General features: G+C 48.0%; 1 protein-coding gene, 1 long non-coding RNA gene and 1 other non-coding gene across 3 annotated transcripts in view; 2 read left to right on the top strand and 1 right to left on the bottom strand.

Annotated features, from left to right (window-relative positions):
• Nucleotides 1-14,668: 14,668 nt before the first annotated feature.
• Nucleotides 14,669-14,775, bottom strand: LOC114709952. Its single transcript, XR_003736998.1, has one exon. It is a non-coding gene; the product is annotated as a U6 spliceosomal RNA (small nuclear RNA).
• Nucleotides 14,776-15,777: 1,002 nt separating this feature from the next.
• LOC119089121 lies at nucleotides 15,778-32,760 on the top strand. The gene is made up of 4 exons (XR_005092953.1): nucleotides 15,778-15,819; nucleotides 21,251-21,395; nucleotides 27,712-27,943; nucleotides 31,638-32,760. It is a non-coding gene; the product is annotated as an uncharacterized LOC119089121 (long non-coding RNA).
• Nucleotides 32,761-71,180: 38,420 nt separating this feature from the next.
• C1ql2 (complement C1q like 2) overlaps nucleotides 71,181-71,441 on the top strand; it is a 2,576-nt gene continuing 2,315 nt past the window's right edge. The window contains exon 1 of the mRNA XM_028893944.2: nucleotides 71,181-71,441. This exon is cut by the window's right edge and continues 953 nt beyond it. The gene's annotated coding sequence lies outside the window, so the exon portion shown is untranslated.

Below are 71,441 nucleotides of genomic sequence, written 5' to 3'. Positions count from 1 at the left end.
CCTCGGCCCAGACTGAACAGGCACTGTAGCCAAGATCCTATCGCTGCTGCCTACGGGAGGAGAGCGGCTGCTGCCCACCTACCAGCTCCTTGCCTGGAAAGCTCTCCGTGCCTCTCTTGCCTCTGTTTTCCAGAGGCAGGGGAGAGGATTACAGAAGAAGTGTTCCCTGGAGTACATCAGAAGCACCATGAGGACAAGCAAGGCCTCAAAGAAGCATACCAAAGAGTCAGAATTTGAGAGTTCAGATTCTTTATTGTGAGTATGCGTGTGTGTGTGTGTGTGTGTGTGTGTGTGTGTGTGTGTGTGTGTGTATGTGTATGTGTGTGCACGTGCGCGCGCGCACATAAAGGTAAGCATATGTGTAAAGGTCAGAGGACACCATAAGGCGTCATTCCTTAGGTGTTTACAACTTTTGTCTGTGGCAGGGTCTCTCATTAACTGGAACTCAGTAGTTGCACTCCCTTCAAGCTTCCAGGGGTCACCTGTCTCCACCGCCCATCTAGCCACTTCTGGGATGGCACCCAGTTGTGCCTGGCCTTTTCAGGTGGGTTATGGAAATCAAACTGCTGTCTTCACACTTATTAGGCAAGTGGTTTACTGACTGAGTCATCTCCTAGTCCCATGATGCCCCTTTATGGGAGGTGGAGCTGCCTGAATGAAAGGATAGGCTGTCAGACCCACAGGGAACAGAGAGCTTGTGCGGAGTTATGCAAATCACATGCAAATGAAGCTGCCCTCAGGGTGGGTACCCAGGGATAGTGGCAGCTGGTTGGGGAGGGGGTGCCTCCTCTCTTTTCCTACTGACTTTGCCTTAAGCCTCTGAGGACTTTGCAGGGGCTGACCCACTGGCTTCCCTCTGCATGGCTCCTCTTCTCAGTAGGCTTTAGCAGAGACGATGATAAGCAACTGTAGAGCACTTGCTGTAAGTGGGCTCCACGGAGCAAGAGAAGACAGAGGAGCGACCTCAAGTACACCCTCAGGCCCAGCACGCTGTGCTTCAGGAGTGAGTGACCTCACTGAATAGGAAAGGAAGGCTGTGGTGCTTAGAAAGATGCCTGTGGGTTTTCTTGTCCCATAGCCGGAAGGCAGCGGCGCTGCCATCCTACCACGCCTGCCCGCCGGATGGCTTGCTGTCACTGGAACATCACTATTGAAGGTACAGATGTGGTGTGGTCACAGGCATGTGCACGTGTGTGTGTGTGTGTGTGTGTGTGTGTGTGTGTGTCCGTGGCAGAGCTCTGGCATAGGACGCATGAGGCCCTGGCTTCCATCCCCAGCACCATAGTGGGAGAAGCATGGGAGGGAGAGAGCCTGCCTTAAACTCCCCAGGCAGAGGGGCTGGAGAGGTGATTCAGCAGTCAGGAGTGCTTGATGTTCTTGTTGAAGAGCAGGATTTGATTCCCAGCACCCACATGGTGGCTCTCAGCCAGCTGTAACTCCAGTCCTGGGGGATCCAATGCCCTCTTCTGACCTCTGTGAACACGCACACTTACATACAAGCAGGCAAAACCCTTGTACACATAAAATAAAATTAAATACATCTTTAAAAGAAAAGACCCCAAACAAAAGCCTCCTTCAGGCCAGCACTGGGCTCCTTTCTAATGAACCAGCATTCCACATGTCAGATGTTTCTTAGTCATCAGGGCTGACATCCTTTCTTGCTGTATAGCTAACAGAAACCTTCCCTCCTGGAGGAGGAAGGCATGTACAACTCAGGAAGTAGACAAAACTTACAAGGCTCACAAAGCTCTGAAAGGTACAAGATTCCTAAGGCCCTCTCCAATGTTATATAAGCAGTAACAGTCACTGTGGAGAGGAGGCTACTGTGGACCCGACTCCAAGTTCTTCAGGGGCTCCGGACTTCCACACTGTCACCCATGTTCCCTGTTAGATCAAGGGACTCTTGTAAGCATCCCTTTACCCATGCTCCTGTATGTAACCTCAGCAAACCCATACATCCAACAAGCTAGACTTGACTGGAACTGTTTCTGTGATCTGTCCTGACACTTTGTCTTCGATGAATAGACATTTGTTCTAGTTTCCCCAGGAAAACTTACACAATAACTCTATTGTTAGAAGAGCTCCCAAGTGCCTATTTCTCAGTTGAGAACATTTATAATCCAATATTTTTCTTAGTTTATGGCAAATAGAGGAAAATAAGTTACAATTTTCTTTGATCTATCCATTCATTGATTTCATTCATTCAGTTAGTTAGTTTTGCAGTGTTGGAAATGGAAATCCAAGACCTGTGCAGGATAGGCAAGCACTCTACCACCAAGCCCTAATGTTTATGTTTGAAATGTTTCACACAGTATTTGTTAAAAATAAACATATATGAACAGCTTAGGGGCTGGAGAGGTGGCTCACTGGTTAAAAGCATTTGCTGTTTGTGGTGGTTTGAAAGAAAACAGCCCCCAGAGGGAGTGGCACTATTAGGAGGTGTGGCCTTGTTGGAGTAGGTGTGGCCTTGTTGGAGGAAGTGTGTCACTGTGGAGGTGGGCTTTGAGGTCTCATAAATGCTCAAGATACCACCCAGTATCTCAGGCCACTTCCTGGGCCTTGAGATGTAGGACTCTCAGCTATTTGTCCAGCACCATGTCTGCCTGCACGCCACCATGTTTCTCTCCATGACAATAATGGACTTAACATATAAAAATGTAAGGCACCCCAATTAAATGTTTTTCCTTTATATAAGTTGGTGTGGCCATGGTGTCTTTTCACAGTGATAGAAGCCTTGATTAAGACACTGTTTTTACAGAGGACCAGAGTTTGGGTCCCAGCACTGTAGTGACTGTAGATCCAGGAGCTCAGATGACTCTTCTGACCTCCCAGGCTGTATCATGCACACATAGACATGTACATGTGCATACATTTTAAAATTAAATATCTTGTAAATGCTTCTATGATATCACCATGACTTCAAAGACATCACATGGCCCTCTTCACTGGGATTCCCAACTGCTGCTACAGTTTTAAATAGATTTTTCATTGTTTAAGCAGTACATCTAAGAAAATCTGAAAAAAAGAAAGAAACATGCATACAAACTATTGCAGCCAGGCGGTGGTGGCGCACGCCTTTAATCCTAGCACTTGGGAGGCAAAGCCAGGCGGATCTTTGTGAGTTCAAGGCCAGCCTGGTCTACAGAGCGAGATCCAGGAAAGGTGCAAAGCTACACAGAGAAACCCTGTCTTGGAAAAAAAAAAAAAAAAAAAAAAAAAAAACCAAAAACAAACAAACAAACAAAAAACAACCCAAACTATTGCTTAGCTGGACACATTAACTGAAAACAGTAAAGAAATGAAAGCCAGAAATACTATGCAATATACAATGGTTCAAAATGAAATATAGAAATCTACAAAAAATTAATCCTGTAAATGGTATTTTAAAACCACCCTTTTCATGGAATCTCAGTTGTTAATTGTGAGGGCTATTTCCTGAGCAGCTGGAGTCCTGCTGGGAAAGTTTTTGCTCATGCCAACTGTGTCAGAGTTCTCTAGAGGAGCACGCACACACACACACAGACACAGACACACACACACACACACAGACACACACACACACACACACACACACAGAACACACAGACACACACACAGACACACACACAGACACACACACACACAGACACACACACACACACACACACACACACACACACACACTTGAAAAGATTTATTAGAATGGCTTACAGGCTGTGGTCCAGCTCATCCAACAATGGTTGTCTCCCAATAGAAATGCCAGGAATACATAGTAGTTGTTCAGTCCGTGAAGCTGGATGTCTTAGCTGGTCTTCAGTCTGTGTTGGAATCCCTATAAGTAGTATCAGTGGAGGATGCCTCAGCAACAGGACAAATAAACTTACCAGTGGCAGTGAGGGCAAGCAGGAGTGAAGGCAAGCAGGCATGTCCTTATGTGGGCTGCCACAAGAAGATGTGGTCCAGATTTAGGGTAGGCCTTCCAACCTCAAATAATCCAGTCAAGAAAATTCCCGACATGCGTGCCCAGCTGCTGTGTTTTTGGTTGATTCTAGTCATCTAGAATCAAGTTGACAAACAAAATTAACCATCACACCAGCATCTTGAATTATTTCCTCTGCTCTCCCCCTACTCCACACACACTATATCTTACATTATGTGTTTGATCCAGTTGGAGTTGATTTTTTACAGGGTGAGAGATAGGGATCTAGTTTCATGCGTTTGCATGTGGATATCTACTTTCCCAGCATCATTTGTTACAGAGACTATGTTTATTTCAACATGTATTGTAGCTTCGTGACTTTGCATCTGTTCTGTTTTCCTGTTCCAGTCCATTGAGCTACATGTCTGTTTTCGATGACAGAACCGTGCTATTTTTGTTACTGTAGATCTGAAGTACACCTTCAAAATCAGGTATGTGATACCTCCAGCACTGTGTGTATTTTTTCTTGTTGTTCAGGATTGCTTTAGCTAGTTGGAGCCTTTTGTGTTTCCTTGTGCATTTTAGACTGTTTTTCTAGTTCTGTGAAGAATGACATTGGGATTTTGAGGAATATTATATTGAATCTGTAGATTGGTCTTGGTAGTACACCCAGTTCATGATATTAAAATTTCTAACCTAAAACCTCAGTCCGGAGAACATACATACAAGTAACATTATATGAACTCAACAGGTTATATTTAGAGATATATATGTATGCACAAATACATATATGCATGCAATAACAATTAATGAAAAAGGCCATAATTCAAAGGGGTAGATGGGAAAGTTTGGAGGGGGAAAGGGACAAACACTGTAATTAAATTACAGTCTCAAAAATAAAGAAAATGCATTGCTTGAAATTCTCAATGATTAATAAAAACATCATTATAAACAAAAATTTCTAATCTAGCAGCATGTGAGGTCTTTCCATCTTTTAATAGATTCTTCCATTTCTAAAGTGTTTTAAAGTTAAAACAAGCAGAGAAAATAATCAAGTGAAGACACAGCTTAAAGAATTGGAGAAAAGCTTTGTTAGCTTGATATCATCTGACAGAGAATTAATATCTACAATATAAAAGACCACACACACACACACACACACACACACACAACACACACACACACACGCATCCCAAACAACTCAATCAATAATTGGCTAAAGAAATGGATGATCAGGAAATTCTCAGAAGATGGGGTGCAGGCGGCTGGAGAGGTGGCTCAGAAGTTAAGAGCTCTGGCTGCGTTTCCAGAGGACATGGGTCCGGTCCTTGGAAACCACATCGTGACTCTCAATATCCTGTGACTCCAGTCCCCGAGGATCCAGTGCTCTCTTCTGGCCGCCTCAGGCATTGCACACAGGTGGTACACAGACATAATTCAGCCAAACACTCACATATGTAAAGTAAAAATAAACAAAATCTCAAAAAAAAAAATTCAAGAATGAATTTTTGAATGAAGAAAAAAAATAAATTCAAGAAAAGATGTTCAATGTCACCTGCCATCAAAGAAATGGAAATAAAAACAATAAGAGTCCATTTCACACCAGTTAGAATGGCAGTCATTAAAAAAATAAAACAAACAGTGACCAGGATGTGGACAGAAGGGAGCTCTTATACACGGATGTTGGGAAAGCAAGGGAGGGAAAGCAAGCGAGGCCAGTCACTATGGACATCAGTATGAAGGTTCCTAAAAACAACCTAAAAATAAATATGCCTTATGGTCCATATGTACCTGTTGTATGATATTTTGTTTGTGTTCTGATAAATAAAGCTTGCCTGGAGATCAGAGGGAAGAGCTAGCCACTAGTTAACCATAGAGGCCAGACAGTGGTGGCACACACCTTTAATGCCAGCACTTGGGAGGAGGAAGCAGGAAGATCAGGAGTTCAAGGCCACCCTGGGCTACAGGAGATGGAACCAGTCTAAAAGAGAAACAGAGCCAGGCAGTGGTGGTGCATGCCTTTAATCCCAGCACTACGAAGGTGGAGACAGGAGCATAAGGTGAGTGGAGACAGGATCTCAGGCCCATTCAGTCTGAGGATTTGTAGAGACAGGATGCCCATTTGGTCTGAACATTCAGAGAGGTAAGAAGTTTTTATGCCTGCTGCTCTGCTTCTCTGATCTTCCAGCTTTCATCCTGATATCTGACTCTGGGATTTTATTGTTAAGACTCATTAGGATTGTTCATCATGTACCTTTCCTGGGTACATACTCAAGAGACTCTAAGTCAGCATATCACAGATGCTTGTATACCCATATTTACTGCAGTCCTATGGACAATAGCTAAGTTATAGAACCAATCAGAGGTGTTCATCAACAGAGGATTACATATAAGAAAATGTGAGACACATACACAAAGGAATTTTTTTCAGCTACCAAGGAGAATGAAGTTCTGTGGTTGTCTTAGTTTCTTTTCCTGATGCTGTGATAAAATACTTTGACAAAAGCATCATAAGGGAGAAAGCGTTGATGTTAGCTCACTTTTCAAGGTGCAGTCCATCATCATGGTGGGGAAGTCAAGGCAGCAGGAGCTGGAAGCAGCTGCTCACATTGCGTCTTCACCTGGAAGAAGGAAGCAAGGAATACATGCATGCTAGTGCTCAGCTCCCCCTCTTCACATAAGTCCACACTCCTGGACCCCTGCTGCAGGGAATGGTCCCACCCACAATTACAACGGGTTTCCCACTTCAGTTAATGCAGACCAGATGCTCCCCTAGAGGAATGCTGAGTGCTGGTCTCTGGGGTGGTTCTAGATTCTGAAGTTGACATTCACAGGCATCACAGTGGTTTGTAGTAACATGGATGAACTGGAGCTAATCATATTAAGGGATTAAGCAAGTCTCAAAAAGACAAATGTGGCACGTGTCCTGGTTAGGTTTTCATCAGCTTGGCCCAAGCGAGAGTTATTTGGGGAGAGGGAACCTCGATTGAGGGATTGTCCCATCAGTTGCCGTAGGTAAGTCTGTGGGGAGCGAGCCACGGGAGCAAGCCAGTAAGCAGTGTTCTACATTTCTGCTTCAGTTCCTGCCCCCGGTTCCTGTCTTCAGTTCCTGCTCTGACTGCCCTCCGAGGAGGTCTATAAGCTGGAAATCACGATAAACCTTTTTGTATCCCCATGTTGCTTTTTTGTCGTGGTCTTCATTACAGCGGTAGAAGGCAGACTAAGGGAGCATGTTTTCTCCAGTGTCCTTCCTAGACTTTATATAACCATGTATGAGCCGATGGCGGGAAAGCAGAAGCAATGGTGATTGGGCAACGAAGGGGGCTAACAGACAGGGAGAAATGTGAGGACTGTGGACTGTGAGTATGCTCAAAGTGTATTGTACACCCACAGTAATAATTCTATGTAACTTATACAACAGGTTAAACAAGACAAAAACCAAACTAAAACCCCATCACTCTCTTCCTTATAGGTAAGGCCCAAACTTCTTGAGTCAGAAAAAACAAAACAAAACAAAACAAAACAAAACAAAACAAAACAAAACAAAACAAAACCGAATCCTGGGCCTGGAGAGACAGATTGACAGTTAAGTGCACCTTTGCTCTTACAGAAGGCCTGCGTCTGGTTTTCAGCACCCACAAGCTAGCTCACAACCATCTGAAACTCAAGTTTCAGGGGGATCTAATGCCCTCTTCTGGCCTCTGTAGGCACTGCAAACATTTGGTGCCCTTACATGCAGGTAAAACACTCTCACATATAAAATAAATAAATTAAGCACTTCTTCTTTGGGAAAGATCATTCCCCACAGTATTTCTTACTTATATCAACCAGCAAACCATCTAAGACTGTCAAAGACCCCAGACTTTTGTTCTGAAACGAGACTGGACCTGACAAGTGGCCTCGTTCCTTTCCTGCGGTGGGCGCCCTCATCGCCTGAGCTGTGGAGCTAATTCAGCTAATGCCAGTCCCTCCTCATTGTTGCAAATGTGCATGCTGGGAAAATGTCTGTTGGGTTGTTTGTCTCATGGATGTATGGTAATGGCATTCAAGCTTTGGTCACGTGATTGCAGGTTCTGACCTATTAAAACCAAGGTGTTAGCAGATACAACCTCCTTTTGTGGTGTGTGCTATGATGTGACTTTTGGAAGTCTTCATTCTATTTCATTTCATTACTTTTCACTAAAGAAAAGGTAAGCGATCTTGCCCCGTAATTAAGTAGTAAGGCAAAGTTTCTATACACAGCTGGAAGCGGCCAATCCAGATGTGGTGTCATCGAGTGCCTCACAGCTCCTGCTTTTGAGTTGACAGCCACTCCCAGGGCCCTTGACTGTCCTGCACACTTGCCTGCTGTTCACCACAGTGTTGGACAAGCCGTAGGCCAAGGGAATGCCTGAAGGGAGAAAGGAGACTGCGGTCAGGAGACAGTTATGGTCAGAGCGTGAGCAAGGGGTATAAGATGGGCAGGACAAGCGATCAGCCAAGAACACACAGATGGCCATTAGAGGTAGGACAATCCTGGCCCTTGGCCCACCTCTCCTTACTGCCAACTTGACCCAAGCTAGAGTCACCAGAGAGGAAGGAGCATCAGCTGAGGAAATGCCTCCATGAGATCCAGCTGTAAGCATTTTCTCAATTAGTGATCAATGGGGGAGGGCCCAGCCCATGGTGGGTGGTGCCATCCCTGGGCTGGTGGTCTTGGGTTCTATAAGAAAGTGGGCTGAGCATCAGCTCCTGCCTCCAGGATCCTGTCCTGTTTCAGTTCCTATCCTGACTTCCATCAGTGATGAACAGCAATGCTGAAGTGTAAGCCAAATAAACTTTCCACATCATGCTGCTGAGGAAGAGACTAGAGGTCCCTGCTGGAGAGGTGGAAGGGCCTTAGGTAATCCAGTCTCACAAGCAGAGTGATGGAGGAGGACGGAAGAACAGAGGGGATTTCTTTTCTATTGGTTTGAGATGGTGTTTTGCTTTGTTGCCTGATTGGCCTTGACCTACCAACTCTAAGAGATCCTCCTGCTTCAGCCTGGAGAGCAGCTGGTGGACTCCAGGTGTAAGAAATATTGAGTATGCGTCTTTTCTAGCAAACACAATAAAACTTGTGTTTGTGACAAGGAATTCACGTCTTTTTATCTCCCCTCTGTAGGACTTTTATGCAAGTGTTTTAATCCCCCGCCCTCACCACCAATAAAACCTTAGTTTTCCCAAAGGCCCTGCAGCATTCTCAGAATTTAACTGAATTAAACAGTGACCCCTTTCTCTTCTCCTTCATTTCCTTTGTGCCAAGTCTTTTAAAACTAGTCATCCTGAAAGACTGTGAGGTCGGACCTCAGCCAATGGGAAAAAGACAGTCACCACCTGTGTTAGAACAAAAGCAAAGTGCATTTTCCTGTCCCCATGTGCTTGTTCTTTGAGCATACTTCTTCTTCTTCTCCTTCTCCTCCTCCTCCTTCTTCTCCTTCTTCTTCTTTTCCGAGACAGGGTTTCTCTGTATAGTTTTGGTGCCTGTCCTGGATCTCGCTCTGTAGACCAGGCTGGCCTCGAACTCACAGAGAATCCACCTGGCTCTGCCTCCCGAGTGCTGGGATTAAAGGCATGCGGCACCAGCGCCCAGCTTGAGCATACTTCTTGATCAAGAGTGAAGTTTTGGCTGGTTGAGACCCTTTGATAGGAGCGATGGTCTCTTTCTTTGTTACCCCAGACTTATTTCTAATACACACATGTACCATCACATCTAGTTTGGAAGGAATTTCAAGAATCCTGTTACTGGATGTATTAGGGTCAGAGCCCTAGCAACTCACACTTGGCTACCAGTTCTCAACAGGCCAATTAAACAGAAAACTAATAGTTAAAAGCAAAGAAAAGCAATTTGCTCCCTGGGGCCACACAGGGAAGAACAAATAGAGAGTCTGATGAGCCCTGCCCCAACTCTGTCTTCAGAGTGCTGCTGTGGTGTTCAGACTTAAACAGAAAGCGAGAGTTACACATACAGTGACGTAAGCAGTCCTGGACAAGGTGTGGTCCTGCCTGTCACTGTCCCATGAGTGTGGGCTTCAGTCTCTTTGGCAAGGGGGTCTGACAGGTTGTCAGCCTTGTGTGAAGTCTCTTCCCGGGAGACATGCTCTCCCCATGACTGGTGCCAGGCTTCACCATTTTCCCCCCTTCTGAGCATGAGACTCTTTGGGGAAATTTCAATTTCTTGGGGTCCATTGTCTCAATAGTCTGATAGCCACAGGGCGGGTCACAAAGGTCTCTTTAGAATTTGGTTACAATCTGTTTGTTAATTCTAGCCCAGCCTTTCCCCTCTGAAATGAAAGAATTGAGGTTTGTATATTCATTGGCTCAATAAACACATCCGTTTTATGCTATTGGAAAGTGAGAGAGGCTAAGTAAATTGGGAAGGTGGCCCAGGTGGTGAGGCACCACTAGGTCCTAGAAGATGAGTGTGTGTTGGATGAGGGAGGGGTGAAAGTGGGCAAGACAGGATTCCATCAAAGCACCTTGGTGGACCTTTAGAATCACAGGGGTAAGTCCTCATAATTGTTAATGAATCTGGGAAGATCTAGGGCCTTTCTTAGTCTCTGGTCATTGTTACCATCATCACCATCACCACCATCATTATCAACATCATCATCATCACTATCATCATTACTATTATCATCATCACCATCATCATCATCAGTGGTATTTTGAGATAATATCTCATTTAGCCCAGTCTGCCTTTGAATTTGTTAAGTAGCCAATGATGACCTTGAACTTCTGATCCTCTTGCCTCAACCTCCTAGGTTCTGGGATATGGGTGTGTACTTCATACTCAGTTTTATGTGGTGCTGGTGATGGAACCCAGGACTTCCTGCATGCACTCTGCCAATTGAGCAACAAACCCAGCCTTATTATTATTATTATTATTATTATTAGGCATGTATCTGCAAAAAAATGCTGAAATGCAGAAGGTGTTGAGCTCTATAAGAGTCTCCCAACAGGATATGTTCCCTTCCTATCCTTACATGTACTTCCCGTTCTCTTTTTAAATTGTTTTTTTTTCCTCCCTTTTTTCCCTTTTTAATGTAATTTTTCCTTTCTTTCTTTTTTCTTCCTTCCTTCCTTTCTTTTTTCTTCCTTCCTTCCTTTCTCCCTCCCTCCCTCCCTCCCTCCCTCCCTCTCTCCCTCCCTCCCTTCCTTCCTTTCTTTCTTTTTTCTTTCTTTGAACGGGGTCTTGCTATGTAATCCAGGTTTGCCTCAATCTCACTCTATAACCCATGTTGGCATTGATTTCAGCAATCCCCCTGCCTCATTCTCCCATGTGCTGCTGTATTAATTATCAGAATGCACCACTATGCCTTAAGGGACTCTAAACAGCCTGAGCATGGCAAATATGACTCTGGCAGGCCTTGCCCTTCTCCCCCATTCCCTCTGTCTTGCTAGTCCCCAAGGTCTGTTCCCTTATTTGGACACTTCTTCTTTCTAAGGATGACTGCCAAGGTCCAGCTATCAAAGTATTGAAGTCCAGCAATCAGAAGCTCCCTTTGGTTCCCCTTATTAACATGTCCACCTAAAATTAAACACCTCATCCTAACAAGAAGTTTCTTCTTTTACCATTATAAACTGCCATTTGCCTATGGACCAAGTCTGTCTCCTCTCTATCCAAATGCAGCCCTTTGTCCCGCGGGACAAATACCCCTGCCCCCTCTCCCTTGTTTGTTGCTGGAGGGCTTCTCTCCAGGTTCCCCAAGCCCCACAGTCCCACAATTCACTTATAAAATAATCACTCAGACGCTTATATCACTTATAAACTGTATGGCCGTGGCAGGCTTCTTACTAATTGTTCTTTTATCTTAAATTAACCCATTTCTATAAATCTATACCTTGCCACGTGGCTGGTGGCTTACCGGCATCTTCACATGCTGCTGGTCATGGCGGCGGCTGCAGTGTCTCTCTCCCTCAGCCTTCCGCTTCCCAGAACTCTCCTCTCTCTTTGTCCCACCTACTTCCTGCCTGGCCACTGGCCAATCAGTATTTTATTTGACATACAGACCATCCCACAGCACTTCCCCTTTTCTTTTTTTAAAAAGGAAGGTTTTAACTTTTACACATCTCCAAAGCCAGCTTGGTATATTTGGGAATTTGGGCGCAGCTTCTCTTACTACTTCCTGCTGGAGGGGGACGCTGTATCTTATGGGGACACAAAGACAATTTTAGGATCATGGAGTAGTCCATGAGGCTGTATCGTCTGAGCCAGTTGCCTTGAAACAATTCTGGATTTGGATCATCTGGGCCATGGTGTCATCGGAGACCTTCAGGTGGTCTTGGCTGGTCAAACCTGATGTATCTTAATCTGGAACAAATCCATAGGCTCTGGCTTTCTGTAGAAACAAAAGCAGAGCCTCTTTTCCAAAGCAACATATCCTTATATCCAAATTTTGAAGTCAAAGTACCTTTAAAATACACATTTTGGCAAAACTCAACAGCTTTTGCAATCAAATGTTTATCTTCAGTTACAAATATCAAAGAGAACATAATCCAGATTCTCTGTGTGGTAGCCATCTTTATATGGCTTATTTTTTATATTACCTTGAGCCTATTGCTTTAAACTGCAGCCATTTAATCCTGAAACAGCGCTGTGGCTGCTGGCTCCGCCCACCTCAGCTTCCCAACATGGCAGTGGTACGTTTTCTGCCAGCTCTGGGAGCCATTGTGGGTCTATGCTTTTATCCAAGCAGCATGTAGCCCAGAAACCTCTTTTTGTTTTGTACTAGCAAAGGCTAAATCCACCATGCAGCTTAATGTGCTACTTGCAGAGGCCTCATTCCCGCCATACTGCAGATTGAGTGCACACGCCAGGATCCCGCCAGTAACTCAAACCGGCAGCTGCTGCTCATTTGAGAGAGACAATTAGGAAGCTGTTTTTAGCTCCGTTTTAGAATCTTTTCTCAGGTTTTAGGTGGAAACTCTTGCCCTCTCATTGGGCGCCATTTGTAGCTAGAGTTTCCTGCCTTGCCCACAGTCAGGACAAATCTTTGTCACCCGCCAGTCCCACAGCCGCTCAGACCCAACCAAGTAAACACAGAGACTTATATTGCATACAAACTGTATGGCCGTGGCAGGCTTCTTACTAATTGTTCTTTTATCTTAAATTAACCCATTTCTATAAATCTATACCTTGCCACGTGGCTGGTGGCTTACTGGCATCTTCACATGCTGCTGGTCATGGCGGCGGCTGCAGTGTCTCTCTCCCTCAGCCTTCCGCTTCCCAGAATTCTCCTCTCTCTTTGTCCCACCTACTTCCTGCCTGGCCACTGGCCAATCAGTATTTTATTTGACATACAGACCATCCCACAGCACTTGTTCCCTCCTCCTTCTCCCTCATCCTCTGTCTCCTGTCTTTGTCTCTCATTCCCTGCCCTCTGATCCTCTGGGGCAAATAAATCTCCTTTGTGCTGAGAACTTGGTCCTGAGGTGTCTTGAGCTGACTTCGAGGTTCCTTTCAATGCCCAGCTCCAGTTCTCTATCATTAACCTTGGGTAAATATCTCGTTCCTCACTCTTCCACTGTTGGTGGGACTGCAAACTTGTACAACCACTGTGGAAATCAGCATGGTGGTTTCTCAGAAAATTGGGAATCTACCTCAAGACCCAGCTATACTACTCTTGGGCATATACCCAAAGAATGCTCAACCATACCACAAAGAAACATGCTCATCTATGTTCATAACAGCACTATTTGTAATAGCCAGAACCTGGAAACAACCTAGATGCCCATCAACTGAAGAATGGATTAAGAAAATGTGGTACATATACATAATGGAGTACTACTCAGCAGAGAAAAACAATGACAGCATGAAATGTGCAGGCAAATGGATGGAACTAGAAAAAAATCATCCTGAGTGAGGTAACCCAAACCCAGAAGGACAAACATGGTATGTACTCACTCATAAGTGGATTCTAGATATAGAGCAAAGAACAATCAGACTGCAACCCACAGAACCAGGGAGGCTATATAGCAGGGGGGACCCTAGGATGACTGTGGCTTAGAATAAGTTTTGGTTTTACTCAAAACAAAAACAAAAATAAAATATATAACAAAAAAAATATCTTGTTCCTCTTTCAGGGCCCATTTCCCCATGTAAGCAACCTCACCTAGCCTTGCTCAGTGATGATGGCAGAATACCTGGAGCCAGTGGATTGGCCACAGAACCATTGGTACCCAGATCCTTGTGGTAAGGAGAGACAAAGTGGCACACTGGGAATGGAGCTGACAGGAAATGTACCCTTCAGAAAATGGGTGTAGGAGATGGAGGGCTGGCCAGGGGTGGTTGGTGCAAGGCTTTAATTCCCATACTCAGGAGACAGAGGCAGGTAGAGCTGATTGTAGCTGGAGGCTTTTCTGTATCCTGCCCAGACCTGCAGCCTTTTATAAAATAATCACTCTGAGGCTTAATATTAAGCATAATTGTTAGGCCAATGAATCAGGCTTATTACTAGCTAGCTCTTACATCTTAAATTAACCCATCCTTATTAATCTGTGTACTGCCACGTGGTTGTGGCATTACCAGTCTGCTGGCATGTTGCTCTTTGTGCAGCTGGAGGGAGTCTGCCATGATTCCACCCCTCTTCTCCTGTATCTCTGCTTGGATTTCCCACCTGGCTCTATCCTGCCTTGCCATAGGCCAAAGCAGCTTTATTTATTAACCAATGGGAGCACCACATATTCACAGCATACAGAAAGACATCTCGTATCATTTCCCCCTTTCTGTCTTGTTCTATGAATTTGTTCATTCTGTCTTGTTCATTCACGAATTTGCTTGTCATCCTTGCTCAGGGGACATGCTAATTTTCTCTGTATTGTTCCAATTTTAGTATATATGCTGCCTAAGCAAGCATGCCATTTATAAAATAATCACTCTGAGACTTAATATTAATTATAATTGTTTGGCCAATGGCTTAGGCTTATTACTAGCTAGCTCTTACAGCTTGAATTAACCCATTTTTATTGATCTATGTATTGCCACGTGGCCATGGCATTACCGGTCTGTTGCCATGTTGCTCCTTGGGAGGCTGAATGGTGTCTGCCAGACTCCACCCTTCTTCTCCTGTATCTCTGCTTGGATTTCCTGCCTGGTTCTATCCTGCCTTGCCATAGGCCAAAGCAGCTTTATTTATTAACCAATGGGAGCAACACATATTCACAGCATACAAAAAGACATCCCACATCATCTGATCTCTGGGAATTTGAGGCCAGCCTGGTCTACATAGGGAGTTCCAGGATAGCCAAGGCTATGTAGAAAGCCTCTTCTCAAAAAAGAGGTGGCTGTGGGGGAGGTCACCACACAGCCATGTAAGTTATGGGTCCTTGAGGAAGTAGAGCATTGTGAGGTAAAGCACATCATAGCAGAGGTGGTGTGACACAGATGTGAGGTGGGACAACATTATAAACTTTATAAAAACACTAAGAAAGTTCACTTAGGTTGAAAGAGTATAAGAAATAGTGTCATGGACCCAATGAGGGGGGACCTGAAGTGAGGGGACAGAGAGGGAGGGAGTGGGGGGTGTTGCTTTTATAACTATCCCCAGGGACAGAGAGTGTGGCCATGGTTCGTCCAGTTTGGGGGCGGAGCTCTGTGTTCAGAGCTGTAGAGCAGTGTGGGCAGCAGAGATAAGGAAGCAGGCCTGTTACATCAACCAGAGATAGAGCGCAGAGCGGCAGGGGCGGTGTCCCTGTTGGGGTGACTACTGCTGTGGTAAAACACCGTGAACAAACAACTTGCAGAGCAAAGGGCTTGTTTGGCTTCAGCGTCACTATTTGTCATGAAAGGAACCAGGACAGGAACTCACACAGAGCAGGAGCCTGGAGGCAGGAACTCACACAGAGCAGGAACCTGGAGGCAGGAACCTGGAGGCAGGAACTGATGCAGAGGCGACGGAGAGGTACTGCTTACCAGCGTGCTCAGCCTGATTTCTTAGAGAACCCGGGACCACCACCCCAGGAGTGGCCCCAGACACCATGATCTGGCTGCTCCCCATCAATCATAATTAAGAAAATCCCTTACAGTGTTGTCTGCAGCCCAATCTTACAGAGGCATTTCCTCAGTTGAGGTTTCCTCCTCTCAGGCAGCTACAGCTTGTGTCAAGTTGACATAAAACTAGCCAGCACAGGAGAGGTAGCCTGATTTCTGAGTGTATGTGGGGTGGGAGTTATGGGGACTACAATTAAAGGTCTGTGCCACCATGCCTGGCTCTAATTTTCTGTTTTACAGATGAAAAACCTGCTGGGTGGTGGTGGCGCACACCTTTAATCCCAGCACTTGGGAGACAGAGGCAGGTGGATCTCAGTGAGTTTGAGACCAGCCTGGTCTACAAAGTGAGTTCCAGGACAGCCAGAGCTACACAGAGAAACCCTGTCTCAAAACAAAACAAAACAAAACAAAACAAAACAAAACAAAACAAAACAAAACAAAACAAAACAAAAAAATAAATCCAACCAAACAAAAACAACATTAGTGAAAGAGGTGACAGGCAGTTCCTTAAATAAGGGCCTATGCTTTCATCTGAATCTGTAACAGGGTGCACGAAGTGAGCTGTGGTGGTGGTGGGGTGTGTGTATGTGCATGTGCGCGCGCGCACGCGCGTGCGTGTGCGTGTGCGTGTGTGTGTGTGTGTGTGTGTGTGTGTGTGTGTGTGTAAGTGACCTGAAATCCCAGTTGCCCCACTGAGTGATCTGTTAACATCATGTTTCCCTTCAAAGGTCATCAGGGTTCTATTTACACAGATGATGAGCCGGCATGAGAGAAGAAGGGCTTCTCACTGAAACTTGGGAGCCTGAGGGGAGACAGGCAGGAGTCCCAGTCAGCCAGGTTATGGGTTGGAGATTGTCTACTAGAATACTGCAGCCACCCATGTAGACAACAAATGCCACCACTCACTTTCAACTCTGCAGCTGGGAGCTGGATGCAACCTTTTCTTTTAGAACTTCTGATCTGCCCTGCTTCTAGGAGTCCCTGGCTGGAGCATCCACCTGCTTGAGCATGGGACACTGCCTGCTGCCCAGATGCCCAGGCAGAGGCGAGCAAAGCAGGGCCTTCTCAAATTTCCCCCATACTCTTCAAGGCTCATTCTGAAATCCAAGTGCCTCCTGTGTTTTCTGCATCCTCAGCCTCCCTGCACCTACCCTGAGTCTTTTGTTTTGTGTATTTGTGATGGGGGTGGTGGAGTAGGAAAAATGCTGCCGAGTGTGCCAGCATTCCTCAGAGCCCACTGAAAGGGCACTGCCCGGTGGCTGTGGAGCTTTTTTCATAGTTATTAATTGTGCTGGAAATGTTAATTTCCTGAATGCAAAATATTGTGCCAGGGCTTTTCCTTTCTGATGGCAGAATTGGCCTTCAGGATGACAACTGTCAGGGTGAAGGAGGGATATGGGAGCTTTCCTCTGGCTGTGTACTCACTTGCACTTGGAGCTGATAGTCCCCGTGGTGTTCTCAATGCTCAGCCAACAGGAAATGGCAGTGGCCCAAATAGATCACTCTGAGGTAAGCTTTCCTTCACTTACTACTAGCAGTATCTGTCCATCATCAACCCATCTGTCTATCTATCCATCCATCGATCCATCCATTCATCTGTCCATCTCTTCATACATGTATCCATCCAACCATTCATCCAACTGTTTATTCATCTACTTGTCTATCCATCTATTTGTCTATCTGTCTCTCTGCTCATTGGGAGAAGAGCCAAGAGGCAGCAAGTGTGAGACAAGGAAAGGAGAGCTTTATATGGGTCAAATCTTGCTTGGAGGTCAAGGAAGGTGACTGGTAGTTTGAATGTATTTGGCCTCCGTAAGCTCATAGGGAATGGCACTCTTAGGAGGTGTGGGTTCGTTAGAGTAGGTGTGGCCTTGTTGGAGGAAGTTTGTCACTGTGGAGGTGGGCTTTGGGGTCTTATCTATGCTCAAGCTATGCCCAGTATCTCAGTTCACTTACTGTTGCCTGTGAATCAAAGATGTAGAACTCTCAGCTCCTTCTCCAGCACCATGTCTGACTGTATGCCACCATGTTTCACCATTGTGATAATGAATAAAAGCTCTGAAAATGTAAGCCACCCTAATGAAATGTTTTTCCTTTTTAAAAGTTGCTGTGGTCAAGGTGTCTCTTCATAGCAATAGAAATCTGAACTAAGACAGAAGTTGTTATCAGGGACTGGGGTATTGCTGTGATAGGCTTGACCATGCTTTTGTTTGAAGGAATATGAACCATGGGACTGTGGATCATAAAAGCAGTTGAATGTTTTAAGTGCTGCTCAATGGGCCATTCCAGTAGGAGCATGGAAGGCAGTGGTGCTGAGTGTGATCTGATGAACTGAAGGGGCCTGGCTCAAGAGGTTTCAGAGAAGAATTTTAGAAGAGTCTGCCTGAACCTAAAGTAAGGAGATTTGGATTAATTCCATTGGCAGAGGAAATCTCAAAACTGCCTAGTATAGATTCTGTCATGTGGTTACTTATGGATTACCCAGAGTCTGGGGATTTCGCTGTGTCTGGTGTGGGATATCTGAGGGGAAAAAAAAAATCTACATACACTATGCTCTTACGTCTGTTAACTATTCCTCTAAGACAGAATTCTATCAATACAGCTACAGCTCCATCAGGCATTCAGGCAGAAATAACTCTAGATGCACCAAGCTCTTTGTCCGTCTACTTTATTTCTCTGGGATAAAATTCTGTCTATATAGCTTCAATTCTGTCCTGACACTCAGTTCCCCTTTGTCCTCTCTTTTACTGTTCCCTCAAAGTCCTGCTAACAACTAAGCTCTTATGCTTCCTGCCTCATCTTCATCCTGTTTCTTCTCTCTCCATCTCTGCTAGCTCTCTACTCCTGGCTCAAGAGTTCTGCTTTGCCATCTATGTTACCTCTGTGTTCTTCTCTTCTCCTTGGTCATGCAGTTCTGTCCTACAGAAAATGCCTGTGTCTTCTGTCTTCTCAGGAATGTTCCTCCACCCTACCTTCCACCTTGATATGTAAAACCTCTTTTGTTCTCAGTCAGTTGCTCTGGGGAGCCACTAGGCCTCAAGGCAAGGGGATGGTCTGAGCTTCATTAGCACAAGAAACAAAGCTATGTGTCTCCAGTCAGCTTGTCTCCTAGGCTGGAGGGGGTAGGGTGGAGTGGAGGGATAGGGGGGTGGAGGGTGGGGAGAGTTAGTTACCTAGAAGTTCAGCAGGTCTGAGGAGATAAGCTGTTTGCCAAGTGGTCTGGGAAAATTTGGGCATGCATGAATTTCATAGCAGAAGACAGCTGAATTATTAAAAGCTGGATAACACCAAATATTCATAATAAATGGCTTGCCTTGTGACAGACCCTTGGCCGGTCAAAGTATAGCTTTAATACAGAGCTGAATCTCTATAATATATTCTTGCAGCCCACAAGAGTTGCTAGTGTTTATGCTTATAAAGAGTTAAAATAAAAAGGAGCAAGCTGAGCAAGGAAAAATAAAAAATGTGCAATTTGAGAAGAAAAGGAGCACCAAGAAGTGGAATGGTGCTAAGTCCTGTGTTTAAGGAGATAAACGGATTAAGAAATGGAATAAAAGGAATGGTGACCTCAGATCAAGATCCCATTAAAGAAAATCTTAGAGTCAGGTATGGTGGTGCACGCCTTTAATCCCAGCACTCCAGAGACAGAGACTGGTGGCCTCTGGTTTTGAGGCCAGCCTGGTTTACAGAGCAAGTTCCAGAACAGCCAAGCTTAGGCAGTGAAGGAAACCATCAAAAACAGAAAGCTGGTGAAGATGTAATTGAATAAGGGTACCATGTTTCAACCCTAGAAAGCAGCAGAACTTGGCAGCTTCAGCCACATGGCTCTGTCTTTAGAGTCAAAAATAAAAGAAAGGAGTTATGGAATATTTCTCTGTGACTAAGGAAAGCTACTGAAGCCAGGCATGTGTCAGGGGTGTCTCTGAATGGGGGTCCTAGAGAAGCCATTGCATGAAGCTGTGAAGTTGAAGTCTGGATTGCCTTGGCGACCCCAAGATGGTGGATATGCCATCATCATGGGGTACCTGCTGGGGAAAGCTGCTACTAACAGGGAGTAGAACCAGCCCAATAGAAAGAAGTGTGTTGTAGTCAACAAAGCTGAAGGAGTTGGAGATCTGAAGAGCATTTTGACATCAGACATGGAGATAGAAAGTTTGGAGTTTACCTGGCTGGTTTTCAGTTTTGCTATGGTCCAGTATTTCCTCACTATGCTCCCTCTCCTCAATTTTGAAATGGTAATGTATACCTGTAAGTATGTGATCTGCCTTTTGATTTTTATTTTATTGGGGATTACAGTTAAAAGACTGCATGAATCTCAGAAGAGACTTTTGAATTTTGGACTTTTAAACATTGTTGAGACTGTGATAGACTATAGAAACTTTTAAAGTTGGACTAAATGCATTTTGCATTATGGTATTGTTACAAGCTTATGGGGACCAAGGAGTGGAATGTGGTAGTTTAAATGTAATTTGTCCCCATAAGCTCATAGGGAGTGGCACTATTAGGAGGTGTGACCTTGTTGGAGGAAGTGTGTCACTGTGGAGGTGGGCTTTGAGGTCTCATATATGTTCAAGCCATGCCCAGTGTCTCAGTTCACTTCCTGTTGTCTGCGGATAAAGATGTAGGACTCTCAGCTCCTTCTCCAGCACCATGTCTGCCTGCATGTGCATGCCGTCACGTCGCACTATGATGATAATGGACTAAACCTCTGAAAATGTAACCACCCTAATTAAATGTTTTTCCTTTGTAAGAGTTGCCGTGGTCACAGTGTCTCTTCACAGCAATAGAGAACCCGAATTAAGACAGCGGGCCTTAAAGAGCCTTGGACTTGGGTTTGGGACAGGCCTAGTAGTTGTGGTGGTTAGCTAAGGTCATGGATTTGAGCTGGGCTTCCTCTGAGGATGCCTTTGTGGCCTTTGAGGAATCACTTGGCTTCTCTGGCCTCTGTAGTTGTTGTAAGAACAGTGTAGTGGTTTGAATAGGAAATGCCCCCTCCCCCAGATAGACTCACATATTTGAATGCTTGGTCATTAGGGAGTGGCGATACTTGATAGGGATTAGGAGATGTGGCCTTGTTGGAGTAGGTGTGGCCTCGCTGGAGAAAATGTGTCACTGGGGGTGGGCTTTGGGGTTCCAAATGCTTAAACCAGGCCCAGTGTCTCTCTCTTCCTGCTGCTTTTAGATCCAGATGTAGACCTCTCAGCTACCTCTCCAGCATCATGTCTGCCTGTGTGCTGCCATGCTTCCTGCCTTGACAATAACGAAACCTCTGAAACTGTAAGCAATCCCAATTAAATGCTTTCTTTTGTAAGAGTTTCCATGGTCATGGTGTCTCTTCCCAGCTCTAGAACAATGACTAAGACAGACATCGTACTCAGCACAGTACCGGGTACCTCTCACCTTATCATGGAAAGTGCCACCTACAGGAAGCTGTTGTCATTTCAGCAGAAACAGGACAGGAAGTGTGACGGAACGGCAAGGATGAAGGTAAGATTATCACGTCCCTTACCTTGGTTATCAGGCCATTGCCAAAATGGACCCGAAGACACTGGAATTCCATGCTGTGAAAAGAGAAAGCACAAAGCCAGGGCTGGCCAGATAGAGAGGGGACTTTTCTCTGGAAGGAGATTCACAGCTTGTCAGAGAGAGAGAGAGGCCAGTGTTGGTTGGAACACACACCTTGCCCTGGACTGCAGAGCTGTGCAGAACTCTGGCCTTGACTTAAACCTTAGCTTGGTTTCAGAACCTCCAAAGATGGACTTGGAGGTGGGGATATCACTGGATATATTTGTCCTTCTTTCCAGTGTTAACACACACACAAAAAAATCCCTCCCTCCCACCCCCCCTCCTGTTTCATTATGAATTTGGTTATTTTAATTGGCTTCTTGAGGCTTGGTGCCATTAGAAGCCACATGCTTGAGATGCCAGAGCTGCAGGTGGAAGGAGCCTGGATCTCTCTAACTCAGAGACAGGATGCCAGGGAGCTCCTCCCTCCAAGTCAGGATTGATTCGCTCCCTTCACCGTTCTTCCTGGGCAAATGATCCGGAGCTCCAGCCCCCGAGCCGCCACTCTCTGTTCTTCTGGGTCACACTTTCCTCTCCTCTCATGGCTTTTCCTGCACCAGCATCCGTCTCTCTCTGCTCCCTCAGAGTGGATGTAACTCGACCAGCTGCTTCAAGCTGCTGGTGCCAGCCTGTCTTCCCCTTCACAGTTGACTGTATCCCCAACCTGTAAGCCCAAATAAACCCCTCCCTGGTTAGAAAAATAATAATTGGCTTGTTGAGGATAGGTGACCAAACTTGGCCTGTTGGGGCACATCTGTGACCTTAAGCCCAGTAACAGAAAGGCTTGGTGAAGGGTGCCCTTCACCAAGGGTGCACTGGGTTCTCTGAGAAGAGGACCCAGGAGTGGGTGGAGGGAAAGATTCAGACATGGAAAGAGGACGCAGGGCCTAGGGGCGGTGGCAGGTGCATAGATAGGCTCAGAGAGAGGAGAGTCTGGAAGTTTTTCTGGGTCCCTGCATGCCCAGACGAACAGTGTTCCTCGCTGGCAATGATCTGAACTGTTTCCCATCATCATGAGTCTGCTCATGGCCGTAAAATATGAGATGACACTAGATTTGCTCATTAAGTAAATGGGATAACAAAATAATTGAAAAATGGATCTCTGTCCGGAAGGAGTGGAATTGTTCCCTGGGCTATTGTCTGTGTCCTGCTCTTTGAGTAATCTGCCAGAGACAGGCAGACAACGTCAGGTTCAGAAGTGATGAGAAACCATGTGTTGAAAAGAGCCGGAAATTACCCACAGCTGTAACAAGAGCTTTTGTCTCCTGAGAAGAAGGAGCTAAAAGGGTCCTGAGTGTTTCCTAGGGGCGGGGTGGGGGTGGGGAGTTGGAAGCAGAGGGAAGAGGATGGTCATAGCAAGGCAGAATGACATCTGAGTCCCAGTGCTTTGCCTAGTGGGAAGGAATGAATGACCAGGGTGCATCCGCCCCTGCGGGGTGACTGGGTACCCTCAGGCTACCGAGGCTAGAGGAAGTGGCCCTGTGTGCTGAGAAAGACTGAGAGTCAACTCATCTGCCTATCATCTAGGCCGCTGAAATTGACATCCTCCAGTTCAAGCCTCAGCACACCCACCAAGCCACAGCTCCCCTTGGGACTAAGCAGAAGAAAGTTGGGTGATAATCCAGGAGGCAGATCTTGTCAGGGGAACCTGGTTTTCTGGAGCAGGGGTCATGGGCAGGATAGGTGATGTAATGCTGTCTTTATCAGCTTGACACAACCTAGAATCACCTGGGAGAGAGAGAGAGAGAGAGAGAGAGAGAGAGAGAGAGAGAGTCTCAGAGAGGAATTATTTACATTGGGTTGGCCTGTGAGCATGTCTGTGAGGAATTGTCTTAATTATTATATTAACTGCTGTGGGGAGACCCAGCCCAATGTGGGCAACACCGTTCCCTAGTTAGGGGGAATGTCTAAGAATGGAGAAATTGATGCCGGGCGGTGGTGGTGTACATCTTTAATCACAGCACTCGGCAGAACCAGGCAAATCTCTGTGAGTTCGAGGCCAGCCTGGGCTACCAAGTGAGTTCCAGGAAAGGCGCAAAGCTGCAAAGAGAAACCCTGTCTCGAAAAACCAAAAAAAAAAAAAAAAAAAAAATTGAGGTGAGCGTGCACGCATTTATATCTCTCTGCTTTTGACTGCAGATGTGATGTGACCAGCTGTTTCAAGCTCTTATCATTGTGACTAACTCTAATGATGGAATATAACCTGGAATTAATGAGCTAAAATAAACCCTTTATTTCCAAAATTGAATTTTGTAAGGGTATTTTATTACAGCAACAGAAATGAAGCCAGAACACATGGGAACTGCCCCTTACCCTTCTTATGAGGAACCCATTGTGTTATGTCAACATGTGATAGGCACGGGTCTGAGTCTGGAGGGCACCTGCTGAGATGAACACGTCTCTGTGTCTTGAACGATGAATTGGATCAGGGACACATAGATAATGATAGAAATAGAGGTAGTTTGTCAAAAAAGAACAAGGCATCGCCGGGGATGGAAGTGGAGGCTAGTGGGCTGGGAAGAAGACGGGTCTTGTGTGAGTTCCAGTCCTTCACAGGTCACTGCACAGTGCACACCTTCTCCTGTGATGGTGTATCCTGGGCTTTCCTCGTGCTTTCTTTGTTTCATGTAGCCCAGGCAGGGAAGAGTTTCCTCTTTCTCTGCTGACTGGCCTCTCTCCATCCCATTAATTTTCTGCTACACAATGCCAACCTGAATTGGCAGCACTCAGAGGGCATGCCTGTTATGTGAGCTTTTAGACTCAAAGAAGGCCTGCACTTTCTTTAGCCCAGTAAGCAAGGCTCAGTCACCTGTCCCCAACATGCCAATTAAATAGACTAGTAATAGTGAAAAGCAGGCAAAGGAGATTGTCCTATTGCTAAATCTCCTTCTCTGTGGGAGATGTAAACAATGTCTACCCCCTCCTACAGTCCCAACCATGAGGAACCAATGAGTTTATTAGGCTTGCTTACGAGCAGTGGGTAAGGCATTAAGGGCAAGAGTACGGATAATCGGATAATCGTAAAACAACCACACTGAAAGGTCTGTGCCCAGCATAGATGATGACTCCCCATGGCTATGTAGGTAGAGTTCTGTCCTCTAGTCTTTCCCCACTTGTATACTTCAGCCCTTCCCGGAGACTCTGAGGCCACACACACTTGGTTGGAAGGGATGCTTGAATACTCAGGAGGGTCCCATGACCCTCCCTACCTCATCCTTCTATGGGGGAACATCACAGTCAACAAGACCAGCTCTGATGATTATGGTGGTTTGAATAAAAATGGCCCCCATCGGCCCATAGGGAGTGGCACTATTAGGAGGTGTGGCCTTGTTAGAGGAAGTGTGTGTGTGTGTGTGTGGGGGGGGGGATTTGAGGTTTCAGAAGCTCACGCCAGGCCCAGTGTCACTTTCTCTTCCTGCTGCCTGCCGATCCAGATGTAGAACTCTCAGCTCCTTCTCCAGCACCATGTCTGTCTGCATGCCGCCATGCTTCCCATCATGACGATAATGAACTAAACTTCTGAACTGTAAGCTAGCCTCAATGAAATGTTTTCCTATATAAGAGTTGTTGTGGTCATGGTGTCTCTTCACACAACAGAAACCCTAGCTAAGACAACGATTTTCTGTGGACAGACCAAGATGAACTCCCAAAGATGACAGTGTGACGCGGAAGATAGTCCTGTACAACAATTCAATTTGGTCACATTGGGAAGAGTGACAGGTAAAGAGGTCTAGTGACCAAGTTCATCTTTGGGGAGCCAGCATGAGATTGAGGTTTAAACAGGGCAAGAGGTATGCAAGCTAGTCAGTCCTGGTCAAGGTATGGCCGGCCCACCATTGACCCATCATCGTCTGGGTCTTGTACTGGTCTGACAAGCTGTCAGACCTCTGTGAACTCTTCCTGGGAGACAAGTTCTCCCTCTCGTGGGCACCATGGCTTCAACCTTTTCCTTTGCTCAGCATGAGGTTCCTGGGGAAATTCTAATCCTTTGGGGTCCATAGTTTCTAGAGTCGGAGAGCACAAGCATCTCTTTACAATACATCTTCTCCTGTCAGGATGACTACACAGCAGGAACACCAAACCCACATCCTGCCCTGCCCTGTGAGATGAGCTAAAGTTGAAGTGATTTTCTTCTCTACTCCTGACACTCCACAGCAGCAAGCTGGTAGCAGGGTCCCGCTGGTGTTTATGAACTGTCAGGGACAGCTCTGTAATGACGGAGAAGTAGGACGTGTGCCACAGACTCGTGTGTGTGTGTGTGTGTGTGTGTGTGTGTGTGTGTGTGTGTGTGTGTGTTTGAAACACGGTCCCCAGCAGGTGTTGCTGTTTCAGGAGGTTGTAGGAGCCTTGCTGGAGGAAGTGGGTTTCTGGGAGCTTACAGTTACAGTGTGGCCCCATTTTTAGCCCCGGTCTCTCTCTGCTCACTGGTCTGCTGAGATGTGAACCAGCAGCCCTGTGATCCTGCTGCCACAGCTGTGAGCCACTTTGCAGGCATCCATAGCCACCCCTAAACACAGCCCTACATACAATAGTGATATACAGAAAGAGCTGTAAAATTGCCTCTGTGTTTCCGAACATGGAAATGTTGCAGCTTCAGGCAAGAGCTTGGAGGATTTCTTGTGCTTTATGTTAAACACAGAGAGCAAAGTAAGTACTGAGAGAGAGATGAGATTTGAATACAGAAGTCAGTCATGGGGGAGTGGGGAGAGGGAGGGGCTTCTTTTACATCAATTTTCCCTTGTCCTGTCTCCCTCTGATGCCTATCAAAACATATTTCATGCTTTAAACAGAAGAAAAAAAGGGGCTGGAGAAATGTCTCAGGGGTTAAGAGCACTGGCTGCTCTTCCAGAGGTCCTGAGTTCAATTCCCAGCAAACACATGGTGGCTCACAACCATCTGTAATGACATCTGGTACCCTCATCTGGCTTGCATGTATCCCTGCAGGCAGAACACTATATACATAATAAATAAATCTTAAAAAAAAAAAAAAAACAGGAGAAAAAATGGGCTGTTGCAGAGGTATTTAGTGGCTTCATGTGTGTTGACTAATATTGTCAGGTTGAGAGGAGGTAGAATCACCCTTGGGCATGTCTGTGAGGGAGTTTCTGGGCTGATGTTGGTGGGGGGCTCACCCAGACCGGAGGCTGCACATCCCATGGGCTGGGGAGGGCCACGTTAAAAGGAGAAGGTGAGTCCTCAAGGAGAGACCATGCTGTGCAGACAGTTTTTGCTGTGTGTGTGTGTGTGTGTATTTCCTCACGCCTAATAAAAAAGCCTTTCTTTGTGTGTGTGTGTGTGTGTGTGTGTGTGTGTGTGTGTGTGTGAGAGAGAGAGAGAGAGAGAGAGAGAGAGAGAGAGCTGAGCAGCAGCATTCTTCACTTTCTTCACCCTTTGCTTCCTGACTTTGGATGCCATGTGACCAGCTGCCTCACACTCCCGCCATGATGGATGGATTATATTCTCAAACTGTGAGCCAGGATAAACTCTTTTTTTTTTTTTAGAGTTCATAACTACCTTTATTGAATTAAAATTGTACATGAATAGTTAACATTATAGCAACAAATATTGTTGATAAATGCAATCCAATCCACATATAAAAAAAGCTCTTTAGAATTTTCCAGTTTTTGAGTATAAAAGGATGCTTGAAAACTGAATAATCACTGCTCTCTAGCATCTGGTACTTCTATTATATTTTTCGCCAAACCATAACTGAGTCTCCCTTGATGTGAGCCCATATTCCTGACTACTGTCCCAGAACCTCCCCCAGTGCCTGGCACTTAACAGGAGTTCACTAAATCCTGCCTATTTTAAAAACATGGACCCCTTCACTTTTGGAGATGCATGAAATATTTGGGGGAAAGTCCTGCCTAGAGCAGTTAGTGGGCTGGCTTTCTAAGAGATGAAGAAACGGAGCCACGCGGTCCAGCTGGCATTTGTACATGGGGATGTTTACAGTCAAACTTCAAGTTTCAAGCGTGAGTATCTTTGATACCTTGCAGTACGCTGCAGGCAAATGCTACCCTCACCAAGTGCAGCCCGAAGGTGGTACCAGATGCATCAAAAGGGGGTGAAATTAGGAAGAGATGGGACCTTCTGCTCATTGTTCGTTCGCTCATTCACTCACTCCTCACTAGACCTCAAACAGCATGTTACATGTTTGGGTTACTAAGGTAAACAAAAGCCGTGTGTACCCTAGGACAAACATTTAAAAATAACGAAATACTTGATTCCTTCGCAGGGGCGGAGATTGTCGCGAAAGAGGCGCACGGGTTTTGCGAAGCGGGAGGAACTTGTCCCACGGTCCCACCCACCTCCCCAAGATGGTGGCTGCCTCAAAGCCCATCCAGCTGCAGCCCTACTGGAGGAGTCCCATGCCTTTTCTCAGGCTATCGCCTCCTCCGAACTGCAGAGGACCCCACCGAGCCCAAGTTCCTGAGGCGTCATGGATTTCTACAGGCTGCGTCTCCACGGTGAGTTCCCGTGAGTCAAACTCTGTCTTTCTTAAGCTGAATTTTGTTAGCGTCACTGCCATAAGAAAGCTGACGCAATGTACAATAAATAAAGGGAAGGGATAGCGAAAATTGCAAGTGCCGTCATTGGGGGGCTTCCTGTCGCTGCTAAAACACAGAAATCACGCGGTCATCTTCTGCATGTGAGTATGAAAACCCTGTGTCTTTCATGGAGCTTCCCAACAGTCAGAATGCCTTGCTCAGACCAGTGAGGTGGCTCAGTGGATCAGGGCGCTTGCTGCCAAGCCTGATGACTTGAGTTCGATTCCTGGAAACCTCACGGTAGGTGAGAACCGATTCCCACAAGCTGTCCTCCACGAGCTCCACATGCTCACTGTGGCATGCACACTTCCACAGGGTGTCTTTCACCACAGGTTTGACAGAGGACCACTTGCTTTTTCCTTGAAAACCTCCTTGTAGGGGTTCATGGAAGTCTTCTCAGCCTCTTTCATTTGGCCGATTGCAGGAGGTAGCAAGTGTTGGTGCATCCTCAGCTGCTGTTGAACAGAAGGTCCTGTCCCAGACCAGCAGTGCCTAGGAGCAGCCCCAGCAGGGAATCTATTTAGTCCTCTGGCAGTCCAGCCTCCTGGGCTGAGACCTGGGTTGGGGCAATCTGATTTGCTGCTCTTCCACGCCACTTGCACCCTCCTCTCCTAGCAGCTTGCTTTTGTCTGAGGCCACAGAATCTCAACAGCCACCCCCACCAGAAGAGGAGAAAACAGCCAGGGGCTGTCCCTTCTATTCTTCACACACACACACACAACACACACACACACACACACGCTGTGGGATGGTCTGTATATCAAATTGCTTTGACTGGTCAATAAATAAAACACTGATTGGCCAGTGGCTAGGCAGGAAGTATAGTCGGAACTAACAGAGAGGAGAAAAGAAAGAACAGGAAGGTGGAGGGAGTCACTGCCAGCCGCCGTCATGATAAGCAGCATGTGAAGATGCCGGTAAGCCACAAGCCACGTGGCAAGGTATAGATTTGTGGAAATGGATTAATTTAAGATATAAGAACAGTTAGCAAGAAGCCTGCCACGGCCATACAGTTTGTAAGCAATATAAGTCTCCGTGTTTACTTGGTTGGGTCTGAGCGGCTGTGGGACTGGTGGGTGACAAAGATTTGTCCTGACTGTGGGCAAGGCAGGAAAACTCTAGCTACACACACATATACACACACACACACACACACACACACACACACACACAGATAACAGTGATGGTGGTTAGTGTCACCTTAATCTCATCCCCACAGAGAGGACCACCCATGAACCTCGGGGAACAAACCATATCTACTGTGGTTTGAACACGGGATGTTCCCTGCATGTGTTTGAAGACATGGTTCCCTGCTGGTAGTACTGTTGGGGCAGGGGGTGGTGTGTGTGTGGGGGAAGGTACGGGGCCTTTAGGAGGCAGAGCCTTGTTGGAGGAAGTATGTCATTAGGGGTGGGCTTTGAAGGATTGTAGCCGGCACCCACTTCCTGTAGTCTCGCTTGCTGCCTGCTGGACTGACCTCATGCTCCTGCAGTTCGTCATGCTTGCCCTGCCATAGTAGACTACGTTCCCTCTGAAGCTGTGAGCCAGAGTCGGCCCTTACCCTGCAGGATGCCCTTTGTCCGACATGCAATCACAGTGACGGACAGGTGAGCAAGGCCACGGCAGTCTCCACAGGGGGACTTCGGCAGTCTCCACAGGGTGGACCGCGGCAGTCTCCACAGGGTGGACCGCGGCAGTCTCCACAGGGTGGACCGCGGCAGTCTCCACAGGGTGGACCGCGGCAGTCTCCACAGGGTGGACCGCGGCAGTCTCCACAGGGTGGACCGCGGCAGTCTCCACAGGGTGGACCGCGGCAGCCTCCACAGGGTGGACCGCGGCAGTCGTCTCCACAGGGTGGACCGCGGCAGTCTCCACAGGGTGGACCGCGGCAGTCTCCACAGGGTGGACCGCGGCAGTCTCCACAGGGTGGACCGCGGCAGCGGCAGCCTCCTTCGTCCTGTTATACTTTTTCTTTTACTTATTAAGATTTATTTTATTTTATGTGCTTATCCCCATTTTCTAACGTGGTGAGGTCCAGAAGGGCAGACAAGTGACTTGTTCAAGGTCACACACAGCTGTGCCTTTGCATCTGGCTCTGGGGAGTGTCAACACTGTGCTCAGGTAGTGAGTACTCAGAGCTGAGTCATTCTGTACTGACAGAATGTAGGAAATGGGCACATCCTTGCTTAAAGGGAAACAAAAAGAAACACCCCCACCCCCACTTAGGCAGGGTTTAATGTATCCCAGGCTGGCCTCAAACCTGTGTAGCCAAGGATGACCTTGAACTTGCAGTCTTTCTACCTCTACTTCCAAGTGCTGGGATTACAGGTGTGTGCCGCCATGCTCAGTTTTATGTGGTGCCGGGGATCAAACCCAGGGTAATGTGCGTGGCAGGCAGGCATTCTACTGACTGGGCCACATCCCCAGCCCCTCCTTGCTTCTTTTTGTTTTAACTGAAATAGTTAGCTTGTATTTTGTGGGGTAAATTATTGATCAGTATCACTGGCAGCATACATAGCTTGATGGATTTTTATTTTCCAGCTAAGTACCTCTTTAAAAATGTTGCTTGAAAATTTTATTACAGTTGTCTGTCTGTCTATCTATCTATCAATCATCTGTCTGTCTATCATCTATCTTCTATGTACGTATGTATGTATGTATGCATGTATGTATCTGTCTGTCTGTCTGTCTGTCTATCTGTGTCAGTGTACCTTTATATATGTGAGGGCACATGCATACTGTGCCTTGCGTGTAGAGGTCAGGGGACAACTTGCAGGAGAGTTCTCTCCACCCATCATGTGGATGCCAGGAATTGAACTCACACTGTCGGCCTTGGAGGCAAGTGCTTTTATCCACTGAGCCATCTTGCCAGCCCTTAATTACTTCTTGGTGTCACCTTAGAAAGCAGACTCTTAACTGCTGGGGCTGTAGTTCAGTGGATGGGCACCTGACCAACGTGCATGAGTCCTTGGTTCAATCCCCAGTGGGGGTTGGAGGAGCAGAAGCATGGATGTCTTCTGTCCCCTCCACAGTCAACGTTGCCCTCTTGTCCTTTGCCCTTGTATTCCTTGGCGAGCAGCAGCTGTCCCAGACTCCCACGTGGGAACCTGCCACCTTCCCCGCATCATTAAAGCAAAATGGATGGTTCAGCTGTGCGTCCGAGTGCCTCTGCAGCTGCTTGACGCAGCGGAGAGCTTTGCCCTTGAAAGACAATAGTTTCAGGATGATAGAACGGTGCAGGCTGAAGTCTTCCTTTTGGAGCCATAAAGAAAGGGAGAAAAATGATAAGAACCAACTCATGACTAGACTTGAAGAGAAATCGGGGCGACCTCTTGGCTCATGTGTATCCAGAATCTCCAAAACAGGAGTAGAGGAGGGGCCTTGGGTCCAGCTGGGTGATGTAAGCCTTTGTGTTTCGTAGGTATATATGTGGAAAGAATGCACTTTCTTATCAAACAGATTCGGTTATTTGTAACATGTACATTAAGTTCCACATCTTTAGTTATACCAAAAATGCACTAATAACCCCTAACATCGATGACATTGAAGTGGTGCTTGCCGCTCTCCGGAGATTCTTCCCTGGGAGACAAACAACACTCTTGTCTCTTCCTAGGTCCCCAGGAACAAAGCAAACTGTGTCTCCACCCAAGGGTTCGCCCCAGAAACCAGTGAGTGAGTTTATTAGGCAGATTTCCAGAGGTGTTGCTTACGGGAGCGTGGACGACCCCAAAGGGCAGGTGACGGCTTCTCAAGGCCTCATGAGGCACCTCGTCCCTAACCTCCTGCTGCTGCGTGCTAGAAGACCACTCAGGATCCCGAGGCACAGGCCAGTTTGTGTAGCCTTCACATACAGATGACGGGACGAAGAAGTTAGATGGTAAGAACTCTCCTCATGACCTCCTTCTGTGAGAGACTGTCAACAGTCCATCATGGTGGGCTCTTCCAAGCAGGCACAGCCGGTCTACGTGATGGCAGCTCTTTTGCTTGGAGACCCTTCTACAAGAACCAGCCTTAAGCAAACTAGAAACCAGAAGTCACCACCCGATTTTCCCACCCTCACACTTCCCCACACTCATCCAGCTGCACCTTACCTGGAAATATATATGGATAAGTAGGAAAAACATAATTTAAAATTGAAGAGAAATGTAAACACACTATGGCAAAACTTGTAGGTGTTACCTGGAGGAATATTTATAGACTGAAACATATTTATTAGGAAAAAAGGATTAAACATTGACATAATGTAAGTACAGATGCAGAATTTCACTGGGAGCGGGCCACTAGCCAGCTGTAGCTGTGAAATTTGTTAAAAGTGAATGAAATTATCAATTCAACTCTTTGGTTGCACTGAATACACTTTAAAGGCTCAAGAGCTACATGTAGCTGATGGGGGACATAGATATTTCCATTCAGGCTCAAAGTCCTATTGGAACAGATTCTGGCATATTGCAGAATAAGCGATAAGAATCACACTGCTTCAGAGAGATGCGTGTGCCATGCCATAGTGCATCAATAACCCAAAGCTTAGGCCTCAGTGGACCAGCGGACAGAAGTCTTCAACAGGTATTACCCATGAGAGAAGGAAAGGAAGCTGGAGGGATGGCTCAGGAGTAAGGTGCTGCTGTGAAGTCTGGGGACCCGCGTTCCCCCGACCCACACAGCGGAATGAGAGAGCTGACTCCTGCCAGCTGTCCTCTGACCTTTACCCATGAGAGCCCTGGTGCAGATGTCCCCGCCCCCCCATGTAAATAAATAAAAAATAAATGTAAAACTATTTTGCATAAAGAAAAGGTACAGTAGGCTTGGAAAAGAGACACAAAGGAGAATTCAGAAGACCTTTCCATAGTATTATAGATGGTTGGGAGGAGTCCTCGTGCTGCTGGGTTACCAGCACCTGTGTTTGGCAGTTTACAACCACCTGGATCTCCCACTCCAGAGGATACAGCGTCCTCTGCTGGGCACTGCAGGTACTGCACACATATACCCAAAAATTTAAAAGTAGTAGTGGTGACTTCTTACTGATAGCATTGGGGACCTAGATAAAATGCTTTCGATAAGAATAAAAAGTACCCAGTACACATCTCCCAAGGGGAAAAAGTAAAAATACCACAATGACAAGGGAGAGAAAAGAGGTGACAGTCATCTCTACCCTGTAGAAGACAGCTGGGCTGATACTGCTTAGGGATAGATTCTGTTTCTCGTTCAAGGAAGAGCTCATGGTAAGCTCAGTGCAAACAGCGGGCAGAGTACACAGAGAGTGTGCAGAGCTGCTGAACCCGGGTCAGCCTATTCGCATAGCAAACTTGATTGGCAGAGCCGGCTGCATTCTGGTGTCTGCTCCATATGGAGTGCACTGAACTTTTGTGTGTGATGTTGTCGCCTGGAAACACAGCAGACTTGTGTGAGGAAGCCGACAGCCTCTTGGTATGTGAACGGAGATGGTTCTGACCTTGTGAGTGCTCAGAAACCATCTCTAAGACAGAGTTCCTGGGCACAGGCCGAAGACAGTGTAAGCAGATCAATATCAGTCAACATGGATTTGTGTTTTTAACAATACTCGGCACTTGGTGCTTTAGTCTGGATTCTATCAAGAACATGACATGAAAGATTATGTTCAGGTAATTTATCTTGGGAAATGGTTCCGGGGGGGATGTGTGGGGATACCAGAGAAATGTGTTGGGAAGCTGAGGAGTCAGTTATTACTGTGGGGGCTCTCAGGGAGATCAAGTGGAATTTGCCTTAGAAATCTCTGTCGCAGACCTGGACGTGTAGAATGTTTATTTACTGTCCCAACTACGATTGGGCAAGGACTTTTGGAGGGAGGGTCATTTCCGTGAACCGTCTGGATTTACCAGAAGGCTGGGGTGGGATGGAAGATGGTTATACCTGGTGTCGCTAAGGGGAAGCCAGCAGACACACCTGGAAAGAGCTGGTTGCCACAGTAACCTCAGTGCACAAATAAGCCCAAAGAATGTGAGACAGGGCTGAAAAGATGTCTGACATTATGTGGGAAAGTTCCAGAATAATACACGTAGCAAGACAGCTTCCGTAAATAACAAAATTACCAAACAGCATATATTTTCTCTTTATATGTGTAGTCATGCTTTGCATAATGCCATTTGGTGAATAAGGGATGCCCCATAGACAGTGGTCCCAGGACATTTTATCACTTAGTGACATTGTAGCTGTCTTAGTTTGTGTAAGCACATGCCGATGTTCACACAAAGATAAAATAATTCAACAAGGGCTGGAGATGTGTCTAAGTTTGTAGATTGCTCAGTTAGCATTGTTGTGTGATACTATCTCTGCAAAAATTAGAAACCCAGGTAGGAAACCAAAGACAGACCAAAGTAGGCACACAACCAAAGTCAAACTTGGTGAATGCAAAGGGCAGTTGGAGCAGGCTGATCAAGCCCTGTCTAGGCCACAGTGTAGGTCTGAGCTAGGGAGGACGGAGTTCATGCAAGGGTGAATTTTGATCTAGACAGAGCTGTGCTCCCATGCTTGGAAACACTACCAGCATTAAGCGGTGCAAAGCGACTGAGAGGCTATTGCCCTGACTGTCATTCAGAGCCTGGAAGAAGGGACCTGCTAATGCAGAGCTGAAAGTGATGAGGCAGGGTTGGGGCCATTTCTGGACTGTGCCCACAGGGTTCTGCTGTCCTATAAGCCAGCCATTCCTCCATGCATTCACCTTCATATCACCAGGCTCTGGCTGTGGTGGTGGAGTGTGTTGGGGTTTAAATGTGAAATGTCCCTCAGTGGCTCATGTGTTTGGACACTTGGTCCCCAGCTGGTGGCGCTGTAAAGGAAGGCTGTGGAACCTTTAGGAGGTGGAGCCTCACTGGAGGAAATGCATCACCTTAGTGGTATCTTAAGGCTTTATAGTCCTGCCCCAGGCAATGCAATGTGACAACCCCCCACACACACACACATACACCCTGCTGCATGTTCCTGCCCCTGGGCCTTCCCTGCCATGAGCTGTCTCTCCCATGGAACTGTCAGCTGGAATAAACCTTTGCTCCCTTGGCTGCCTGTCCAGGCATTGTCACAACAGTGCATAAAGTAATAAGACAGCTGGCTTAGCAGAGACCAGGCCCTGTGTTTGTGTTCAACCCCCAGTAGTTCATCAACTAGACTTGGTGGCCCATGTGCAGGCCTAGGGAGGTGGAGGCAGGGGGTTGGAACTGCAAGATCATCCTTGGCTACAAAGAGTCAAAGACCTTCTTGAGCTATATGAGGCTTTATTGCTGAAAAAAAATACATATAGTTGGGGTCTTTGGTTCATATTTACAGATATTTGAGAGGCTAAGACAGAAGGGTCAAACACCAGGGGTTTGAGATCAGCACTGGGAATACAGAAAAAATAAATAAGTAGATAAATATGTACATACAGGAGAAGCCAGTCAGTGTAGATATATCTAAATGTTTCTTATTTTTTCTATTTTTAACTAATTGTCTTCTTGGCCCTGTGCATATCTATTTAAAACATATATATATATATGTTTTAAACACATGTAAAATTTATATAAACACCACACACACACACACACACACACACACACACACACACACACACACACGCTTCCATAGTCTCTGTGAGTCATATGTGCATCAATCCTGTTGTAATTGGAGGATACTTTTTCCTTGGAGTCCTTCCATCCCCTCTGGCTCTTACAATCTTTCTACCTCCTCTTCTGCACAGCTCCCTGAGCCCTGAGGGGAGGGGATAACCCAGTTCAGTCAGGTGTTCATGCAGCTCTGTGAAGTCACGTGGACAGGGAGAAGCTGCTTGGTGAAGCAGCAGATCTCAGAGAGGTGTGTAAGTGTGCCCTGGAACGGGTGGGAGCTTTGACATTTGGGGAGGATATTAGGCAGGGCTTCTATTGCTGTGATGATACACCATGATCAAAAGCAACTTTCAGGGCAGGAACTCAAGGCAGGAACCTGGAGGCAGGCACCGCAGCAGAGGCCACAGAAGAACACTGCTTACTGGCTTGCTTAGTCCACTTTACTATACAACCCAGGGCCACCTGCCCAGGTGTGGCACCGCGAGCAGTGGGCTGGGCCCCCCTCTATCAATTAGCAATCGGGAAAACATGCCACAGACTAGGGTTGTCTTGTGTCTGATGGAGACATTTTCTCAGTTGAGGTCTCTCTTCCAAAATAACTCTATCTTGTGTCAAGTTGACAAAAACAGACAGACAGATAGATACCAACAGGACAGGGAGGAAGACAGTATATGGTGCTGAACTCTTCAGCACAAAACAGTCCCCCTCACCGTGTGTGTGTGTGTGTGTGTGTGTGCGCGCGCGCGCGTGCGCGCGCGCGTGCACGCGTGTGTCTGTGGAAGACAGGGCAACCTCAGGTGTCATTCTTCAGGATCTACTCATCTTATTTTTTGAGACAGGGTTTTTTGCTGGAACCCCGGGTTCACTGTTTTTAAGCTAGGCCAACTGTTCAGTGAGCCCCAGGAATTCTCCTGTCTCCACCTTGCTCTCCGGCTCTGGGACCATAGGTGCACACCAGGCTTGGCTTCTTCATGGGTGCTGGGGAAAGAATCAGGTCTTTCTTCATGCTCATGGAGCAGACACTTCCCCAACTAGCCGTCTCCCCTACCCCATGGATGGGCTCTGCACTGAAGGAGAACCCTGATATCCCATGAGACTTTCATGTGGGTGAAAACCCTTTTAAGCCTCCAACGTCATTCCGTGTGATATTTAAGCTCTGGGCAGCCTTCTGTATGACTTTAATACCCAAATTCTCCTAGGAACATAGCCACTCTGTCATTCAAGGGAAGACTGTACTATGTTTTGTTCAAAGCGTCATCCAGAGCTGTTCAGCATCTTGGCATGCGTTCTATAAATGCCAGTGGCCTTGTGCTGGCTGAGTCATCCTGCACCCTCACGTGGTAACGCTGGCTCAGCCTTGGCATTTCCAATACATCGGCAACTACCTGGCTCCCTCAGCGCCTCGTACAGTGCCCCGAGCATCTGCTTGGTGAAAGACCCATTCTGTTATTCTAAGCTGTTGTTATTGTGCTGTGTGGGATGAGGGATGAACCCCGGGCTTTGCTTGCACTGGGTAAGCACTGTACCACCGAGCTACACCCCCAGGTCATAAGTTGCTTTTAATTCTCTTTTTATTACAGCAGGGCTGCATTCTGGTTGTTTTTTTTTTTTTTTTTTTTTTGTTTTTTTGAAATGTATCTTTGTAGGTGGATTGTGTTATTTGTGAATTTTGGTTTGGGGATTGAAGGAGAGCTGTTCTAAGAACACTCGTTTTCTGAAAGAGAGGGGTTATAAGAATATCATTTTCAAGAAAGGCAGCCTGCCTGCTCCAAGAAGCTCAAAGTGGTCTCTTTTCTTTGCCAGAGATCGCTTAGGTTATGAGTTTTTTTGATGTACAGTGTGATAAGTGGGGCAGGGGGAGTCCTTGGGTAGCTATAAGGGCCTTTGTTTCTCTCTTCAATTGTTTTTATTTCCCCCAGGTTCTTACACATGCTAGACCTACTCACTACCCCTGAGCTACACCCACAGTACTTTTTCATTTGAAAAAAAATTTTATTTGGAGACAGTCTTGCTTCCTTACCCAGGCTGGCCCTGAACCCACTATGGAGCTTAAGTGGGCCTTGAACTTATGATCCTCCTGCCTCAGAATCCCAGAAAGCTGCGATCCTAGGCCTGGACCACCAGGCCCTGCTTCCTTTTCTCTTGAGTGATATCCTGCTGTATAGCCCAGGCTAGCCCCCAAACTGGAGATCTTCCAGCCTCCACCTCCTCAGTGCTAAGTTACAGGCATGGACCTCTCTGTCTAGATTTGAGTGGGGGTTTTCTTTACTCCTAACAATGAGAGGGAGAGATGGCATCTCTTTCCCCTGATCACAAGTTTGACTCCAGGCCATGAGGCAAAGAAGTGGAGGACGGGGTCAAGAAGTTGAGGTGGCAAAGCTTGAGGAAGCAGAGGCCACGCCACCTGTCATGTTGTTCGCTGCTGAACAACCAGCCCCACGGGCCCTCTCTTCATTTGTATTTAATCTAATTGTAAACCAGAGGTTATGAGAGACTCTGGGAGGATACAAGAACTAGACGGCACCACCATTTGGTTTTGTTATTGTTAAAATTTGCCTCCCCAGACAAAATAAAACCAACAAACCCAAATCCTCTCCAACAGAAAGAAGTAATAACACACCTGATTAAAACAAAATATGATGAAAAGTTGCTTCTCTTTTAGCAGATGCCAATCTGGCCTCCAGAGGAGACAAAATGGCGCCAGTCTCGTGCACATGTCTCTAGAAATAGTCTATGCATATACAAGCATGTACATCTGTGTATACTCACACAAGTGTGTCTGCTGGGGCTCCGTCACACTTAATCCATCTTCACTCAAAAACTATGAGTAAAGTAGCTGGGCACGGTGGCACACACCTATAATCCAGCACTCAGGAGGCAGAAGCAGGTGGGTCTTTATGAGTTTAAGGCCAGCCTGGTCTACAGAGTGAATTCCATGTCAGCCAGAAGTAAACCTTGACATCCTGTCTTAAAAAAAAAAAAAAAAAAGAGTGAGAGTGGGTGTGACTGGGAAGCTGGCTCAGTACCCGAGCTTTGATCCTCAGTAGCTGATGAAAGCCAGGGGTATCCTTACACAGCCCATGCCCATGTAACCCCAGTGGGGGCAGAGATGGGCTTTTGGCACCAGCCTATATCTGAACTCCTTGTCTCAGTGGGGGCAGAGAGTGATGGAGAATAGCACCAACATCCTCCTCAGGCCTTTGCACACTCACCCCCCCACTACATATGTGGGTAGAAATATGGGTAGAAAATTCTCTGAACAAGTCTGAGTTTATCCCCAGAACCCATATGAAAAGAGGGGTGTGATGGTGCAGACCTATAATCCTAGTGTTGGGGAAGTGGTGTTGCGGTAACGCCCACGCTACCACCACCCATTCACCATGTCCGAGCGAGGGGCTGTGGATTAAAAAAATAGAGACAAGAAACAGCGAGTCTACAGCTAGCACAACGGAGACCCTGGCAACAAAAGTAGCTACCACAGTTAGTTTATCTTTCATTTTATTGGGCATGATAAATTCAATTCAGTAGTTACATACATTTCGATTGGCTTTGAAAATTATAAATTTATAAACTCAAGTTCCAGTTGCTTTTGGGATACTATCTTACAAGGACTCCAACGTACAGTATGGATCGATAAGGAAGGGAATGGCTCAGTTGCCTTTAGCCTACTGGCTATGGGTGAGATAGGACCTCTATTGGTCTTTTCTGTATCGAACACACAGATTGCAAGCCCAGTGCCACTTTGAGATCTTTGGCAGCAATTAATCTTGCAGCTCACACACGATTGAGCCGGTATGATAATGAGTATTCAGAGACGGGTAATGCCTGGAGGGCACTCACCAACCTAAGACAGAGCACCTGTGTGGCCTGGGCAGGCATCTCCATGACGGGTAAGGTGACCTGCTGACGTCCCACACAACCCAAGTCAGAAGCTCATTTTTTAATAAAAGGGGGACCTGCAGGTCCCTGGCCCCCCTTTTGGGTAACTGTTGCCTTGCTTGCGGACCTTGACCTTGATATCCTCCCAATGCTAATTCCCTGCCAGATTCCACTCTCCTGAATGCTTAAGGGAAGTACCTTGTCTGTGTATCCTGAATAATGGGCGTTAACAGCTTAGATGCAAGATTGTAAAACATTAGTAGTGAACTTCTGCCCTCCGGGGTCCTCCCATTGTGCTGTAAGCCTGTAATTAAGACCTCCTACCCCCTTTAAGAAATGACATTCGACATTTAAAATTAAATATATATACATTTGAATGAATAATGCGAATGTAATTTATGAATACCACAAATGTGATTAATATCATGAGTATAATTTAAAAAATAAATAAATACATAAAAAAGAAAAAAAAAAGAAAGAAACAGCGAGTCATTCGCCACAGCAGAATTTATCGAAGGAGGGAGGGAATCTTAAATACAGGCTTACAGCACAATGGAGGATCCCTGAGGGCAGAAGTTCGCTACCCAATGTTCTACATTCTTGCATCTAAGCTGTTTACACCAAATGCAGGATACAGGAACAAAGAACCTCTGGTGAGTGCTCAGGAAGAAGGAAACCAGCAGGGAATCAGCATAAGGAGGACATCTGGTCAAGGTCAGCAAGCAGGCAACAGTTTACTCAATATGGGGAGCCAGGGCCCTACAAAGAGGAGACAGCTCAGCTCACTGGCCAGCCCATCTGACCAAATAGGCAAGATCCAGGTTCAGTGAGAGACCCTGCTAAAAAAATAAGGAGGAAAGTGAATGAGAAAGACACTGAATGTTAACCTCTGGCCACACACACACACACACACACACACACACACACACACCCCCCTTAATAATCTGCAACTCTTCTTTGAGAAGCTCACACCCATGCCCTTGCCTCCTCCTCTGCCACTGCTAACACACTCCGTGTTTCAGTTCTGAGGGGGAAATCTACCACAGGCCTCAGGTGGTCTCTGAAGACATTCTTGGCCTTCAATCAGTGGCAACAGCCAATCTGTTAACATATTTCAAACAGATTTACCTGGTAGTCACAAGGATTAGGTCTCTTAGTCCCTCCCCCCCATGTTAAGCCAAACACAAGTGTCTATGCAACAAGCACAGTTCTTAACTCAAAGGGGGTAAAGGGTAGTTTATTCTGGGCTCAAATATGAGTGACCATGGCCCTGGAACACAGATTTAGGTCACCCCAAATTCCATGCTCCAATGAGGTAACAGTTTCATGGAGTTTTTGTAGCAATAGGACAAAGAAAAACCAGAATCAAAACACTTTTCAAATACACTGATAGGAACATCAGGTGGGTGGTAGGGGGTGGGGGTGAGGGGTGAGGGGTAGGGGTGGGGTGGGGATAGGATGGGGTGGGGGGCTGGGGAGGAAACTACAGCAAGATAGTGGGACTTCGGTATTGGATAACACTCTTAGCTCTTGGTGGAAAACTAGGGTTTTAAGTTAATGCATTCCGAAAGGTATTTACCTGTTCGTCAGGATGTTAGATGTGACTTCACCTGTTATCACAGATGTCAGGTCTGATACAGAGGCAGACAAAGAATGGTGGTTTTGGAGACTGAAGATACTTTGTAGCTATAGTTAGGCTCTGGATCACCAACATCCCTACCTCTCCATACTGAAGTTTAAATCAGTCAGTCGACTTTTGCAGACACAGCTTTTTTCCTGAAATTCTCATTCATACAAGGGTGGGTAATGAATAGCCATTTGGCTCTGGACCTGCAACATTCCAGCCCTTCAATCCTGGGCATGCTAGTCAATCAGTCTTGAAGAATCCTTAACACAGGTGTAGCTTTTTCTTTTTTCTCTTCATCCTTGTTAGTGTCTCAAAGCAGCATAGATGTCGCGAGAGACCTTTTTCGGGGAACCATGTTCCACACATATATTCACCCCAGCCAGGGTATCAACGACAAACCAAAGTGATGATTCCTCCCAAGCCCAACATGGAGAACCAATGAGTTTGTTGGGGTTCTTTGCAGAAGTGTGGGTAACTCAAAGGCAGAGCATCACCGAGGCCACTGTACCCTGAGTGTTGACTGAAGAGAGTGTAGCTGGGGGTATTCACGCAGGTGAACAGGTGCGAGAGCCTGGTCCAGGCAGCCGGACTCTCTCGCCAGCAGTAGCTCAAGCTTCTCTGACTTCCGGAGAGGGGCCTCGTGAGCCTCGGTGGTCTGGCTTCAGGGCTTCCTTCTTTGCTCTGCTAGTCCGCTCTCCCGCACAAAGCATCTCCACTCAGGGAACTGCTGGACAACACACGGGCCACCACGTGGTCCCCGGCAACCAGTGTTCCTTACTTCCTACTGGAAGGTTTGGGGTTTGAGGTACAGGAGGGACATTGATCTGGACTGTCCTTTTGGATAAGAGAATTATTAGAAGAGTCATCACCAAACAGGCCCCAGCATGGGGGAGGGGCTCTGGGGAGATTTGAAGCCCAACACCTTAGAGAAGACGGAATAGATGGAAGGCAGAGGTGGCACCTTCTTGTTGGTCTCAGAGGAAGCAGGGGTGCGGGTGCGGGTAGGGGTGGGCGGTGTCACGTGGTTGATGCAGCCCGCAGCACTACTGTTCCCAATTCCTGGGTAACTGGAAGGGGAGGGAATTCTGAGGAAGGGATGTGTGGGAGGAGAGGTTAAGGTGTACGTATTGTACAGGTAGGGGAATGTGCCAACCTGAGCTCAGTCAGCTTCCTTAGGAAGTGAAAATGGCACACGCCATTCTTCTGGAATCCCAGCTTTTAGGGGGTCTGCTAGGGAGCTTGAGATTCACCAACAGGCTTTTGGTAGTGGCTTCGCCATTTCCGTGTGTGGGCTGTGACTAAGAGGCTGCAAGCCGGTGGGCACAGCCTATCAGCTTACAGTTGAAAACCTCCACCACCCTTCCATCCATCTGCCCTTCAGGATTTCAGGAACCAGGACCAGGGTATCACATCGCACCTACCTAACACTAAGGAAAGGAAAAACAGCGTTTGCTGTTCTCACCCATCACGATGTTCCCGCTGTCTATTTCTCAACCCTCAATATTTTGTGCAGTTCTCTACGGACAAAACCTGGCTATCCTGTGACTCAGTTTAATTGACAACGCTTGGATTTAGCGTGGGATCGAGGGTTAAGGGCTCAGTTTTGCAAGACTGCCTCCACTTCAGATGCCAAGCACAAGTCACAGATCACAACGTTACTTATGACATCTGTCCCACTTGGGGTTCAGAGTTCCCATGACCCCTTTCTGGCTTTGTGCATTTGGTAGAGTGGCTCACAGAACCCATGAAAACAGTTCACTTACTATTGCAGACTTATTACAAAGGATATTATAAATATTTAATGAAAGCATTTAACAAAGGATACTTTAAATATTTAATGAAATATTTTATTTCATTGCAGATGAACACTAGATGAAGAAATCTATAGGGTGGGGTTCAGAAGGCCCCTAAGTTTGGATACTTTCATCTTCTCAGAGTTGGGGTGAACTAACTCTGTCATTTTGGGCTTTTATAGACACTTCATTATATAGGTATGATAGCTTATGTAGATTTTATTAAATTAAAATATTTATTCTCATATGTGTGTGTTTGCATGCACATGTAAACATGCACACACACATGTGTGTCATGGCATGCATGTAGGTAGGAGTCAGAGAACAGCTTTTAGGAGTCAGTTCTCTCCTTGCACTGTGGATTACAGGGATCAACTCAGGTCATCGGGCTTGCCTGGCAACTGCTTTTACCTGCTGATCCATCTGACTGGCTGGATCCAATGTCTGCTTTTTTTTTTTTTTTGACAGGGTTTCACAGTGTAGCCCTGACTGCCTTCAAACTCATTAACTAGCCAAGGCTGGCCTTGAACTCACGGAGGAGATCTGCCTTCCTCTGCCTTTTCAGTGCTGATATTAAAGGTACAGATGAAATATTTTGACCTTGGTGATCAGCTCAACCTTCAGCCACTTTCCTCTCCCTGGAGGAAGGTGGGGAAGTAGTAAGCTGTAAGTCTCAACCCTCCAGCACACAGTTCGTTCTTCTGGCAGCCGGCTCTCAGCCTATGGCCAGCTAGGGCCCTCAGCCATCTTGTTATCATGTAAAAAGACACTGGTCAGTGGAGTTCTCTGAAGATGCCATATGTATAGCAAAGATCCAGAACATCCCTGGACCTTGGCTGTAGCATCATGGATATGAAGAGATGGAACTTTGCAGATCCGGACACGGAATGAACTTGGGCTATCTTAAACCATTTTTAAAAATAGCCATTTCTGAGGTGGGGAGATGGCTCAACAGGAACAGAGGGTGCTGTTCTTGCAGAGGCCAGTGTTTCAATATCAGCACCTATGTCAATCAGGCCACTCATGATGACCTGTAACTCCTGCTCCAGGGGAACTGGTGCCCCCTTCTGGACACTATGGGCACAGAATCCAGCTGCACAAACACACAGACACGCATGCAAATACATAATTAAAAATAAAAATAAATCTTTTAATAAAATGGCCATTTACTTTTAACCTCTATCTGACCTAACATTCTCCTGACTGTTATGCAAATGACTCAAATGTATTGTTCAGGTTAACAGGCCGTGAGCATCTACAAACTCGGAATCTAGGGAGCTATATAATGACATCTGATCGAAGGTATTTCCCAGGGGCTTTCCCAGTCGGTAAAGTGATTGCCACGCAAGCACAAGGACCTGAGTTGGGTCCTTAGACTCATGTGAAAAAGCAGGATGTAATGGCATGTGTTTGTAATCCCAGCACTGGGAAGGCAGGAGTGGGTGGACCCCTGGGTCCTGAAAACCACCGCCTGAGGTTGTCTTCTAGTCTTCACGTGGAAGGGGTGAGGAGAGAGGTTCCCAGCTTCCTCGTAGGCAGCCCACTTGTCCACCCACGGAAGTGTTGTTAGCCATACTGATTTATGTATGACTTTCTTTGTTTTCTATCTACAGAATATCATTCTCTTTTATAGAAACACGTATTATTTAGAGTAACTGGAATCTTGCTTTACAGCCATGATTCTTCTTATTTGGCTAGGGATAAATCGGATTGTATTTCCTTTAGAGTTATTTCACGGTGACATGCACTTTGGCAGTCCTGATCTAGATATATCATGGAATGACATCTAGATGTCAACGGGGCTGCTGTCACACAAGGACTTGATGGGGCTGGAGGGCTTGGCTTTACAAGAGATATCTTACTTCTTTTTCTGTCGCTGTGGTAAAATACCACGGCAAAAGAGACCCGAGGCGGAGAGGGTGTGTTTCAGCTCCCGGTCTAAGGCAGTCCACTGTGGTGAGGAAGTCAAGAGGGCCGAGCTCAAAGCAGCTGCTCACATTAGGTCCGAAGTTGGAGGAGAGGCCGAGAGCATGCCAGGGCTCATCTCAGTTTCTCCATGTCATAGAGTCTAAGGCCTGTCTGGAAGAAAGAGGTCACGGTCTGTTTTCAATATGAGGTGTACTTAGAATGAATCCGAGTTACGGAGAACAGGACACGCTGGGGCCATCTCTCCCCAGCTGCCAGCTGGAGCTCGTTCATTTCCTAAGTCAGCACTCTGTTAAGTGACTGAGCCCACCTCAGGAAAAGGAGGCACTCTCAAGCCCCAGGCTACCCATTAGGTAAGGTACTGTGTCCTGAGCCTGCGGTGGGAATAGGGGAAGGGGACAAGCCCCAGTCTGTGGGAGAAGAAAGCTGGGATTCTCAAGGGACTTAAAAAACCATGGTCTTGGCCAGAGAAGCACCCTAGGCGTTCTTGCTTTTTCTCTGTGCTGGGTCATTTTGTGCAGAACTGTATATTAAAAGCTTTTGAATTGGCTGTTCTCTCCTTTCTAACACATCCACAATTTGATGACACAATCAAGATACCCCCCCCCACAAGCTCAGAGGTCCATCTCCAGTGAGTCTAGCTTCTGTCAAGGAGACTGACTATTAATACCAACCATCAGGTGGTCGTGTGTCTGGAAAGGTACCTACAGAGTCACTGATGACCTATGGTGATGCTAAGGGTCGCACAAACGAACAAAATAGAATGTCACAGGTACCATTTGCTCCTGGAAGAACTTTGTCAGACCCAAGAAGGGAAAAGAGAAGAGACCAGTGCATTTAGTCAGGGCTGACATTTATTTTTCTTATTAGTGGTGCTACTTTTTTTTAAATTTTTTTATCACTATCTTTGCATGTGACTGAGGTGTGTGGTATCTGTGTGTGGTGTGTGTGTGTGGGAGGGGTGTATGGTTGCATGCATCCATGAATGTAATGTGCAGGTCAGAGCAGGACATCAGATGCTTCCTGTGTCGCTCTCTGCCTTATTATATTGAGAGAGGGTCTCTCTCTTAACTCAAAGCTCACCATTTTGGCCCAGCCTACTAGCTAATAAGCTTGTGTGGCCCACCTGTCTCTAGTCTCCAATGCTGGGATAACAGGCATGCACAGCCATGCCCAACTTTTTATATAGGTGCCGGGGGTTTGAACTCAGGGCCTTGTACTTGCAGAACAAGTACTCATATCCACTGAACCATCTCTCTAGCCCCTACTTGCAATACTTTTCTTTAAAAAAAAAAGATTTTATTTTTAATTCTGTATCTATGTGGGTGTCAGTGTGGGTTGGTGCACATGAGTGCAGTACCCATGGAGGCCAGAGAGATGCCCTGGAGCTGGAGTTCCAGACAGATGTGAGCTGCCCAATTTGGGTGCTGGGAACTAAGCTTGGGTCCTCTACAAGAGCAGCATATGTTCTTAACCACTGAGCCCTCTCTCCAGTCCCTACTGTCAATATCTTGTAGTGAAACTGTGCAAAGACTTGGCTTCGCTAACCAGTACAATGAAAACATTACCCTGGAGGTTTAGGGTTGTAGCTTAGTAGTGAGTGCTCATATATCATGTACAAGCCACTGCAGTCCAAACAAAACATTGGAAATGCTCGTCGGCATAGCTTCCCGTTATTTTCTGTATTGTCTGCTGTACTGGCCATTGCACCCAGCTCCCGCATGCTGTCCAGTGCCCTGCCACTGAGCTGTCCCCTCCCCGGCCCCTTTGCTGAAACATATTTTGCATGTGCTTAAAATGTCCATTACTTATTAATGCCCCAGTTCCTAGGGAAAGAGATGTAAATATGCATATTGTGGCGGCGGGGGGGGGGGGGGGGCGGGGAGACAGGTTTAGAATCATGAAAGGCTGGGATTGGAGTCCTGCAGCTACTACAGGATCTTCCAGTTGAGAGGAAAGGAAGCCCAGTGTGCCGCAGCCTGGGCAGCACTTCAAGGAGATGCAAGTGGGCACCAGAGAAGGCCTGGGGCAGAATTTCCCAACAGGCATCTTGGAGCTTCTGGTAAATTCTCACTCTAAGTCAGAGGCCAGGTAAGCATAGCTCCTGGGTAGGTTCCATTTTCTTCTTGGTGCCAGGAAGCTGCCATATGAGGAAAGGTGGGTGCTGCCATAATTCAGATTGTGTGTGTGTGTGTATGTGTGTGTGTGTGTGTGTGTGTGTGTGTGTGTGTGTGTGCATGCTTGTACATGTTCACACGTGTATACCATGGCCTGTACAGCTTTGGACTTGATCTGACTGGAGTGACAGGGAGTGAAAAAATGACAGACACAAGTCATAAACACAAACAAGCTGGGATCAGGCGAGTTGTGTGCTTGGACGGAGAACACCAGCAGCGTGGACCAGTGGGTTCATTCCATATAGCTGGACAAGGCAGTGGGTTAGTATATCTTGGTAGTGGGGTCATTAGGTATCTTCACCTTGTTCTCTGAGGCAGACTCTCTCAGCCATGTTAGAGCTTACCAATTTGGCTAGACTGTTTAGCCAGAGAGCCTCAGGGATCCCCCTGCCTCTACTTCCCCGATGCAGGAATTATAGGAGCATACTGCTGCGCCCAACCTTTCACATGGGGATTGAAGTTGGGTTCTCATGCTTGAGTGGCCAGCAGTTTTACTGACTGGTCCATTTCCTCAGCCCCTTTAGTTTCAAAAGTTTCCTCAGGGCCCAGGTTGAAGGCTCGGTTCCCAGGTTCTGGCCCTAATGGGAGGCTGAAAAAAGGTAGGGTCTCATGGAAGGATGTCAGATTGTGGAGGGACTCCAGTCTCTTCCTGCTTCTTTGGTTTTCCAGACATCATGGGGTGAGATGCTCTACTTGGGCCTGAGCTGCCTCATGGATGCCTCACCACACACCCAAATCAATACATCCATCTTCTGCATGGAAATATTCCCTCTGCTGTAACAGACTTTCTTGGACGGCTAGCCCCCAAATTATGACACACAGACTTAATATTAATTATGAAGCTTTATCTTATGCTTGTCCCAGTAGCTCTTATAACTTATTTTAACCTGTTTCTCTTTATCTACATTGTTTCCTTAGGGCTTTTTACTTTCTCTCTCATTCTGCATGTCCTACTTTCCTGCCTGCCTCCTCTGTATCTGGCTGGCTGGTGGCTGCCTGGCTGGCCGGCCCCGGGCATCTCCCTCTTCTCTCTTATTCTCTCTCCTCTTCTCCAGCCTAGATTCCTCCTCCTACTTATTCTCTCTGCTAGCCAGCCCCACCTATCCCTCCTCTGCCTAGCTACTGGCTGCTGAGCTTTTTACTCGACCAACCAGGTGCCTTAGGCAGGCAAGGTAAAACAGCAACACATCTTTACATAATTAGACAAATGTAACACATCTTTACATAGCTAAACAAATGCAGCATAAACAAATGTAACATTCCTTTACCTAGTTAAAGTAGTATTCCACAATACTCCTGGAGGGAGGAGGGGGGCCCTAAAGGCTTAGAAAGTAAACACAACTCACAAGTCTTAGAAGCTAAAACTTAACAAGATTCACAAGAACCAACCACCACCCGCCACCCACTGCCAGTCCCTAGCTGAAAGCTCTAGGATACAGTTTTTGTCAGCTGTCACTCATGCTGGGGTGGGCTTTCTGGTGAGGCAGTTGTCTTTGAGTCACCCATGCTCCGTAAGTAACTCCAGTACTCACTGGTTCCCTAAGACAGGCTTGGACAGAACTGTTTGGTCTGTTGTCAGCGCCCTGTCTAGGGTGAGTAGATATTTATCACATCTTCCCAGAAAAAGTCACACAACAATCCAATGGCCTTGGACTGGGACCACAAATGCAAATAAAACTCCCGTTTCTTTAATGTTCTGAGGTGTCTTGACATAGTAACACACAGTTGACAAGCAGAGCAGAACTTCGGGGTGAGGTCATTGTACTGGGTCTCTGAGAGTCATTTCCACACTGTTAGGTAAGGAGCCAAAGGTGAGCTGGGGTAAGAGTAGGGTGTAAGAACAGGAGACCCGCCACCCTTTAGGACCCTGAAGAGGAGCATCAGGCCAGAGAGGAAGCAGCTTGCACCCCCATCCCTTGGTGGAGTTCATCATTACCATAGGCTGCTGGGAACTGCTTGGACAAGCATGGCTTCAAGGAATCTCTCCTTCTTTTAGTAAATACCGTCTCTGATTACCTACAATGGAGAATCGCCTTTGTCCACCTGACTGAATTTAGAGTCATCATGGGAACACACCTCTGTGCACAATTGTAAGGGGTTTCTAGATTGGGTTAAATGAGGAAGGACGACCCACCCCAGGTGTGGACAGCACCATCCCAGGGGGGTGAGTCCTGAAAGGAACAAAAAGGAGAAATCGAGCTGAGCACCAGCATTAACGTCTCCTCTTCCTGACTGTGGACATCACGTGACCAGCTGTCTCTCTGGCTGCCATGCCTTCCCCGCCATGATGGGCTGTGCCCTCCAACTGTGAGCCAAAACGGAATTTTCCTTCCTTCAGTTGACTGTCAGACATTCTATCTCAGCAATGAGGAAAGTAACTAAAGCACCGCCCCTCCCTCGGCTTCCTCCGTTTTCCTTCCCCCTCATTTCTTCAGGATCCCCCTTCCCCTCCAGCCTTCTTCTCCTCCGCCTGGTCCTGATGCTCCTCCTGACTTGTCCTCTGTCCCTCTTTTCCCTAGCTGTCCCCTCTCCCTTCTCACCACCTGTCCGTCTTGGTTTCTTTCCTGTCACTGTGATAAAACACCCTGACAAAATCAACTGGAGGGGCGGGCGGGGTTTGTTCTGGCTACCGGTTCCAGGGTGCAACCCCTCATGGTATAAAGGAAGGGGGTGGTGGCTGGAGCTTGCAGCAGCTGGTCACATCTAATCCACGGTCAGGAAGCAGAGTGAGAATGGATGCTACTCTTTATCCAGCCCGTGGACTGGTGCCACCAAGAGTGGGCAGGCCCTCCCATCTCAGTGAGCTTAATCCAGACTTCCCCTTCTGATGTCTCCTAAGTGGTTCTAGACCCCATCAGGTCGGTAATTAACACAGCCCATATGCCTGGTCTGGGCATCACCTTCCATCCTGGCTCTGTCTCTGGAGACAGGAGACAGAATCACAAGAGGAGAATCTGAGGCAGGTCCCTGCCTGGGCAGCGCTCCTCACCTGCAAGTCATTTGAAGGTCTTCCGAGATTGTGTTTTTACTATTTTTATTATTTCTACAAGTTGTATGCGTATGCACCTGCGTGTAGGGATGTACACATGAGTGCCTGGATCCCCTGGCACTGGAATTACAGGCGTTTGTGAGCCTCCTGATTTGGCTGCGGGGAATGGGACCTGCAGGGCCAGCAAGTGCTTTTAGTTACCGAGCCATCACTCCAAACCGCGCCCCCAACCAGGTTCCGTTTTGCTTTCAAGACAAGAAAAACAATGTCAGCTTCAACTATTTCTCAGCACTTTTTAGACTTTATTTTTAATTATGTGTGTGTGTGTGTGTGTGTGTGTGTGTGTGTGTGTGTGTGTACGCGCGCTTGCGTGTGGATATGTGCGTGTGAGTGCAGGGACCTGCAGAAGCAAGAACAGGACATGGGACCCCAGGAACTAAAACTGCAGGTGGTTGTGAGCCATGGATTCTGGGAACTGAACTCAGGTCCTCTGCAAGAGTTGAGAGTGAGGCTAAGAGTGGTGGAGCACACCTTTAACCCCAGCACTCGGGAGGCAGAGCCAGGCAGATCTCTGTGAGTTCGAGGCCAGCCTGGTCTACATAGAAAGTTCTAGGACAGACAGGGCTATCTAGAGAGAATGTCTTTAAAAAAAAAAAAAAAAAGGTAGCATGTTCTCTTAGCTACTGAGTCACCTCTCTAGCTCTTCTCCTGGAATTTTTTTTTTTTTTAAATTAAGAGTTAAAATTCTAGAAATGAACTAAATAGCAGTATGCAGGAGACCATGTGGATTAAACAGAAAATATAAATGTACTATTGTATTGCTGGGATAGCATGCACCTCGCATAAAGGATGAAGGGACTGGGGAATGGTTATCAATGAAGCAGCTGTTATGTAAGCGTGGGGGTTGGAGTTCGATCCCCAGAACCTACATTTTAAAAAGCCAGGTGCAGTTTGGTGTGCACGGAAATCTAACAGCAGGGAGGTAGGGAGCAGGAGGGTTCTTGGAGTTTGCTGGCCAGGCAGCCCAGCCCAATTGGTGCATTCCCGACCAAAAAAGACTCTGTCTCAAAACACAAGGTGGATGGCTCATGAGGAACAATGTCGCAGGTTGACCTTGGGCCTCCAGATGCACGTGCTCGAATATGTACTATTACACACATGAACTTGCACATGTACCCTCACAGAAAAAGAATGAGTTTAAACCATGTGCCAAATGCAGAGTGTCGTGCATGCTTGGTTCCTGGGAACCGTGAGGAACTGAGAAGTTGCCAGCCTCATAAACAGTATAATATCATCTGATAATTATGGCACCAAATATTAATATCCTTTGAATACTAGTTTTTTTTGAAGCTCATTATTTATTGCGTGTATGCATGTCCATGGTATCGTGTGAGTGTGAGTGAGTGCATGCCATCGTGTGCATGTGGATGTCAGAGGACAACTTGGTGAAATTAGTTCTTCTTCCATCTTCAAGGGGGCTCTGGGGATCGAACTCAGGTTGCCAGGCTTGGTTGGGAAGCGCCTTTACCCTCTGAGCCACCTTGCCAGCCCCATGCCAGGTAGTAATGTCACCCCTGGGGATTGAGAGTAACAGAGAGAAGGATGTGGGCGTGCCTTTTGGCTTTATATTCCTGTGTCTTATTTAACTGTTATTAAGCAGATGTATTCATTTTGTTATATAAATAATTTTGGAGAAGGGAAGAGAAAACACTCACTAGTCCTTCTCGCAGCCAGATGAATAGGAAGTGATGGAACAGCAGAAGCAGGGAAGGAGTGTGGTAGGGGAAGAAAGGATTCCAAATTCTATTCTGACATGTAACTGGCTCCTTTTGCCCTGGGCTCTGTTCTCCCAGGCATCTTGCTCTCTGGTTCTCTTTCCCGTTCCCAGCCTTTTCCTCCTGGTGTATAGCTTATGACAGAGATGACAGCATCAGTCTAAGATGCATTCCAGGGCTCTGGCTGGAGGGATACATGCAAATGTCTACGGCTGCCCTCATACCCCCGGCCTTCTCCTGGAGCCATATCCAACGTCCCTGGGTGCTCTGCTGTCTGCCCTGGCTCTCGCCCCATGGCACATGGCCTTGAGAGCCTGGGCTTCCTTCCCCAAAGCAGGGCAGGGGCAGCTCCAGGCACAGCCAACATCACCAACAAAGCCCCTGGGATTCACTGCAGTGGTGTTGAACTCAGTGCTAACAGATGGAATCATATGGGCAAACTAATTATATTTTTTTCCAGTTTTTTTTCTGGGTATTTATGAGTCTGCAGGAGCTTAATTTATGTATTAATTACACCTCAGAGTTAAATGAGGGGGTTGGGGCACCTCAGACAGCCTCTGTGTTGTATTAGGAAACATGGTACATGCAGTTGGGGTTGGAGGGAGAGAGCTTCCTGCAGTTCCCTTCTGAGAAGCCAGTGGGCCTCCAAGAAGCAGAAGCCACCAGATGGTCCAGGGGGGTGGCCCAGGTGGAGCTCCTGTGTGCCAGGCTTCCATTCTGCCTGTGGGCTGACTTGAGACACTCAGCTCCCCGGGGCACCTTCTCCACCCAGCCACTGCATTAGTCCCTGGTGCCTCCACCTTGTGTGAGGCTCTGTCCTGGCTGGCTGTGGGTGGCTGTGTCCCATTGAGCTCCAGGCTCCCTGTCACAGGCCCAGGGAGGCCGTAGACTGGTCTTTGGGGGCTGAGGCATCTGGAAGACTTCCTTCTCTATGAGACACCTCCGGAGAGAGCCCCATATGGAAGGTTAGGCCTCACTGAGACTGGGGAGGTCTAGGGACATCTTTGTTTCTCTTCCCAATATGGTCACATTAATAAATGTGCCTTATTTGATTTCTACTATTAATGTGGCTCTTTTAATTGGCTTATTGAGGATGGGTGGCTGAACCTGTCTTGGGGCACAAGCAGTGACCCCCAAATTGGGTAACAGATGCACTTCCTAAACAGGACTCAGGGGATGCCTATAGATTGACAGATAGGAACCCATGTGGTGGCATGCCCTGAATGCTGAGCTGAGACGTCTAACCAGCCCATCTAGCCCTAGCTCACAGTATAGCACTATGTGCAGCCCTCAGATGGCCCTGCCTGTGGCTCTGGCTCTTTCAGGGGCTGGGGGATTCCCATAGGGCAGACCCACTCTACGGTGAGAATGTGGACTCACACAAGTAGTCACACTGACGGGTAACTACACAGTGAGCTCGGGACAGAGCTGGACATTCATGAGTGTCTAATGATGAGGAAGGAATATGCTGTGAACACGTTTGCTCACTAAGGTCCCTCTGTGGGGGATGGATGGTCTGTCTCCCTTGTTCACTGCATTCTGTAGCTCATAGCATGAAGCTCAGAGCTAGAGCACCTGCATAGACTCCCCCCAGGGAGGTACTGATGGCTTGACTTAATGGCAGGGCATTACCTAGAATCCCCCAGTGATGGGCTGGGGGTGTGGCCTCAGCCATAGAGTGTTTACCCAGTATGTGTGAGGCTCTGGGTTCCAGCCTAGAACCAAAGTAAAAGGAAAGACAAAGTTTTAGTCCAAGTGGAAATGTGTTTAAATCTGAGGTCTTGAGCATGCCAAGCCAAGCACACTATCATGGAACTACATCCCAGCCCTGCCTATATGGTCTGGATTAAATCTGCCAAGAACTGAGAAAAACACAATGTGTAGAGCAAGCAACCTTTGAATGGACATGGAGGAGGACAGTTGGGAGAGCTGGCTGGAGATGCTCCCCAACCATCTTTCGGGGAGAGCTAGTGAAAAGTGAGTACCAGAGAGTCTCTCCATTTGACCTGAGGTCACACAGCTAATTAAAGTCTGGGCTTGGCTGAAAAGTCTCGGCCAGGACTCTTGGACTGATTTTCGTTCTTTGACCCCCCTGCGTCATACAGAACCTTGCCTGTGGCATTCATGGTTATAGTTTCCAGCCAGTTGAGCTAATGAAGTAACCTGCTTGGCCAGGTGCCTTGGGCAATCATAGGTTTGCTGCTGTTGTTGTTTTCTCCAGAGATGCCTCAAGGAATATTCGTGAGTGAGGTTCCATCACCTTTGTGGAGTGGAAGTGTTGCCTCTGGAGCCATGGAGCTGAAGCTAGGGGAATGCCAGAGGGCGAAGGAGCGGCCACCATGTGGGTGTTAGCAGGTGAGGGACTAAGGGGTTCCAAGCTGGTGGGCTTCCTTCCTGGTGTTCCATCTGCACGCCACTACCAGCTGCATCACCAGCTCGTCTATCGGGGGACCATGTGGCAACAGAGACTGGGAAACAGGAGGCTCTGTGCGTTTACCTGGTCATCAGCTTTCCCTCTACCCGCCAACCAGCAGGGCAAAAGTTTGGCTGGAAACTGGAGAGGGGGCTTTGTACACAAGCAAGAGGACCCAAGTTTCATCCCCAGAACTCATATGAAAACCCCCAGGCACGCTGACCTGTGCTTGTAACCCCAGCGCTGGGGAGGCAGAGACACGAGGACCCTTTACTGACCGTTTAGTCTAGCCTAGTAAGCTCTCAGATGGACGGTCCCCTTAGAACACCGCCTGAGGTTGACTTCTGGCCTACACACACACACCTGCACACAAGTGTGCTCACCCATGGAAACACTTGTAAACACTCATGTACCCAAAGAAAGCCTGGCTCAAGGCCCTAGGGGGACCAGATGAGCCATGTGCTAGCATCCTCTTGGGGTTGAAAGTCAGCTGTATGGTCACACCCCATGTAAGGCAGTAGCAGGTGCTGGCTTTGGCCTCTGCAAGGGTCTCTAGCTTGTCCTGACTCTTCCCCTGAGGATCCGGAGTCTGTGAGCTCTTGGCTTCTCCAGTGTTGTCCTTGGAGTCTCAGCCCGTGTGTTTGTTTTGTGTTTGAGACAGTATCTCATGTAGCCCAGGCAGGCCTCCAGTTGAATGTATAGCCAAGGATAGCCCTGACTTCATATCCTCTTGCCTCTGCCTCCCAGGTGCTGAGATCGCATGCTCGCAGCACCACCCTACCCAGTTTGATGGGGCGCTAGTTTGGAACTTGAGGCTTCATGCATTCTGGGAGAACACTCTGCCAACTGAGCTACAACCCCAGCCCACAGCCTTCTTCAGATGGGATTGGAAGGTCCTGCAAGATCTTCCAGGAGAGGTGGCCAGCATGTCTGACAGCAGCGCTCCAGATCAAGGCTGTCTAAATACATTTGTCTTGTCCCCTCACATGCCGCCAGCCGAGAGACAAGACTAACCCTTCGTGACAGAATCAGTTCAGCCCTGTCCTCTGAGCAGAGCCCAAGGTGGGCCGAGTCTGGCTGGGGCCAGCCGGGTGCTCTGCCCCTGATGGCTGGGGGTAGGGTTAGGGTTTGATAGCCAGACGACCAGGGCCCAGGCCAGAGCAGGAACTAGCAGAAGCTGAGATGGGGCTCTGCCTCTACAGTTCTTCAAAACTCCAGACAACAGTCCAGAGACCAGGGAAATGGGCTTCCCTCTGTGTGTGTGTGTGTGTGTGTGTGTGTGTGTGTGTGTGTGTGTGTGTGTGTGTGAACACTGGAACAAATCAATCCACTGTGTCACAGGTGTCAGCAAGTTCAGCACAACCCACTTGTGTACAGAACGCAATGACTAATGGCTATACTACCGCTTTGTGTATTTTCTGTGCTATATGTTTAACCCTTAATTTCCAATCCCCGCTTCTACTTATATTGTGGTGCTATTTTATTTGTATGTTAATAAATAAAGTTTGCCTGGAGATCAGAGGAAATAGCAAGCCATTTGAAGTTAGCACAAAAGTCAGGCAGTGGTAGCATATGCTCTTAATCCGGTCACGTGGCAGGCAGAGTCTCTGGATGTTCAAGGACACACTAGGGAACACAGTCAATCATGGTGACTTTAATCTCAATACCAACCATAGAGACCTGGAGGTCTGTACAGACAGTCAGTGACAAGGAAGGTGAGGTAGCTGGGCTAAGAGCCAATGAGAGGGCAGAACAGCAAGGCTCAGGTAGACAGGAAGTGACTCACCTTTTGGTAGCTGCAGAGCTGGAGGGGTAAGGTGGGTGGTGGCTCTCACTATTTCCCTAATCTCCAAGGCTTTCACCCCTATATTTGGTGGCTCCATGTTTTTTCATTTAATAAGACCATTGAGAAATTTGTCTGCATTATATTGAGATTTGATTTCAAGAAGGTGGCTCAGCAGGTGAAGATCCTTGCTGCCAAGCCCGATGACCTGAATTTAATCCCTGGGACCCACTTGTGGAAAAGAAGACCTCAGTGTTGTCTGGCCTCCACGTGTGCACGTGGCATGTGTACTCTCTGCCCCCCACCAAGATAAATAAGTAAATGCAATTGAAAGAAAAATCCAGTTTACTCTGAAAGGGTTGCGTGTGCAGCAGCTTCATGCCTTTCAGTTATCCCATCTTTTTGTTGTTGATTTGTTTGAGATAGAGTTTCACGTAGCCTAGGCTGGCTCTAGGATGGCCTTGAACATCTGAACCTCCTGAGTTCCCAAGTTACAGGTATGTGTCACCATACTGGAGCTAGTTCTTTGTGCATGCTGGTCACACACTCTAACCACGAAGCCACATTCCCAATCCTGTCCCTCTCTTGATGGCAGCAAGGAGTCAATCAGTGACTGACCCGGGGCCTTTTGGGTCAGTGATCACATGATGACAAATTGTCTAAGGACTCGTCTCTCAGAAGCACCAAGTATCAGTTCATTTGGAAGGTGAGGCCAGGAGACCCAGGAGAAGGTGGGAATCAAGCCCTGATGTATGTGCAGTGAGGAATTCAGAGTGGTCCTGGTCAAGCCCAAGAGCATGGGGCTGCTCTCAGCCAGCTCCCACAGCCTTGGTGAAGGGCCTCTCTGCGGGCTAGTTTGACCTCTGTGGCAAAAGTTAAGGAGCTGGGCCATGTGGGAGTGGGTGTGGCAGGTGAGGGAGCTGGGTGGGTGGGTGTGGCAGGTGAAGGAGCTGGGTGTGTGTGTGTGTGTGGCAGGTGAGGGAGCTGGGTGTGTGGGTGTGTGTGTCAGGTGAAGGAGGGGTGTGTGTGTGTGTGTGTGGCAGGTGAGGCAGCTGGGTGTGTGTGTGTGTGTGGCAGGTGAGGCAGCTGGGTGTGTGTGTGTGTGTGTGTGTGTGTGTGTGTGTGTGGCAGGTGAAGGAGCTGGGTGTGTGGGTGTGGCAGCAAGCTGGTCCTTTCTGCTGTGGATCGCAGAGGAACAGGTGCTGGCTGCAGGTGGCCTGTGCTCACAGAGACGGACAGGCCTGTGCTAACTACTGTGTCCCGTGAGTCCCATTGCCAGGGTAAAAAACGGATTCTTGTCCTGGTTTTCTGCCCAACCCCAGCTGGAAACTGCCATGCAAGGTTTTGCTACCCAAGCCCATGTCTTCTTTTTCTCTTTTTTGGAGACAGAGTCTCAAATAGTAAAAGCTATCGGAGAAATCACTTAACCGCCAAGGATGACCTTGAATTCCTCATCCTCCTGCCTCCACCTCCCAATTGCTGGGATTTCAGGTGTGCTCTATCACTCTCAACTTAGTAAACTGTCTGTGGCTAAGCCTCAAGACCAGAGTGAGTCCAGAACCTGCATGGAGGAAGGAGAGAAGGGACTCCATCAAATTGTCCCTGCTACACAGATGCTGTGGCACACATCCCCCCAATAAATGATAGCAGTTGTAAATTATTTTAGAAGCCAGGCATGGTGGCACATGTGTGTAACCCCAGCGCTGTGAAGTTGGAGACAGGTGGATCCCTGGGGGCTGCTGGCCAGACAGCTGAACTACTCAATGAGCTCCAGGTCTATGAGAGACCCTGTCTCAAAGAAAAGGTGGATGACACCTGACAAGGGACAACAGAGGTTGTCCTCTGGCCTACACACACACACACACACACACACACACACACACACACGATCATATGTACACAAAAAGCCTGTGATGGCTTCACACAGGATTCAAATATTACTCATGCTACTTAATAGCTGTGTGACTTTGGGGAGGGTGCTCAACCTTTCTGAGCATCAGTTTTCGAATCTGCAAAATGGGGCCAACGGTATATATCTGGAGAGGTTGTTTTGGGATTCCACAGAAGAACCTGGTGACGAGGCCCGTGTGCTCAAGGCTGCAGAGATGCTGCTGCTCTCCTGGTCCCTTCAAGCCTGTTATGGTTTTGAATAGTGGTTTGAGATTTAAATCCCCCGGTCGGTCTTGCTCTGGGCGGTTATTCTGCTCCTGCAGAGGCTCCCTCACACCTAGTGCCCCCTTGGTCTGGTGCCTGTTGTGGGTGACAGGGACCCCTGCCTGGCTCCCTTCTGGTCCCACAGTTCATCTCTGTACGTTTTTTTCTGACTGAAGATCCCTTTCACATAACCGGAGGGCTGGCAGGGAACCTTCAGAGTCTGTCCACTAAGGAGGGCCCTGGGTGGTGCAGGGGCCCACAAAAAGCTGCCCCTGGTCCCATGGAACCCGTGGCCCCCTTCCCCTTTTGTCTGTCTGGAAACACCCCTGCTCCGCAGGCCTCCTCATATTAAGTAATTTTAAGTCACACTTGTTTATGTATGTGTGGGAGGGGAAGCACGCGTGACATGCGTTACACGTGTGGGGGTCAGACGATCCCCTTCCGAGGTCATGTTTCCACCATGTGCTTTCTGGGAGCAAGAGCCAAGTGTAAGACTTGGTGGCAAGTGCTTTGACCGGCTGACTCCTCTTGCCGGCCCCTGAATTCTCATATCTTACTAGCCTGCAGAATTCCCCTGTCTTTACAGATGCTCTCTGAGTCTCAAAAGCCCCTTTCTTTTTTCATCTCGTTTTTTTATAGAACTTTTTTTTTTTTTTTTTTTTTTTTTTTGTGGCGCTGTGGTTGGAACCCAGACCTTTGAGCATGCACTCTGACACTGAGATACATATCCATCCCGTATCTTCTGGTTTATAAAACTCAGATCAGATGGTCCTCCTATCCCAGAATCTTTCTGATCTCTGTAGGCAGAAGGAACACTTATCATCTACCCAGGCAGTTTTAGCCTCCTTAACCTAGGCAGAAAACCATTGTACAGCAATGGCGGCATCTGCCACCAGGGGGCGCGCCGCACAGATGCGTTCAAGACGCACCTCCAGGGGAATGCTTCCTGGTTTGAATCCCAAGTAGCAAAGGGACTCTAGGTCCAGCATGCAGGGTGCTGGGCCACTGGGCGCCAGGAAAAGTCAGAAGGTGGGTCCTCAGACCAGCAGAGAGTCCGGCTGAGGGTCCAATAGCATCTGTTTGATTTTGCAGAGTTTGGAGCACACGGAGCAGAAACAAGGGACCGTGTCAAAAACAAGGTGGAAGGAGAGATCTGACTCTGAAAGTTGTCCTTTGACCTTTGCCTGCGAGCTGTGTTGTGCACACACACACACACACACACACACACACACACACACACACCACACACACACACACACACGCACACATATACACAAAGAAATTACAGTTCCCACAGGCCTGTGAGCCAATTGCTGGCGAAAAATCTCTTCGATCTCGTCCACCTCAAGCTGGTTTTGTTCGTCTGGTGGAGTTCTGTTCCAGCAGGTGCACAGGCAAGTTCCCATTGCCTGGAGCTGAAACACAGGCGGGCTGCAATAGGGCCTGTGAGGGGCACTTACCAAGTGGCAGAGGGGTCCTGAGACAGTTGTCAATATGGAACTCTCTTGGTCTAAATGTCAGAAGAGCTATTATCCCTATTTGAAACAGTTTTAAAAAGTATTTCGTTATTTTGCTTGTATGGTTGTTTTCACTGATTTTATGTTTGTGCATCACATGTATGCCTGGTTCACAAAGTGGCAGCCATGGGTGTTGAATCCCCTGCAACTGGAGTTAAGAGCAGCCATGAACCACCACGTAGGTACTAGAAAGCAAACCCTGGTCCTCTGGAAGAGCCTCTGAGCCACCGAGCCATCTTTCCAGCCCCCACTGTTGTCCCCATTTTATATCCGAGGCTAATGAGCATTGAGCATACACAGGCACTGGCCAGAAGCTCCAGAGCATAAGTCCTTAACCTTTTGTGTGTGTGCGCAGACAATCCCATTTGCACCCCGATAAAGTATGGTATTTTTCCTCTGAATAAATCTTTTTCATTTGTGAAGAATAAAATGCATGAGGTTACAAAGGAAATCATTTTTAAAATGACTATCGACACACACATTATTTAGACAGAATCTTATGCATCTCCACTGACCTTGAATTGGTTATATATCGGAGGATGTGCTGAATTTCTGATCCTCCTGCCTCTACCTCCAGAGACCTGGGATTACAGTTGCGTGTCATCAGTCCCAGCTTATGTGGTGGTGGGGACGGGATGAGGGTGCAGTGCATGCTGGACAAGCGCTCTACTAACTGAGCCACACCCCCAGCCCACATGTGACTTTTAAAAATCAATATGGTCCATTGGCCAGACTATGGATAGCCTACACATCACGAGATGCTCTACCATGTATCCGTAGGGACCATCTGAGACCACGAAAATACCTGTGACTCCTGGTGGCCAAGTCTTGCCTTCTGCTACCATCACTTGCTGTCTTTACTTCCTTGTATTAAATTATATTGTATTTATATGTGTGTATGCGCGTGCGCGTGCGCACACACACACACACACACACACACACACACAAACACACACATACACACGCTCGCCACTGTGAGCATGTGGAGGTCAGAGGGCAGCTTGAGGGAGTGACTTCTCTTTTTTCATCATGTGGGTCCCAGAGATGAACTCAGGTCATCAGGCTTGGTGACAAGCATCTTTAACCACTGAGCCATCCTGCCAGCCCTCTTACTTTTCTTCCTAATGTGAAGAAAGGCTAAGGAAGTTTCAGTGAGAAGTTCACATTTAAAAAGGTATGTTTTCCCCCATTCAAGTTCACCGAGTCCTGGTGACCCTTGATTAAGGGCAGACTTCTCCACTCTCTTGGAGCCTGCTGGATTGATGGATTAATTAAGATATTTCCCCCTCCCAACCTGGGGCTCAGATGGTCTCACAGATGGAGTCCCAGGGGAGCACACACCCAGAAGAAAGAAACTTGCACAAGTGACCTTTCCACACTTGACCCCTGACGCTGGACCACTTGTGTTCTTCACACATTCCCTGACGTCACTTGGAAGTCTGGATCCATGGCTCCTCCCAGGTACAGAGGCTTCAACTTGACACAAGCTGGAGTCTCTTGAGAGGAGGGAGTCTCAAGTGAGAAAATGCTTCCCTAAGACCAACTGCAGGCAAGCCTGTGGGGTGTTTTCTTAGTGACTGATGGGGGAGGACCCAGCCCATTGTAGGTCCTGCCACTCCTGGGCTGGTGGTCCTGGGTTCTATAAATAAGCAGGCTGAGCAAGCCATGAGGAGCAAGCCAGTAAGCAGCACTCCTCCATGGCCTATGGATCATCTCTTGCCTCCAGGTTCCTGTCCTGTTTGAGTTCCTGCCCTGACTACTTTCAGTGATAAACTATGATGTGGGAGTACAAGCCAAATAAAGCCTTTCCGCTGTAAGTTGCTTTTGGTCATGGCATTTTATCACAGCCATGGAAAACCTGACTGAGGTAGAAGACATTGGCGTCACGTGTTTCTGGAGGCCATTCCCGTGTCTGCGTCCACAGAGTGGACACACTTAGCCATTTGGCTTTGCTCTGCTGCAGGCAGAGTGGCCTTGCCAGCTAAGGAAGATCAGGCAGTGTCTCTCAGTGGAGGTTTCCAGAAGGGCATGGGGGCAATGGAGTCCACTGCCCTGCCTCTCCTAGGTGCCTGCTCTCGGCTCAGGGACAGCAACTGTGGAGGCCCTCCGGACCCCACATTTCCCTCTTGTTGGTGAAACAGCTCTCACTGCAGAGGAATAAAAAGAGAGGTAGTTTATTCTGGAATCAGATATGAGTGCACACGCCCAAGAACACCTACAGGTCTTCCCAATTACCACGTTCCAATGAGGTAGCAATTTCATTCACTTTTATAGAAACACAATTCAAATACATTGGTGAGATTATTGGGTAGGCAGGTTACAGGGAGGCAGGAAACCCTGCCTCAGGCTTTTGATGCTGGCTGGTAGCATTCTTAGTCCTTGGACTGGTAGGAACTAGGGCTGTGTGCTGGTTGGTGTTTTGTCAACTTGATACAAGCCAGTCATCTAGGAGGAGAAAACCGCAGTGGAGAAAATGCCTCTGCCAGGTTTGGTCTGTGAGCAAGTCAGAAGGGGCATTTTCTTGATTAATATTTGATGTGGGGGAGTCCAGTTCACTGGGCCATCCCTGGGTGGGTGGTCATGGATTGTATGAGAAAGTAGGCTGGGCAAGCCATGAGGAGCAAGCCAGGAAGCAGCGTTCCTCCACGGCCTCTGTGTCAGCTCGTGCCTCCAGGTTCCTGCCTGACTTCCCTTCATGATCCACTGTGATCAGAGACTTAAACTGACGTAAAATCTGTCTTCCCCAAGTTGCTTTTGGTCATGATGCTTGTCACAGCAAAACAAACAAACAAACAAACCAGTAGTCACAAAAAAATGTTAGGTCACTATAGCAGAGGGCAATAAATGGCTATTAAGAGTGCTGAGGAAGCCCCAAGGTAATTTGCCTCTAGACCTGCAACATTCCAACCCCCCCACAGCACTGACGCTCCAGTCGGTCAATTATTAGCCTTTGAAGACATGGTCTCTTTGCAGGAGTTCTCCTTGACATGTTTTCATGTGCTGAGCCATTCATCTGCTGCACCTTGGTTTTTGAGACAAGGTCTCTCACTGGTTTGGAAGCCAACTAGCCCCGGAGAATAACTACACCTGCCCCTACCCCCAGCTAGGGATTACAGGCTCACACCACCATCCCCAGCCTTTCCCCCTTTCATTTTAAACATGGGTTCTGGAGATCAAATGTGGTCCTCAACCTCGCACAGCAAGCCCTTACCAACCAAGTTATCTTTCCTGCCACAGGAGCTTAGACCTTTGCCCATGAGTGGAGGCGGAAGAACTTTTCTAATTGCCAGCGACCCTGAAATGAGGTCATCTGTGTGACTGTCTCACAGAGCTACAAGCCCTTCCTCGATGGATCTACCAGCATCCGGTGTCCTTCCAAACACTTTGCAAACTGAGAAAGCATGGCTTCAGACGGGTTTGTTGATGCCCTTCTTAAGTCAGGACTGTTCATCTAGCAGGCACAGAGAACCAAGGGGCAGGAATAAAGCAGTCTGTGTCCCACACTCAGGCCAGCCTGCTGTGTGGGGATGTGCCTGGAAGGAGAGGCATCTATGCAGTGTCTGACATTTTCACAGAGCTCTTGCCTCACCTTCAAGTCAGGCAACATGAAATAATTCTTGGGTCTCAGAAACCCGGATTCCTTCCTGCAGAAGGAAGGCTGGCTGCCCACAGCTTTTAGCACCATGGACAGTGGCCGGGCAACCCGCACACCTTCTGGGAAGAAGGGATGCGCTTAGGTAGCTCCAGGAGCGGATGAATCACAGGTTGTCTGGTACACAGTATGATGTGGACGATGCTTGGCTGGACTCGCTGCCACCAGTCCCCTCTATTACCAAGTAGGCAGAGGGTTCTTGTGGGTGGAGACAAGATGAGGATGATGTCATATCTATGCTCTCCAGGAGGGTGCAGAAATGGCGAGGTTCATTAGCAGGGTAGCGCCACATTGCTCATAACAACTCTGTCCCGCTGTGAATGTCTTCAGGGTCTGATATTCGTTAGATACTCCAGCTTATGTGGGTTCATTGATAGGATGTGACTGGTGATATCAGTTGTCAACTGGACAGTGTCTAGAGTCACCTGGGAGACGAGCCTCTGGCTGTGCCTGTGAGAGAGTTTCTAGGTTGGGTTGACTGAAGTGGGAAGACCGACTCTAGATGGTACAGTGCCATGCCATGGCTGGGGTCCTGCTCTGCATAAAAAGGAGGAAGTGAGCTGAGCCCCAGCCTTCATCCCCTGCTTCCTGACTGTGGTTGCCATGTGACCCGCTGCCCCACGCTCCTGCTGTCATGCCTTCCTGCTGTGATAGACTACACCCCCAAAGTGTGAGCTAAAACAACGCTTTCTTCCTGAAGTTGCCATTGTTGGGTACTTTGACTTAGCAGTAGAAAAGGAACTAATATGGGAAATGAGCCAGAACCTATTGGGAAGTTCTACGTCTGCATCCACACAAGGCCAGGCAGGGTTGCCTCTAGGGGAGCCCATGTGGTCCCATGTTAGCTTTCGGTCAAAGTCTGCCTTCCCAGCAATCCATAGGCATTTGGTGAGAATTCTGAAGCTTGCTTGATTCACTAGACTGCCAAGAACAAACAGCCACACCTTCTGGTGGCCTCTGGGGCTGCGGCCAGCTTACTGTGCTGCCCAGGGACATTCTCTCAACTCCTGTCCTTTCTCCAAATCCAGTCCCATGGGAGACCAAGGCACCCAAAGGCAGGGTCTTTCCCTAAAGAATACGTCATCATTGTAGAGGAAGAACTCCCTCACGGGAGGCAGGATGCTGCAATTGCCACTTGAAGACTGCCACCAGTGGCATGTGTCACTTATCTGTGGGATATGGGTGGCTGGGGAGAGGCAAGGTATGTGTGAAGAGGTATTAACAGGGAGGCAGAGGAGGAGGTGGGCGGGTCACCTGCTCATTGGCTGCTGAGGAGTGGGCGTTTCTGACTGGAGTTCTCTTTCTTTCTTGTTGGTAGGAGACCAACAGCCACTTGGTGCTGGGGTACATAATGAGGTGGTGCCTCGTTTGAGGCAGAAGCCCAGGCGAAGCATCAACAGGCAGTGAGCTGAGAAGCTTGGCTGGTTCTCTGACCCGTGTGGGTAGGAATGAGGCTGCCCAGTGCAGAGTACCAGCATAAATCACCTTGGCTTCAGGGTTGTAGTTGAAAGGATTATGGGGGACTTGGTCCCAGGAGGGAGCAGATCCAGGGACAGAGGCAGGTCCTCTACTCTGAATCCCCATCAGGAGAGATAATTAGGGCTGTAGCTGCCGCCTCTGAGAGACCAGGCAAGGTCTCTCCGGGGCTCGCTGACCCTCTTGATTCAAATGTGTTACTGTGAGCTGGCTTAATGGACCTGGAGGGCGTCTCCTCACCGGACTCTGAGTAGAGCTGTGAGCATCTTCAAGGGATGAGACCAGAGCACCTCCCCCATCTTCCTTCATTGTGGGCTCAGGAGCTCGGAATGAAAATGGCTGCTTGGGTCACTGAGGCCCGAGCCTTGTCATTCCTGGCCGCCCACTGTGGGGTACAAGTTCTTTTCCAAACAACACTGTGCAGGCCATGATTCCCAGACCCCACTGCATCCTAGACGAGTGCCTGCACCCAGAGGACAGTGTCATTACTCTTCCCTATAGTCATCACCCTCCTCCTCCACAGCCATCACCCTCCTCCATAGCCATCACCCTCCTCCCTCCTCCACAGCCATCACCCTCCTCCATAGCCATCACCCTCCTCCACAGCCATCACCCTCCTCCTCCACAGCCATCACCCTCCTCCACAGCCATCACCCTCCTCCACACCCACCCTCCTCCATAGCCGTCACCCTCCTCCACAGCCATCACCCTCCTCCTCCATAGCCATCACCCTCCTCCTCCACAGTCATCACCCTCCTCCATAGCCATCACCCTCCTCCCTCCTCCATAGCCGTCACCCTCCTCCATAGCCATCACCCTCCTCCCTCCTCCATAGCCGTCACCCTCCTCCATAGCCATCACCCTTCCTCTGTATGCCCGGTGCAGCAGAGGAGGGAGGGAGCTGATAAGACTGAGGGGAGCACAGGCCGTGCTTGCTTCTGTGGTACCCCCAAACAGTCCCAAGAACAGAATGGGGACAGGGATGAGCAGCAGATGAAGGGCAAGAAAAATGTGGGAGCGGTGCGGGGGAGAGACAGCTCAGTGGGGAGAGCGCTTGCCCTCAAGTGTGAGAACCAGAGTTCTGGTCCCCAGCATTGGGAGGCAGAGATGTGGGATTTGGGGCAAGCTGACTGGCTAGACTGAGAGAATTGGTGAACTCCAGTTCCAGCGGGAGAGTCTGCCATTGTAAATAAATGGAGAGTAACTAAGGAAAAACACTCAGCATCACCCCTGGGCCTCCACATTCATGTTCATACTTGTGCATGCACTCCCGCACCTAAGCATACTCAAATACATTTAAATATACATATGTACACCATGCATGCATGCAAAAGAATTCATCTGCATCAGTTAGGGACAGGTAGACCAGGAACATACAGTGTGTCATCCACATCAGTCTCCCATGCAATCACTCTCCTGCACATGCTTCTGTTCTGTGTAGACCACTTCTTTCTTGGGCCCCACACACCATTTGGTCAGCTCCACCTTGACCAGACAGACCCTTGCCAACTTCAAACCCAACCTCTCCTGACTCTAACCCCTACCTCTCCTGAGACAAGCTCCTTCAAGGGAGACACAACTTGGGTGAGGCCAGACAATAACACAGGAAAGCTTTAGCCAGTCAGAACCAATGGCGGGAGCTTCAGATCTTGGAGAGGCATGAAACTTGGGATCCCATCACGACCTGGAGCAACTAGGGGGACATTACAAACACCAGCGACATTCACAAGCGCGGGGATTCCTCTCATTGTCCAATTTTAAAACAGGAGCACGTATGTCAATACTATAAGCATGAAAAGAAAGAGTATCTTTAGAAACAACCACTCCTGTTTGGTGCTGACGAGATGGCTCACTGGGTGAAAGGGTGAGGACCTGAGTGTGAATCCCCGGAATCCACACCAAGCCAGACCCAGCACAGCTATAATCCCTGCGCTCACTCGCACAGGACGCAGGACATGGGAGTCGAAGGCAGGAGAATCCTGTATCCTCCTTCACTTTTATCCTTCCTTCCTTGCCTTTCTCCTGCTTCCTTCCGTTCTTCTTTCCCCGACTCTCTTCTTTCCTTCATTTCCTCCTGCTCTCCCTTTCCTCTCCCCTCCCTTTTTCCACCCCTCCCTTCTTCCTTCTCTCCTCCCTGCATCTGTCTCCCAGCCCCAGCTGCATTTTAGGTCCCTTTGCTGAAGTTCCCTGTCCTGCCTGTCTTCCGGCTGGCTGGAGGTAAGGGGTTGTTCATCTCAAGCCAGGGTTTCCTCTCCTCTCCCTTCCTTTCCCCCTCTTTTTTTTTTCTGTTCCTCTCCCCTCCACTATCCACTCCAGAGGCTAAACGTCATCTATGTTCTGAAGACATCGCTGTGTGCATCCGCATTTCCACATCACCTCTGTCCACGGCAGGCGTGGGGTCTCCCTCAGAGGTTCACTGTTTCCTACGGGTTAGCCTGAGCCGTGCATGTGGCTCTCAAAGCTGATTCTTCTCCAAGTGAGTCCCTTCTTAGGTGTATCCAGCCAGTGAGGAGGCAAGAGTTAACCCTGACTCAGGCTCTTCCACCCCCTTCCTAGGCCTCTGTCTAGATTCTATCAGCAAGGCCCAGACATCTGTGTTCAAATACACAACTGACCCCCCTCTCTCCTCTGCAGCCTCACACCAGCCCCCATTGCCTCTTGCTAGGTTAGGAGATGGTTTCTTTCTCTAGTTCCTCCCACTGTCCATCCGCCATCATCCCAGCCATCGGACTCAGGAAATGCAAGTGGCCCTGTTACTACTGCCTTGCTACACTCAGCATAAAACCCACGCTTTCCAACATGGGTGCAAGTGTGTGTGTGTGTGTGTGTGTGTGTGTGTGTGTGTGTGTGTGTGTGTGTGTGTCTAGACACAGGCTATTCTTTTGAGACAGAATCTCTCACTGGCCTGGACCTCACCAGCTAGGCTGGAGTAATAGCAACAATCTACTCACCCACAGCTGAGTTCAAAGAAGAGAGAAAGACTCAGGCTCCCCAATTCCCTTCAAAGGCACACCCCAACGACCTAAAATGCCACCTAGCCCCACCTTTCAGAGTTTTTACTTCCCTCAGTAGCCCCAAATGCTGGGACTCTTTCCCCTTCCCTCTGTCCCTTCTTCCTTTCCTCCTGCTTCTTTTCCTCTTCCCTCTGCCACTCCTGCTTCCTTCCTTCCTTTTCTCTCCCACCCTTTCTTCTCTCCTCTTTTCTTCCTTCCCTTTCCTCTCGCCCTCTTCTCCCCTCCCTCCCTCCCTTCCTTCCTTCCTTCCTTCCTTCCTTCCTTCCTTCCTTCCTTCCTTCCTTCCTTCCTTCCCTCCCTCTCCCTACAGCATCATCTGCATCCCTAAGACACGTATGTGTGTCTCAGTTTCTGCCTCATCTCCTACCTCCACTTTGAAGTCTAGAATTGCATGCTGGATAGTATGGTACTGGGGACAAGACCCAGGTCTCTCTCTCTCTCTCTTTTTTCTCTCTCTCTCTCTCTCTCTTTTTTTTTTCCTTCCTTGACAAGCACTCCACTAGTCTGGGAGTTACAATCCCAGACTCTGGATTTGAGTCTAAACTAGCCCTGCGATTTAAAATCGTGGCTAAGTATTTTAGTGAAGCTCATAGTTAATATTCATGAGAAGACGCAGACCCCTTAGGAGAAGCAGAATCCCTAGCGGCAAGGAGCTCTCCAGACACTACTGTACCACACTGCCAGGCCCTGCTTAGTGGGGGTGGGGAGGGTGGGGGGCCGGGTGTGTGTGTGAGGGGGTGGGAGTGGCAGAGGACCAGTCACCTGCTAGCTCTTCTGCTGCTCAACTCGCCACCTAGTGGACACTCGGTGGAGGAGGCCTGCACGCCCGCAAACCAAAGGGGTTCCCAGCAAAGCTAGGACCAGGAAAGGCTGCTCTGTGTGTGGTTTGGGGCAGGGAGCTGCGGGGTGGGCAGGGCTGCACAGCCCACATTCTCTGCTTTGGAAGAGGTTATGGTGTGGTCATGATCTCTGAATCTTTTTCATTAATCGTAAGCCCATTTATACCACCCTGCTTGGTACCCACAGTTATCACCCCAGCTGTCAGACACACAACAGTAGAGGGGAGAGTGTCAGCAGGTGGTGATGACCTCCCATTAGCCTTTACACAGATACACTCCTTTAATCTTCCCAGGAGCACTGAGGCTGGTACCTGTTCCACACCTACTCTGAGTATGGAGACAGAGGCCCAGAGAAGTGAAACGCTTTCCTCAAGGTCACACAGGTTGCAGGAACAGTGCTGGAACCCAACACTGTGCTTCACAGATTTTCTTATTCTGGGTCACTCTGGGCAGAGAGGGGAGAGATCTGAAAATCCAGAAAGTAAGCGAAGATTACAGCCCAGAGCCTCATTGAGCCAGGTTTTGAGAGACCTTGGTCTAGGTGGAGGAAGATCTTAGTTCTGCCACACAGGTGGATCCTGGGCAAGCTCCGTGTACCTTCAAAGCCTTTCTTTTCCCATCTATATTGGAGGAGAAGGAACATAAATACACAGGACGGTGTCTGAGAGTGAAGGGAAGAGCATTCACCAAGCAACTAAGGTGTGATAGGTATCTCTGTCCCAGGTAAGGCTGGTCCGGCTGAGCCCAGATGTTGCTGAGACCTGTGTCATGATGGAACAGGAGGCAGTAGCCAGACGTAGGGAGCATAAGTGACCAGAGTGACAAATGGGTTAACTGAGCCTCGAGTACTAGCCCCCAGAACTTGGACCTATTCTGGAGGTTTGGAAAGCTAGAAGCAAGAGATGTGTGTGGGTCATTCATCTGTGCTGGGGATGGATAGAACCCAGGGCTTCCAGCATCCCCAGACCAGGGGCTTTCCCCCTCTGATCCAGAGGTCTTCCCTGCACACAGGAGGGGATCGTGTTCCTCTTTTTTCCATCCGGCTGCAGTAGAGGGAAATAGACAATTCTCCTTTCATCTGTGCCCCAGCTGCTTAAAGACTTTGGCTCGGAGGAAAAGCACAAATGCATTTGGATGCAGGAAGAGGGGGCTGGGGTGGTCTAGGAGATGAACTTGCACACCTGCCTGGAGTAGGACTCCCTCTGCCTGTGATGTCACAGTGAAGGTTAGGGAGGTCAGTCTACTAAAATACATATGGTTTTAAAATGCCATAATAACATCTATACTTTGTATGACATTTTACAAAAGAAACCAAGTTTAGAGAAGAAAATGAGTAACAAGCAAAGAATTAGGAGGAAGGGGGCAATGCAAAGGAATATGATGATGATGATGAGGAGGAGGAATCTGCTTTTAAGAAATACGGGTTTAACACCACCATTCATATCCTGTCTCCCCAAAGGCCCTCCTTTAATTATTATTTTTGTTCTCGGTTCCCACTTAGTTCTTCTTTCTATTTTTAAAGTTGTCCATCATCAGTTACTAAACGTGTTCGAATTTCACGTTCAAGGGCAAACTAGTCATATAAGACGAAATCAGCCGCATCTTGCCCTCTGAGCAAAATCAAGGTGTGCCTCGCTCATGTCTCCTTATTCCTTTACCTGGAAGTTGGTTATTTTCTGCAGTCTGCGAATCCCTCACACCCGGTAAAACAACTAAGTTCCGAACAAGAAAGTGGAAAAACAAGACTGCGGTATACAGTTCTGTTTGCAAGTGGGTTTTCTACGGGAGACAAGCAACAGCCATTGACCGATGGAGGAGACTGTCTACAGCGAACAGATTCTGCACTCGGGTTTTGGACGTCCCAGAGTTCCTGCTGCCAGCCAGGAAGGCTCATCTTGTAAGGGCACTTGTTGCTAAGCCTGAGGACCCGAGTTTGATCCCTGGACCAACCCACATTGTGGACAGAGAGAACCAAATCCCACGAGTTTTCCTCTGACCTCTACACAATAAAATGATTTTTTTAAAGAGTCCTTCCAAAAGTTAGTGGGGGTTCTCGGGAGAGGCTTATTTCAAAATTTGAAGCCCTAGATTTATGAAAGATCACCCAGGAGCAAGACTGATTTAATTCTGGTCACTCCTGAAGCTTCTAGAGGGTCCTTCCCGCAGAGCTAGAAGCTTAAGGCTGTCGTGGACTTGAGTTTGATCTGGACCCATATAGACAGAGGATGGATTTGGTGACCCCACCAGGACCTTGCAGGCACCACGATTCTGACCACCATCGTGGCCATGTGTGTGGGGTGCTGTGTGCACCCACTGACTGCGCGCGCGTGAGTGCCAGTGCGTGGTGGTCTGTGGGAGGTGCGTGTGGGCAAGGGTGGGTGTGTCTGTGGAGCCCCGGTGGGGGGCTGCGGCCCACTGTTCCCACTTGTGGCTCCTGGGCGCCGCCAGCAGGCATATCTCCGGAGGACGCCGCGGGATGGGAGCTGATGACAGGAGGGCGCCGTCTCCCGAGTGATGGCAGCGCACGCCGCTGCCTCGCCGCCTCCGTCGCTCCGTCCTGATCTCCTTACGTCAGGGTAGCTGGGTCCCCCCTCCACCCGGGAGCCAGCGAGCAGCGGGAGAGCAGAGCAGAGCGTGCGGCAGAGCCGTTCCCGAGTCCCGCCGAACCCTGCCAAGGCCCGCCAATCCCAGCAGAGCAGGAGCCAGCGCGGCTGAGGAGCCAACACCGGACGCCTCACCGGACCCAGCATTCCCCAGCCGCGCCACCTGGTACCCGCTGGGGCGCCGGGCTCGTCTTGTGCGCCCCTCGCCATGCGTGTCGGGCTCTTGGAC

The sequence above is a fragment of the Peromyscus leucopus genome, chromosome 15 (genome assembly GCF_004664715.2).
Source record: "Peromyscus leucopus breed LL Stock chromosome 15, UCI_PerLeu_2.1, whole genome shotgun sequence".
Lineage (NCBI taxonomy): Eukaryota > Metazoa > Chordata > Mammalia > Rodentia > Cricetidae > Peromyscus > Peromyscus leucopus.
This window is presented reverse-complemented; position numbering and strand designations above follow the sequence as displayed.